This window comes from Malania oleifera, chromosome 9 (genome assembly GCF_029873635.1).
Source record: "Malania oleifera isolate guangnan ecotype guangnan chromosome 9, ASM2987363v1, whole genome shotgun sequence".
Taxonomy (NCBI): domain Eukaryota; kingdom Viridiplantae; phylum Streptophyta; class Magnoliopsida; order Santalales; family Ximeniaceae; genus Malania; species Malania oleifera.
This window is the reverse complement of record NC_080425.1, coordinates 35,580,838-35,652,926: the sequence shown is the minus strand read 5'-3', so window position 1 is coordinate 35,652,926 and position 72,089 is coordinate 35,580,838. Positions and strand designations below refer to the sequence as shown.

General features: G+C 34.7%; 1 protein-coding gene across 2 annotated transcripts; it reads left to right on the top strand.

Moving 5' to 3' along the window:
* The first annotated feature begins 19,321 nt into the window (after window positions 1-19,321).
* On the top strand, window positions 19,322-31,478 carry LOC131164239 (uncharacterized). 2 transcript variants are annotated; one of them, XM_058121276.1, is made up of 4 exons: window positions 19,322-19,911; window positions 21,240-21,427; window positions 28,798-28,898; window positions 31,196-31,478. In XM_058121276.1, the coding sequence occupies exons 2-4, from the start codon at window positions 21,248-21,250 to the stop codon at window positions 31,230-31,232; spliced, it is 318 nt and encodes a 105-aa protein (XP_057977259.1). In that variant the 5' UTR covers window positions 19,322-19,911; window positions 21,240-21,247; the 3' UTR covers window positions 31,233-31,478. The 2 variants fall into 2 exon arrangements, 1 of the variants encoding a protein (XP_057977259.1); XR_009139232.1 differs by lacking the exons at window positions 28,798-28,898; window positions 31,196-31,478 and adding an exon at window positions 28,435-28,682 and having other exon boundaries at window positions 19,519-19,911.
* Window positions 31,479-72,089: the final 40,611 nt, after the last annotated feature.

Here is a 72,089-nt window from a genome sequence, read left to right as displayed (position 1 = left end):
TGGTAGACGGAAATCACCAAGCATTCATTGCTAATCTAGTAATTCAACCCACCTTACAAGAAAGAATTAAAGCTGCTTAGATGAAAGATGCGGAATTAGTGAAGATTATGGATAAAGTGTAGAATGGTTAGGGAGCAAAATTTAATTTCTTCGAGGATGGAGCTTTGAGGTTTCATACTAGGTTGTGTGTACCTGTTGATGCTGAGATTAAGAGAATTATCTTGGAGGAAGTGCAACGATCTCTTTATACAGTGCACTATGGAAGTACTAAGATGTACAGGGATCTTCGGGAGTCTTTTTGGTAGAGTAATATAAAGAAAGAAATTGTTGAATTTGTAAAGTAGTGCTTGACATTCCAGCACGTGAAAGCTGAGTATCAGAGTCCGGCGGGAACATTGCAACCACTTCTCATCCCCGAATGGTAGTGGGAGCATATTTCGATGGATTTTGTTACAGGGCTACCACTGGCATTACATGGACAGGATGCCATCTGGGCAGTCATTGACCGATTAAAGGAGATTGCTCATTTCCTTCCCATCAGAGTTAACTACTCCATGAGTAGACTGGCCAAGTTATACATATAGGAGATAGTTAGGCTGCATGGCATGTCTGTGTCCATTGTATCAAAACAAGACCGATGGTTTCACATCTTGTTTTTGGAGGAGTTTGTAAGGAGCCATGGGTTCTTAGATGACATTCATCACAACATTTTATCCTCAGACCGATGGACAAAAAAAGAGAACTATACAGATACTTAAGGATATGCTGCAAGCTTGTGTGCTGGACGTTAGGGGTAGTTGGATATAGTTTATATCATTGGTAGAATTTTCTTATAATAACAGCTACCAAACCAACATTAGGATGGTATCGTATGGGGCGTTATATGGTAGGAGGTGCCGATCTCTGTTATACTAAGATGAAATAGGAGAAAGGAAGATTTTGGGACCGAAGTTGGTACAACAAACTCATGATAAAGTCAGACTTATCAGAGATAGAATTAGGGCAACTCAGAGTCGGCAGAAAAGTTACACAAACACTCACCAACGTGAGTTAGAGTTTAGTGTAGGGGATCATGTATTTTTGAAAGTTGCACCGTTGAAAGCAATAATGAAATTTAGGAAAAAGGGTAAGTAGAGCCCTAGGTTTATTGAACCATTGGAGATCTTGGAAAGAGTGGGCTGAGTTGCTTACAGGTTGGTGTTACCACCAGTGCTGTCCAGAATCCATGACGTATTCCATGTATCCATGTTGAAGAAATACATCCCATATCCCTCCATATGATTAGTTATGAGGCACTAGAGCTTAAGGATGCTCTGTCATATGAAGTGCCAATGCAGATACTAGATCGAAAGGAACAGGAGCTACGCACAAAAGGGATTCTATTGGTAAAAGTGTTATGACGCAACCATGCAGTTAAAGAAGCTTCATGGGAATAAGAGGATAAGATGCGCCAGATATATCCACACTTGTTTAGTGGAACCCATAGTTGAGTTAGTTAGAATAAAAGTAAATGACAGTGTATGTTTATTAATTTGTATAGTGTAGAGTAGTTAGTGTTTTGGTTTTGGTTATGAATGGTTTTGGGAGAGTTTTATTTTTGTAAATGATTGTAATCTCTCCCCAAACCCTCCTTTGTAACCACGGTATTCTTTCGGCATAAGTGAGGGTAATTAATAAAATTACGGTGTTTTTCCTTAAAGTTGGAAAATGTGATAGATAGCGAATTTTGAGGTTGAAATTTTATAAAGAGGGAAGAATGTGGAGACTTGGAAAATTTAAATAATAAGAAAAATAGAGAAATGAAGGAATTTGGTTTGGTAAAGACCAAATCGTTGACGGTTTGGTAGGAGGTCAGAAAATCGTTGATGATTTTGTAGCGGCTTAATTAAAGGTAAAACGGTGAAAACAAAAGGGTTAAAAACCTAAATCATCGACGGTTTCGACTGCCAATGCTAAATAAGGGAAAATCTTGCAAGCCATTTTTATCAAATGGAAATAAATCTCTCTCTCTCTCTCTCTCTCTCTCTCTCTCTCTCTTTCACACACACACACACACACACAAACACCTTACAGTAACCTCTCCCCTTCTCTCTTTGATTTCTCTCCAATCTTAGTCCAAATTGACGATCAGAAGCTACCACGTGATTCTATAAGTGACCCTGAGCGAGTTAATCGAAACATATTTTCAATTTAGGCATTCCAGGCACCACTCCAAATCTGAGGTAAGGGTGTTAAATGTTGAAATTAAGTTGATTAAATGGAGTATATGGGCCTATAGATATTTATATGAATATGATTATAGGGTTGATGTTGATTAAACTGGGGAAAATGTAATTTTAGGGTTTTGAATTTTGAACTCTGTGGGCGTGGATTTAGGGATTTTAGTAGGCATCTCAGTAAGCAGGTAAGGGGAATAAATTATAATAGGTATTTTTGGGAAATCAACTGTTGATTAAAGTATCTGAAAATTGAGAACATGGTATATAGTTTGAAAAACTATGGTACGAATATTTTCCCTATGATCATTATATTATGATTATTAGTTAAACGTTGTGTGGCTTGAGGAATATTAAATGATAATTTTATACTGGGAATATGAGTTACACTGAAAATTTTGATTTGTACTGAGTAATGATAACATAAGAGATACTGATATGTTTTATACAGAAATGTTGATATGAGAAACACATATGTTTTACTGACAAATGATAATATATGTGATATACATATATGTTTTTTAGAGAAATGATAAAATATGATATACAAATATGTTTTTACAGAGATATGATAAAATATACAGATATGTTTTTACTGAAATGATGATATACGTGATATGCACAGAGATGTATTATACATAAATGTTGAATTGAGATATATACAGATATAAGATGAAATGAATACAGATATGATGGAAATAATACAGAAATGATGAGAATAATACTGATATAATGATATATACAGATGTAATGAAATTTGATTACAAAAATGATGAAATGTGAACACAGAAATGTGGAAATGAGAACCGTGATGGACCATAGTTGTTCAGAGAGCACAGTACCCTTGCTAGCATGGTGTTAGTGCAACCACACATCTGGTATAGAGTATGGCGAGACAGTCGATTGGGCCTGTGAAGGGTTGTGTTACCCCCAGGGTCCAGACTAGGATTGGGTAGGCCAATCGTATTACAAATATGTTCCCCGTTTTGATCTAACCAGGTAGGCCAACCGTGATTAGGTCCAGCCTTCGGGCCGTACAACCCGGTCATGTGAGGTGAATACATGACGATGAGATTGGAATATCCTCAGGATGGTTACTCATTACAGACATGATAATTATGACACAGAGATGATAAACAACCATGAGCTACAGACACGTCGTGCTGTATACTGGTGGATTGTCATGAGCTGGGGCTTGTTTATGAAAAGTGAAATGAAAGATAATAGTATATCTCAGAGGTGTTGATTAGCCATGAGTTACAGACATTTTGTGCTATATGCAAGTGGATACTCATGAGCTAGGATAAGACTAGGGGAAATGGAAATTTATGAAAAGACATTGATATATGCTTACACAGAAATGAAAGCCTTTGAAAGCTATTGAAATATGAATATGAGAAATGGAAGCTTGTGAAAACATGTTGTTATTTGAATACGAGAAATGATATGAAAGCTTATGAAAATATGTTTTTGCATATATATATATATATATATATATATATATATGATTATGAGTACATATATGTATATATTTTCCCAATTAATACAGTTATTTGAATGAATGTGTTATTATATAACAAAACTCATATTGCCACACATTGTGAATAACTTATTCCGTCTTATTGAGAAGTGTCTCACCCAGAATTTAAACATTTCAAGAAATGAAGATAGACAAGCAGAGAGAGCTACGAGGGAGAGGAGACCATAGAACCCTAGTAGTTAGGGTAAGTTTTTTGACCAGGGGATGTGTTTCGTATGACCCCAGAGTATTTTGTGGATTTTTGGGGAGGTATATAGATTTGTGTATGTATGGATGTATCGAACTCTGGTATTTTATTTAGTATGGTGCATATATTGACTTCCGCTGTTAGGTATACTTTTGTGAGATTGACTGATCACTCGGTACCTCACTTCGGGTCAGGTTATATATGATATATGGTATCAGAGTTGGCTGACAGATGATGATTGATAATTATTATTTATTGTGAAAAAAAAATGGTAGAGAAATCAGGTCATCACAATATTCCTATTAGAACAGCAGCTGCACCTTGCTTGTCTCTTTCTCCAGGTCCAGTTGAGGATATCAATCCATAAGCTACTACAGAACAACTTCAAATCATCGAGCTCCCCTTGGTTTTGCCATCTTATAGCAATGTTTCAAGTCTTGTGACAAATAGTCGTCCCATGACAACAAGATCAAAGAATAATATTCACAAACCTCGCAAGCAATCAAATGAATATGTTAGGCCTACCTCGAGCATTGCTAGGTGAAAGATCCATCACAAATATAGAGTCGAGCTCCTATACTGAAGCATGAAAATAAATTCTTTGGCAAGAAGCCATGAACAAAGAATTTAATGCATTGCAGCAAAATGGTACTTGGTCTTTAGTTCCACACTCATTAGGTACAAATATGGAGGGATGCCATTGGGTTTACCAAATTAAAAGAAAAGTTAATGGGACTATTGAGCATCATAAAGCTTGACTAGTCACCAAAGGCTTCCATCAACAAGAAAGAATTGACTTTTCAGAAACATTTAGCCCAGTTATTAAGCATGCCATAATTAGATTGGTTCTTTCAATTGTAGTTTCTCATGATTGGACCATTCACCAAATTGATGTGCAAAATGCATTTTTGCATGGTGATCTTCAAGAAGAAGTTTTTATGACTCAAACACAAGGTTACATTCATCCTTAATTTCCAAGTTATGTCTGTAAGTTACATAAATTACTATATGGTCTGTGACAAGCTCCCCGATTTTGGTTTTCCAAACTTTCAGACAAGCTAAAGTCATTACACTTCCATGAAAGCAAACCTAATACTTCACTATTTTTTCTTAAAATAAAAACAACAACTTTTTATGTTTTAATATATGTGGATGACATGTTAATCACTGGTGTTTGTAGGGCTTGCAAGGGACTTCTTGGTGAAGTCATCGAGTATGGCGTGTTTCTTGGTTAATTGATCACTAAAGGAATCACTAGATATAAGAGCTATAGGAGAGACTTGGACTGGTTATGCGGTAGACTTTGGAGGTCCAGCCATATACGTTTCTAGTAAGGTGGAATCTAGGCTTGGTCTTATGTCCGGACAATGCATCTTTCTAGTATTTAAGAAAGATGGGTTCAAGTTGGGTGATCCAATGGCAACCAGGGTGGCGATTGGTGAAGACATGGCTTTAGGTGTTAAAGCCATGGAATAGCGTATAAAGAGAAATGGGTGATAGAAAGCTACAATAGCAGTAATAAGCATGTTGTGCAGGTGGAGTTGGAGACTTAGGGCAAGAGTTTAGGGAGTTTTAACTCAGGACACTTGTAGTGTCACAAGATAAATTGGAGAAGAAAGGAGATTGTGATGCAGGTGGAGTTTCAAACTCAGGGTAGAGATGATGTTGGTCATGATGTACAGAGTTTAAGCTCAGGAGACCAACAAGATCACAATGGGCTCATAGGCACTATTAGGCCACCGTGTAGGTGTGATTTGATGTCTTATGCAACCATTAATGTGAGGAAGAACCCTACTATCTTTCAGGAGGTAGTGCACGACTAGGAGAAGGGTAGGTGGACAGGTGCCATAGTGGAGGAGATGGAGGTACTGTATAAGAATCCAAATAAGGGGGTTGGTGGTGCTCTTATAGAGGGAGAGGGAGATGGTTTGCGAGTGGGCAAGTATTCTATTATTTTATGTGAGTGATATGCCGATTGCTAGAAAGGATCCGATTGAGGTAAATCAATCGAGGACTCTATTGAGAAAGGAAGTTGACATGAAGGTGTTGAGTGCTGCTAAGAGTGTTTTTGGGTTGGAGATTCGCAAGAGTAAAGTTACACGGAGATTAGGATTATCTCGAGGTGAGTTTGTAGTCATAGTTACAGGGAGATTGGTGTTATCTGGGGGCAATTGTATGGACAAAACTACATGGAGATTGTGGTTATCTTAGGATGGTTTTGAGGATTAAGTGTTGGTGAGGTTTAGCATGGTTGATGTTAAACCAATCACCGATACATTGTTAGCGAATCTAAGTAAATAGTCTACCACTCAGTACTCAAGGGCGGTCAGTGATGTTCAGGTCATGTTAAAGGTTTCCTATGCTAGTGCAATTGGGTACTTTGACGGGCAATAAAGGGTTCCATCAGTTGTTTGGTTCGCAGATGGAAGATACATAGGGGACTTGGAAGACAGGAGGCTTTCAATGGGTTACGTTGTGGGAAGGCCTAAATGTTGGAAGTCTGGGGTATAGTCTCGAGGTGCTTTGGTTACAACTAGAGCAGAGTTATTGGCAAAGGATGAGGCTGCCAAGGTAGTATTATGGTTCAAAGGATTGTTCAAGGAGCTGGGTGTTTAGTTTGGTGGAGTTCTTGTTACCATAGTCAAGTTTAAGCGTGGCTTGGACTTGGTTTATGTCTCCAAGTGTTAGAGGGGAGGATGGGTCCCGATCTATAGGCTCGGGTAGAGTAGCAATTATGCTTTTAGATTTTCAAGGTGGTGAATATTTGCCTAGAAGGAGATTATTAGGGATGTGGCTCATATTCAGAGCGGACCACATGTACTGAAGAAAGCTACGTGACGCAAGGGAAAAAGGGAGAGAAGTAAGCTACAACTATGGAGGGCAAATTGTCAATGGTTTGGTGTGTAACTGTTGACGGTTTCAAGCAATAGTTGCGAGTTGATCTTGTTAGCACCAAATCGTCAACGGTTTGGTCAAATAGTTGACAATTTCCATCGGCACAAATTACGTATTTTCAAATTGGGGGCTTTTAGATTGGGCTTATCTGGAGGTTTTTCCTCTGGGAGATTGATACATATGTAGTTTAGGTTTACTAGAACTCTTCTATACTCATAGGATTGTTATATAAATAATATTTATAACCAAAAAGTGTGAGCTTTTGACATTGGTCATAGTGGAAAGCGAAGTGCTACTCCCGTTGATGTAGGCTATTGCTGAACCACATAAATCTTGTACGTTTGGTGTGGTGTCGCAGACAACCAAATATAAAACCTATACTCCTAAAAATACATGTAGTGGTGCGAGTAAGGATTGTTCCCATGGAGAGTATCTAGCCTAGTTTAATACTACATGAACAAGGATTGGGGGGGTGGGGGGTTGAGTATAACGAACACAATTTTAAGAGAAACAACTAAGGAAAAAATCAAATTAAAGTATCGAAATCAATCAAAAGAACAAACCTTGGTCTAAGTCAACAACCACCATCGGAATTTTACAACTGATCATCGAGGCAAGTATATATCAATTCACACTTTGAATATTCATCGTTCGAACTATTTCCCTATCTCTCTTTAGTCATAATTAATTAGAAAACAAGCGATCTAATTAACCCTAACTACTAAACAACCCAAGACAAGCCCTAAAGGTTTAATCTAGTAGTAGCCTTAAGAATTAGAGAGATCGATAAAGTTAAACAACACAAGCACAAGCGATTGCATTTAATTTAGTTGAGCATTCTTCCTAAGATCTAATAATTTATGACGCAAAAAATCATTAAATCTTAGTTGCTTCACAAATGAGAGGGATCAAATAATTACAGATTTGATATCTAACCTAGCAGTAGATTACAACGAATAATAAACTAGTAGGCCTCCTAGTAATTAAATGAGACAATCACGAAAATAGGCACATAAGAATATCCGATACTCAAAGCCTAAATGGAACAATAAAAACAAATTAGATCTCATAGTTTTATTTATTCCGAGGCTTCCATTTCCTTTAACCAATTATAAAAGTTTAGCCACACAAGGCCACGATGAAAACTTGAAGGAGGAGTTAGAGAAGAGGGGAGAGAGAGTCGTGTGAGAAGAGGAGAGAGACATCTCCAAGTATAATGATTTCTCCCCCTTTTAAAAGTTCATTCCCCGTGTTAGAAGCTTACCAAATCTCCTAAAAATCTTCTAAATATTATCCTAAAATAACAATATCCAAATCTGACTAATTAAGGAAACTATTAAAAATAAAATAATTTCCTAATATAACTGGGAAAGTGGTGTTTCCAGCTGGAATTTTTTTGTGCACCAAATCTAGAAACTTCTGAAAATAAACAGCGTCAGATCCGTGTATTAGAATAGCAGGCGAAGGAACATTCCAAAACGTTAGCAATGCAAGTGCAGCAACTTCAAGCCCAAGAGATTTCGCCTCAAGAGATTATCAAATAGGTTCTAGAGTTCAATGAGATCTTATAAAATATCTAATTCACATAAATATACTATAAGCCAACAAAGCAACTTATTGATCATGGTATTGTGCAAAAGTGTTCAAAGGAATTCAAATAAATCAAGAAAACACAAGAATTAAGCACAAAACAAGACAAATTTAGCATTTTCCATAAATCCAACTCAATTTCAATAAGGTAATATAACCCAAAAACAAAACAAAATGAAAAAATAAATAAATAAAAATAAAAAAAATAATATATATATATTTTGTGATTTTCAAAATTTGTAAATATATATAACAAAATCGATACTCTAAATTAAATTACCCCCTACCCCCAAACTTAAAGAACACATTGTCCCCAATGTGAAGAATCAAAATAGATGAAAAAAATGAAATAATAAAGGTAAACTTCCTTGAAAATGTTGCATGAGTGCAATGGTAGGTTTGGAGGAAGGAACACCTTCCTACCGCTGCATATCCATCTAGAAAACAATAATAAGCATGACCGGCAAGCAGTTCCAACATTTGATCAATGAAAGGGAGTAGAAAGTGATCTTTTCATGTGGTATCGTTGAACTTGCGGTAGTCTATGCACACTCTCCGACCTGTGACTGTTCTTATTAGGATGAGTTCATTATTTTCATTCTTTACCACCGTCACTCCTCCTTTCTTAGGCAGCATTTGCACCAGACTTACCCATAAGCTATCAGAAATATGGTAATAATTTTGGAATCCAATAATTTGAGAACTTTTTTTACAATTTCTTGCAAGTTAGGATTAAGTCTCCTTTGTGGCTGCACTGTAGGCTCATAATTCTCTTCCATTTAAATCTTGTGCATGCAAAGTGAAAGGCTTCTTCCCTTAATATCAGCTATAGTCCATCCCAAAGCTTACTTGTGAGCTCTCAAAAACTCGAAGTAACTTCTCTTCTTCAAGGTCTGTCAAAGATGAAGAAATTATTATGGGTAAAGAAGAATCATATAAATACGCATATTTAAGATAAGAAAGAAGAGGTTTAAGTTCTAAAGATGGGGCCTCAATAATGGATGACTTCTGTAGAGTAGTGCTTTGGCCCAATGTTATGATTTCTAGCTTCCCTTTGGGCAACTACGACGGAGATTCTTCCAAGTAGTGTGCACAATTGCTTATCTTGGAATTCTTGGAATCGGTAGTGTCGGATTGAACAAGACATGCCTTAAGTGGTTCCTTAGGATAACTCTTTTCAAAAGTGTCTACTACAATTTCATCAATCACATCTATGTTGAAGCATGTATTGGTTGTTGACAGACATTTCATTGCTTGAAACACATTCAATGTAACTTGTTCATTTTGCACCTGTAGTATTAGTTTCCCTTGCTGCAGATCTATAAGAGTTTTTCCCGTTGCTAAGAATGGTCAAGCAAGAATAAGTGGAATTTCTCAATCTTCCTCCGTATCTAAAATAATAAAGTATGTAGGGAAAATAAACTTATCAACTTTAACAAGAACATCCTCTACTATGCCTCTTGGTCATTTAATGGATCGGTCCGCCAATTGAAGTGAAACAATAGTGGCATTGACCTCTCCTAGCCCCAATTGCCTAAAAATAAAAAAAAGGCATCAAATTTATTCTAGCACCTGAATCACACAAAGCTTTTTCAAAATAAGAGTTTCCAATGGTGCAAGGAATAGTAAAGCTCCCTAGATCTTTAAGCTTTGGTGGCAACTTATTTTGCAAAATGGCAGTGCACTCTTCGGTCAACATCACGGTCTCATACTCTCCTAATTTTCTCTTGTTTAATTGAATCTCATTCATGAACTTCACATAACAAGACATTTTTTCCAAGGCATCTGCAAAAGGAATGTTAACATAAGAAGGTGTATAAGAAGAAGAAACGGGAGGACTTTATGAGTTTTCCACTATTTGGCTTGGGACAAGGGTGGGTACCATAGCCTTGGATGTGGGTGTTGTGGATTTCATAGTCTACTCCTTTTTTCTAGAATTTTGCTCTTTCTTTGGTAAATTAAGCTCTCTTCCACTTCTTAAAGTAATAACCTTCACTTGCTCTTTCAGGTTGTTTTCCATGGTGCTTGGAAGTGATCCTTTAGGTCTTTTGGACATTAATTTTGCCAATTGACCAACTGTCCTTTCAATGCTCCGCATATGCCCACAAGGAGAGAGAGGAACTTGCCTATATGATTTTTTCCTTAGGATTAGGTTGGAACGATTCTCCTTGATTTCTTGGGATCCCAAATAAATCTCTCACCATTGAACTTGGGGGATTGACGTTTCATCACTTAGGAGAACCAAAGATTGATCTCCTCTTCATTTGTGTGTTTATTTTTACTTCAAGGTTTGTATCAAAAATGATCTGACGCTCCTATTAGTTTCAAAAATTTTAATTCAATGGAATGCTTATTTTATTTTATTTTATCATATTCATGTATATTATTTTAAGCACGCAAGTATGTGTGGAGTACTAGATTGGTATTTGGCTAGTAACCCTTAATCCAAGGAACCAATTTGTTGGTTGCTATTTCCATGTTGATTGAAAAGCCTAGCTCAACTTATATTTGATCAAAAGTGGGGAAAGGGGGTTCTTGTTTAGGGTTCTCTTGATGGATGGATGAGGATAAGGGGTGAGAGGACCATTTCTTAGAGATTAAATCTTGCAGCAAGGCTAACTGAGGTAGGTGGGGTAGTTGCTCGAAGTCTAATAGTTGCTAGTGAATGTGGATGATCACGACAAGGCATGACTGGGTTGCACAATGATTATAACAATGCCCCATAGTTGCCTTGGAGAATTTAAGAGGAAGAGGTGAGGCGACTATGACCAAGGCAATTGTGATCTTAAGAGTTGAGGCAATTGTGATTAGGGTAGCTCAATGGAGATGACTAAGCTCATGGCTAGCAAGGCTTAATGTAGGGGTGGTGGTGCTGAGTGTTTCTATGGTTGTGTTCGTGATGCAGTTAGGGTTTCCAAGGAAACCCTAGCATGAGTATAGGGATAAGGTGGGAGTCATGTGAGGCTCACCTATGTACAGGGAAACTGATTGGGTATTAAGAGTGGTGAACTAGGCCAAACAACCCTGTTTGTCTGGGTTCTTTATAAGTACTACTTTAATTCGTTATTTTGACTCTCTACTGAAGCTTTTCAAAATATATTTATGTAAGAAAAAATAGAAAAAAAAAAAAAAAGTAGGGATGGAAAAGGAGAGTCTTCTTTTTAGTTCATTTAAATGGTGAAATTCATGTGTTTTCTAGAAGTGTTTGGGCATTTTCACATTGTTTGTATTATTGTTTTACAATTGTGCAAAAGTAAATGTTCTCATGACCCAAGTAACTTTTGTTTTAATGTGTGATTTTGAAATATGGGTAAATAAGTATTGGCATGTCTCGTATATTGATTATTTAAGTGGCATCTTAAGATTCATAATGGTTACCTCACCCATGCATACATACTCTTCAACATTAATAAGATTGTGGTAAGTATACTTTGGGGCATCCTTAAAGATAGGTGTCTCCTTGTTTCCCTTATGTGTTTAGCCTAACTTATAATGGGATGAAAAGGAGAATTCTCCCATATGGTGCCTTTATGCTTCTCATCCCTAGGCAAGAACAAACACTCTCCCTTAAGGGCAAACTTGGAATTTCTTCCTTGCCAAAATACTCTCTTTTCAAAACACTCCCTATTTCTTACCCCTTTTGGCCAATGATGAATGTAGCAATGCTTTCAAAAACTCCCTTGTTTTGTTAGGTATCATCTTTTAAAAAGAAACTTCCTTTTTTTCTTTTTCTTTTCAAAACTTCAAGAATCTTCTCCCCAATGATTAAGTGCAAATTGAAAGGGATCCTATCTCCATCATCAATCATCCCTCATTGCCAATAAAAAGATTTTTCAACTCCTTCCACATTCAATGATTGAATTCAATCAAAGATTCAATCTTCATCATTATTAAACCATGATTGCCAATTAGAAAATTTTTTGACTCCTTCCACATTTAATGATTGACTTCAATCAAAGATTCAATCTCTATTATTATTATTAAACCTTGAATGTCAATCAAAATATTTTTCAACTCCTTCTGCATTCAATGATTAACTTCAATCAAAGATTCAACCTCCATCATCATTAAACCCTAATTTTCAATTAGTAGATTTTTCAACTTCTTCATTGTTAAATGTTTGACCTCACATGAGGGATTCATTCTTCACCCTCATTTAATCTTGATTGCCAATCAGGAGAATTTTCAACTCCTCTGTCATTAAATGTTTAACCTCAATCAGGATTCAATCCTAATTATACTTAGGAGATTTTCAACCCAATTCTTATTTACTCCTCAATTTCAATCAACGATTTAAATTTTAATATCCATAAAAACCTTGATTGTAAATCAAGGGATTTTCTACCCTTATCATCTTTAAATTCTCAATTGCAATCATGGAATTCCAATTATAACCTCCGCTAATCCACAACTCAACCAATGATCTCATGAATCCATTAAATCCCTAATTTAATTGAGAAAATTTAATGCCGAATTCCCTTGATCCTTGATTTCAAAATCATCTTTGAACTTGTTCATTGTAATTCATCATAGCTTTTTCATCGTTTCTCTTTTTTCCTTTTCTATTTTCAAAAATCTAGGATCTCTTGAGGCCAACCTTTTTTCAATCACGAGAATATCAAGGTATTGTAACTCTATTATTGGGACTCTGGGATGATGATTATTTAATTGGATGATTAAAAAAAGATATATATTTTTTTCTTTCTTCTTTAGTTAAAACACACACACACACATACACAACAATAATCATTCTTATAAATGGTGTTGATAAGGGTGTTGGTTGAGTGATCTCCCTTAAAATGGTTAGTCAATCACATTCCCTATGCAAAAAAATGTACTCCTGAACCTTGTTCCTTATGTTGTAGACTTCATAGGATTTTTTTCCTTTATTTTCCCTTAAAAAATAAAGTAGGTGACTCTACTTTTTCAATATTTTGTATCTTCTTAGAGTCTTTGTCCATCCTTTTAACTTTCTTGTTTGGGAAAATCACCATGCAACTTCCATTTGTCGACACCCTAGGACTGGAATCTTTTGTTGACAAACACGAAATGAATCCTTCTTGGATATTGATGAGAAGGTTTCTTTGTGATCAATGCCCTCTTTTTGATTATAGCCTTTAGCTACCAATTTAGCCTTGTATCTTTGATTTCACCTCTAAAGTCATGCTTGGTTTTGAAAACTCATTTGTACCGAAAACCTTGCATATAGTAAGTAACTCCACCAAATCCTAAACTTGGTTATGGTCTATAGATGCTAATTCATCCGACATGGCATCTATCCACTACAATGCTTGAGAATTATCCATAGCTTCTTGGAAATTAACCAAATGATCATCAATTCCTCGTATTCACGTTTTTGTAGTTATATTATGAAACCATCCAAAATTGTAGGCCTTATAACTTTTTCTAGATCTCCTTAATGGAGGATCAATGACATCCAAATCTCAACCTCCATCATCAACTAATACATGTTCATGAACTATGACCGCTAAAATAGCAATTCCTCCAATTTGTGACAACAGAACATCTAAATACAAAGTTGTAGGCATAGGAACGATGACACGTTCCTTTCAAAAATCAATACAATGTGGCTAGAAATGCTATATATGTCCATCTTTAATAAAAATAACCCAACTTGACTTAATCACTCTAGTGTAAGAAGGATAGTAGAATCAAGAGCCTCTTACGCTAGTACAAAAGTCGACAAAATAATCACTAACAGTTATAAGATCAACCTTCTTCAATTTTTTATTATATAGTGTAACCTCAGCTTTGTAGTCTCAAAGCTCATAAGGATTTTTGGGAACAATTTTTCTAGGCACCTGATATAGAATATATACAATAGTTTTCAATACATCAACCCACAAAAAAATTCAACAAATTAATCATGCAACTCATCATATTTATATGATTGTGATTCCATTTCTTTGCCACTTCATTTTGCTGGGGAGTTCTAGGGATGGCATATTGAGCTTCTATACTACATTTCTGAAGGAGCCTAGTGGAATGTCTAAGATTTCAACTTGTCTCATCATATGTCCCATATTACTTATCCACTACAAAAAAACTAGTTTTTAGTAACGAAAGTATTAGTGACAAATTCAATTTCGTCACTAAAAGTGGGTATTAGTGACGGTTTTTAAAACCGTCACTAATACTTTCGTCACTAAAAATCGATTTTCCCACTCAAACTATTGCGGGAAACCATTTTTCATACGAAAATTATCTCAGAAAAAATATTAGCGACAAATCTAGGGTATTAGTGACGAATTCAATCCATCACTAAAAGTTACTTATTAGTGACGATTAAGTAACCGTCACTAATAGTAGTGATGGTTTAGGGATTCATCACTATTAGTGTTTTTATTTAAAAAATATAAAAATAATTTTGTTAACAATATTAGTGACAATTTATAAAATTCGTTACTAATAATAGGATATTAGTGACAATTTAGGGATTCGTCACTATTTGTGTTTTTATTTAAAAAATATTAAAAAATTTAGTTAACAATAATAGTGACGGTTTGGAAAATTCGTCACTAATAAAGGAGTATCATTGACGGTTTAGGGATTCGTCACTATTAGTGTTTTTATCTAAAACATATAAAAAAATTTAGTTAACAATATTAGTAATGGTTTGGAAAATTCGTCATTAATAATGGGGTATTAGTGACGGTTTAGGGATTCGTCACTAAAAGTATTTTTATCTAAAAGATATAAAAAAAAAAAAAAATTTAGTTAACAATATTAGTGATAGTTTGGAAAATTCTTCACTAATAATAGGGTATTAGTGACGGTTTAATGATTCGTCACTATTAGTGTTTTTATATAAAAAAATATAAAAATAATTTAGTTAACTCTATTAGTGACGATTTGACAATTCATCACTAATAACATGGTAGTAGTGACGTTTCAGATTCGTTTATAATAGTGTTTTTATTTAAAAAAATAAAAATAATTTATTAAATACTATTAGTGACGATTTGAAAAATTTATCACTAATAATAAGGTATTAGCGACGATTTTGAAAAATCATCACTAATAGTCTCACATTGAAATTAAAACTGGCGTGGGTTCTCCCAATCTCCGTCGCTCCTTTTCCCTCCAATCGTTCTCCTTTCCCTTCTTTCCCCAATCTCCCTCTCTACAAGGTCCATCTCGTCATCTCCCTCAGCCTCTTCCATCCTGCTTCCTCCTAATCACCATCCTCTTCCTCCTCCATGTCTTTGTCAAAAGTTGGACCCTCGGTAGTGCGTGCTCTGTTGTTGGCGTCCTCGTCGCCTGCCTCCCCGTCCTTTGTTTTACAGAAAACAGAGCGTTGCAATGAAGTGTGGAGATGAAGAAGAAAAATGTAGAAGTCATTGAGAGGTCTAGAAAAGCTGCGTGAATTATCCTTCTCCTTTCTTATTATTCTCATTGTACCCAGCAGAGTATATATACACGAAACTGAACCATCAGAAAAACTAAATACAAACAATAAGCTATTAAAATGCAGCACGTGAAGAATAACTGCAGCAACTAACAACTGCAGCAACTAATTAATAACAAATAGAATATATTTTAACACGCCCCCTCAAGATGGAGTATGGATATTATGAATACCCATCTTGGATAAAATGTTGCTGAAAGGTTGAGAGCCCAGTGCCTTTGTAAAAATATCAGCCAATTGGCAAGTTGTCTTGACATGGTTGGTTTTGATAACACCTCGCTGAATAAGTTGTAGAATAAAACGGCAATCCACTTCGATGTGTTTGGTTCTCTCATGATATACTAGATTAGCAGCAATGTGGATGGCTGCTTTGTTGTCACAAAACAAAGAAACATCTTGTGAATGAGGAATGTCAAGTTCACGAAAGAGTTGTAGCATCCAAATAATTTTAGAACATGTAGTGCCCATAGCTCTATATTCTGACTCTACAGAAGAACGAGATACTATTGTATGTTTCTTAGATTTCCAAGTCACAAGGAATCAGCTATTAAAACACAGATCCCTGTTACTGATCGTCTAGTGTCAACACAACTGGCCCAATCAGAATATGAAAAACTTGCAGATTTGTTAAAGAAGAGCTGGAGTAGTACAACCCTTGTGATGGTGCACCTTTAATATACCTTAAAACTCGTAAGGCAGCATCAAGATGAGGTTTCCTTGGTTCATTCAAAAATTGACTGAGAACTTGTACTGAATAAGAAATATCAGGTCTTGTAACAGTGAGGTAAAGTAATCTACCAATTAATCTTCTATAATGAGTAATATCAGTCAATAAATCACCTTCATATCGAGAGAGTTTTAAATGAGGATCCTTTGGGAAATTTGCTGGTTTAGCTGCCAACATGCCAGCATCTTCTAGAAAATCTAATGCATATTTTCGTTGACACATTGAAATTCCTTGTTTTGCTCGAGAAATTTCCAAGCCAAGGAAATATTTAAGAGAACCTAAATCCTTCAATCTGAATTAAGCATTTAAAAATGATGTGAATTCTAGAATAGGTGATGCAGCATTAGGAACAAGTATAATATCATCCACATAAACCAATAGAGCAATGAAAAAAGAGCTGGTTTTCTTGATGAACAGAGATTGGTCTGCTTCAGATTGAATAAAACCATCAGAAATCAGAGTAGTAGAAAGTTTGGAGAACCATTGCCTCGATGCTTGTTTTAGACCATAAAGAGATTTGTTTAAACACAAAACTTATGACTTTAAGGAAGTATGATAGCCTGGAGGAAGAGTCATGTATACTTCTTCTTCAAGGTCCCCATGTAAAAAAACATTATTTACATCTAGATGATGCAAATACCAATTATTAATAGCTGCAAGGGCCAAAATTGACCTTACAGTGCTAATCTTGACAACAGGTAAAAAAGTTTCTTGATAGTCAATTCCTTCACATTGCGTATAACCCTTTGCAACCAAACGAGCTTTATAATGCTCAATGCTACCATTAGCTCTATGTTTTACTTTATAAACCCACTTACATCCAATGGGTGTCTTACCTACTAGTAGATTAGTGAGAGTCCAAGTCTTATTTTCCTCAAGAGCCTTAATTTCAACATCCATAGCATCACACCAATGTGCAAACTTAGAAGCTTCTTGAAAACTACTAGGTTCATAGTGTATGGATAATGCTAGTTTGAAACATTTATGAGATGAAGACAGAGGATGATAAGAATTACTGATGACAAGGGATACAATGTACCTGACGAACAAAAGTCATTCTTGGAGTGGTCTGCAGCATAATAATGAAAATCTTTTAAATAACTTGCTTGTGTTCTGTTTCTGGTAGATCTTTGTGGAATGGAAGGAATATTAATAGGTAAAGGTGAATGACCTGCAGAATTGAAAGAATTATCTATAGCAGATGACTCAATTTGATGTGTATCAGGTTCTGTGGAAATTGAAACTGGAAGTGTATCTGAGATAGGAAATATTGAAGATGGAGAATCAGCATGAAGAGGACTAGAATGTGCTTGTGGATGATTCTGTGAGTTTGGACTATTGAAAATATTATCATGACATTCAAACTCAGATATAGGATTTGGGATTATTGTATTAGGAGATGGATCTGTGTGAAGCTGCTATTTATTTTATGCAAAGGGAAAAATGTTTTCATGAAAAATCACATTACGAGATACAAATATTGTCTTTGAATGTAAATCATATAATTTGTAACCCTTAATGCCATGAGGATATCCAAGAAATATGCATGGTTTAGCTCGAGGATCAAAATTTGATCTGCTGTTATAGAGTGTTGATGCATAACAAAGACATCCAAGAATGCGTAGGTGATCATATAAGGGTGGCTTTCCAAATAACATCTCATATGGTGACTTGTTTTTCAAAACTGAAGATGGTGTTCTATTAATCAAATATGTGGCTGTAAGTATACAATCCCCCAAAAATTTTAAATATGTAAACTTGTAACCTGGAGGATAACCATGTAGTTTATAACATTTTTCTGTTGTGTGATTCTCATAACCACAACGAGAACATGGCCCCTTTTTCTTGTTATATTTGTAATGTCTTTGCTGATGTGCATTTGAGGAATAATTTTTACTCATCATTGCTGCAGATTCAATAGAAGGCACATGCGCTGTAGCTGCTCTTTGATGTTTTTCCTGAACAATCAGTGCATATACTTTGCTGATTGAAGGCCGAGGATCACTTAACAATATTTGTCCACGAATTTGTGAATATGTGTCATTTAACCCCATAAGAAATTGCAACACATAATCCTTATGAGATGACTTTCCACAGGCACATCCTCGACGACAAACACATTTCTTAGTGGCTATGTAATTGGACAATTCATCCCACAAACCTTTGAGCCTAGTAAAATATGCTGTTACAGTTAAGTTTTCTTGCATTAGATTGGAGATGTCCTTCTTTAATTAATAGAGACGTGGTCCATTTGATTATTGAAAACGAATAGCAAGATCATCCCAAAAATCTTTCGCAGATTCATGATACAAAACACTTGATGCTATGTCTCTGGAAACATCATTTAAGAGCTAAGAAAGGATCATTGTATTGCATTTTGACTAGGCTGCAAACAGAGGATCTTCATCCTTTGGCTCTGCTATTGTGCCATTTATGAAATCAGATTTGTTTTTGGCTAATAAAGCTAAAATTATGGCATGCCTCCAACTTGGATAATCATCAGGTCCAGTCAATTGCTGAGATACTAGAAGTGAACCAGGACTTTCACCATGATGCATGAAATATGGATTAGATGGATCAATTTCAGAGGATGAAACAAGAGAAGTCATGATGAAAAAAAAAAAAACAAGAAGGAAATGGAATGCTGAATGTATCTTTTTTCAAAGAAAGAAATAGTGTGCAATCAGGATCAGCTCTGATGTCATTTTATAGAAACCAGAGGGTTGTAGTGAAGTATGGAGATGAAGAAGAAAAATGTAGAAGCCATTGAGAGGTCTAGAAAAGCTGCGTGAATTATCCATCTCCTTTCTTATTATTCTCATTGTACCAGCAGAGTATATCTACACGAAACTGAATCATCAGAAAAACTAAACAACAGAAAAACTAAATACAAACAATAAGCTGTTAAAATGCAGCACATGAAGAATATCAAGCAACTAAAAACTGCAGCAACTAATTAATAACAAATAGAATACATTTTAACACTTTGTCTCCAGATCCTCTTCATCTACTTCTCCAACATTGTCCGCATAGAGGCCGCGTCCTTCTCGACAAGGTTCGGTGGAGCTCCGTCATTTCCCGTGAATGAAGTGGGTACAAGGCAGCGCTGTGCGCGTATCCACTACTGAGCACGCTTGTCTTCGGCGCGTTTGCGATCGCGTACTTGCTCTGTGTTTGGTTGTCGTGTTGGAGAGTCATCTCTGTTGTGATCAATAAGGGGTTGAGGGTTCGAATCTACAAGCTTACACTCGCCGTCACGGTGTCGCTGTCGACGGAGGTTCTGTTCTTGGGGTTGTCATTGTCGCGGTCATCTGGATCATCGGTTATGTAAATGTTCCTCCTCATTTTAAATTCTACTAGTTATTATTTTAATGTTCTTCTTGTTCTTGTTCTTGTTCTTGTTGTTGTTCTTCTTCTTAATATATCGAGAATGCAAAGGAGCCAGATCTTTTTGATAACACCCTTAGAGATAAGGTTGATGATAAACATATCATTGAAGACCCAAAGCATTGCTGAAAACAATGAAAATCCCTTTCTGGTCTGGGTTCTGCTTCTGTCTCTGTTTTGTTTGTTAATAAAGTGATTTATCTTAAAAAAAAAAAGAAAGATAAAACGTTTTGGTGATTGCGGTTCACTAGAGACTTGGGTTTTTGCTTTCGATTGAAATTTTGGGTCCTTGGTTGCCAAAAGGAAAAAGGAATAAATAAAATACGCTTTGAAAATATTCATTTTGTAGTTGCTTCTTTGAGGTTTTGCCTTCTATGAGTAGTTTTTGGACGTATAAGATTTTACTTGAGTTTCTAAATGATTTTTTTTTTCTTTTCTCTTTAACTATATTTCTCTTTACATTCTTTGTTCTAACTTTAAGCTTCTGTCCCACTAAAATGATTGGAACTATTTGATTTTGATCCTAATGCTTCGGCACAATTTTCTTACTTTTTATTTGACATAATGAGATTCATATACTTTCAGTTTGGTTTTTTGAGCCATAGTGGACATTGGGCTTCGCAGCATTAACTATAAGCCTTTCATTCTCTGGAATTTGTTTCTAATGTTCAGTCTCAGTGTGGTACAATTAGTAGACAATAGGCATGCGCTCACACGTGCACATTTCAAACGAAGTGTATGATGTTGATCTTTGCAACTAGACATGTCAAACAAAGTATATATTTTAAAAAATATACTTTAAATGTTTATGTTGTGTAGTTATTTGGTGGTTGATTTGTTTTAAAAAGTATGATTTTTTTTTTCTAAAACTATCTGTTCGTTTTTTTAATTATAAGTTGGTTTGATTTAGGAATGCAACAGTTTGAACACTTAATCTCTCTGTTACATGAGGGCTTGATCGTACATGCATTCTACTTGTATTTTTTTAATCTTAAGCGCTTAACTAGACAAAATTTTAGGTTATAATATTTAAATTTATGAAAAATAAATATAAAAGCATTTTCCATATTTATTTTATATTCTTAGTAGAATCTTATGATCCAATGTAGGTCCTGATTTTAACAACCTTGGTTTTGCATACTACAAGCTGTGGGGAGTACCTGAGTCTTTTGTTTGCAGTACCTTCTCTTCAGTTGTTCTACATAGTTAAAAATATTAACCATTTTTAGATTCACATTCCGTTTTTCATGAGTAATTTTTTGTTATAGTTGTTGATATGAACCAACAAGCTCTGATTGCACGGGATGATCTGCACATGCCAAGCAGACCCATCACAAGAGCTAGAGCCAAGAAGGTCAAGGAGGCTATGCAAGGACTAATTGAGAAGTTGCTTGAGCAAAAGTCAATAAGGGCCATGGACACTAAAGGAAAGGACTTTCTTAAAGAGTCTAAGATGGTAAATTGTCTAAAGACATGTAAAGTTGGAACCTTAAGCCAATAAGGGCTATTCGGGGAATTTTTATGGGCTAAATAGTGGGCCAAATGTGTCAATTAAGCATGACATGTGACTTGCACATATTTCATTAAATGACATGGCACATGACATGTGATTTGCACATGTTTCATTAAATGACATGGCATACTTAAAGTTATGTGGGGCTATTTTATTGGGCAGATTGATATCATAGCCTATTTTTATTGGACGAACTAATGTCATGGGTTTCTTTTATGTTCTATAAGTAGCCAACTCTCTGTCGTATTTGGAAGGAATATTTTTTTGGCTAAATACAATTCCAAGTGAGGTTTATTTCTCTTCAAGTTCTTCATTGAACTTTCACCGAACTTATCAAAGGTGCTACCTTTGTGGCGTTCATCCATTAATTTGATATTCTTGGTTTGTGCTTCACATTAAGCAATAGGTCAAGGATCCACTACCATGTTGAATCTTATTTTGGGCTTGAGGTTTTGATAAATCTGATTTAGGGTCTCTGGACGTTCATTCTTGGGGTTTCGCATCATTTGGTATCAGAGCTTTGGTTCAAATGAGGTTTTATCTATCTTATTTTTCTTGTTTGCTTTCGAAAATTTTTTTATCTTATAATCATTTATCCTTATTTCATATTCTTTTATCATCCGATCTACCTATCTTGTTTTCTTGTTTCCGAAATTTTCCATCTCTACTTTAATATTGTCCATCATCAAGATTGAATCTTTTGTGCCTGGAAATTGCAAAAAACACAGCAAGGCCGATTGGAGCACATTAAAAAAAAGCCCATTTTGTGAATTCAAAAAAAAAAAAAAAAGGAAAAAGAAAAGGTAGTATTTTGCATTCAAAAAAAAAAAAGAGGAGGCAATAGCTTAAAGGTTTGTGCAATTTGTGGCTGCACTTAACTTGGATTCTCCTTTGGCTTTATCATAGGTCCATTCTAAAATCTATTCAATTTATTATTCTAATTTTTGTTTTAATATATCCTTGGTCAAGTTGGTTATTTTGTTCCATTGAATTTCTTCTTATTTTGTTTGCGTCATTATTGTTTTATTGATTTCTTTTTGTCTTTCCTTCGTTGTTTTGTGTCCTGATTTAGTTGTTATACTATTATTTTCATTGATATCTTGTTTCTAATTCATTGATTCAATTACTGCATTTGGTTGAACTGTTGGTTTGTTTGGGATTAGTTCATTAAAGAACTAAAAGAGAAATCCTGAGTGGTAAGAGGCACAAGTGTGTGAGCGTATTAGAGGAAAAAAGCCAAATAAATAAAAAATTTGTGTCAAAACACGAGCATTGAGCGTCATTGTTTGGAGGGTAAACACGTAAGGGAATGAGTGAGGAATTTTTTTCTCTCTAATATCCTTTTTGCAGGTTTGAAATCATGAGTAGAAAAGTGGTTGGCACTGAAACTTCCAGCAAAGGTAGCGAGAATGAGAACCCTCAACAAGACTCATTATTCACCTTGCAAGCCATTCAACAGCAATTTGAAAGACTCAATACGGTTTTTTGGGAGTTCAGAGATAGATTGGATAGACAAGACGCTGCAATTGATGAACTAAGAAGAGGGCAATCTAATGAAAGGCGGCGAAGGCCACATACTCCTCCGATTGTTGAATTTGAACATGATATAGGTAGCAATGAAGCAAGTGATGATGAACATGACGGTATAGGCAAATTTGCTTATCGAGGTACTAGGCAAGAGCGGCAATCTTGATGGGAGCCAAGGGGTCGAGATAACATTGATAGAAACGTCGGAAGCATAAAAATGAAGATCCCTCATTTTCAAGGGAAAAATAACCTGGATGTATACATTGAATGGGAGAGGAAGGTTGAGCTTATTTTTGAGTGTCATAACTACTCCGAAGAAAAGAAGGTGAAATTGGCAGCTGTGGAGTTCACTGACTATGCACTGGTATGGTGGGATCAAATTCTTCTTAGTAGGCATAGAAACATGAAAAGGGCTATTGAGACGTGGGTTGAAATGAAGACGGTGATGAGGAAGCGATTTATACCAAACCACTACTACCGAGACTTACAACAACGTCTTCAAAGACTTATCCAAGGTACCAAAAGTGTAGAGGACTACCACAAGGAGATGGAGATGGCTATGATTTGGGCAAATATTGAGGAAGATAGAGAAACTACAATGGCACGATTCTTATGTGGGTTGAACCGGGAAATTGCTAACATAGTGGAGCTGTAGCACTATGTGGAGTTAGAGGACATGGTGCATATGACAATGAAAGTAGAGAGGCAACTCAAACACAAGGGTGGAAACAAGTATGCTACAACAACTTCGGCTTCCCATTCCACATGGAAACCGAATTGGGGGAAATCAAAAGAAGAAAGGGTTGTTTCCAAATTCAAAGAAAAGAAGGAGAAAGGCAAAGACAAAGTGGGCAGCCATGAAAAAGGTACAACTTCTTCTCAACCTAGTAGGTACAGAAATACTAAGTATTTTAGGTGTTTGGGGACTGGTCATATTGCATCACAATGCCCGAATAAAAGAGCAATGATTATAAGAGATGATGGTACTATTGAGACTGATGATGAAGAGAGTGATCATGAGTCCATGCCTTCACTAGAAGAGTCTAGTGATGTTGAATATGTTGTCCATGGTGAGGCATTAGTAACTAGGAGAGCTTTAAACATGCATGTGATGAAAGATGAAAATGAGGAGCAGCGTGATAATATATTTCATACTCGATGTTACATTTATGATAAGGTGTGTAGCGTGATCATCGATGAAGGGAGTTACACTAACGTAGCTAGTACCACATTAGTAGAGAAGTTGGGGTTGCAATGCATAAAACATCCTAGGCCTTACAAACTTCAATGGTTGAATAAGTGTGGGGAGGTTAGGGAAAATAAGAAAGTGATGATTGTATTTTCAATTGGAAAATATTATAATAAGATTCTATGTGATGTGGTCCCTATGCATGCTAGTCACATCTTATTGGATAGGTCATGGCAATATGATCGACGTGTCACTCATGATGGGTTCAAGAATATACATTCCTTTATAAAAGATGGGAGAAGTGTGACCCTTGTACCATTGACTCCTAAGCAAGTGTATGAAGATCAAATGAGATTGAAAAGAGCAAATAATGAAAAAAACAAAAAAGAGGTTGAGAATAAAACAAAAGGAGAGGTAGAGAGCACTGAAATTAGAAAAAAAAAAAAGTGGTAAAAGTGAGGGAAAAACAGCGAGAGAGGAAAAAATGAATTTGTATGCAAAAGAAAAAGAGTGTAAGAAAGCTTTTTATGGCACAAAGACCTCTAGTTGTGCTCATGTACAAGGAGGCATATTTGAGCACTAACGAACTCACCTCTTCCTTGACTAGTGCTGTTGTTTCTTTGCTGCAGGAATACAAGGATGTCTTTCTTGTAGACGTGCCCAATTGTTTGCCACCGATTAGAGGAATTGAGCATCAGATTGACTTCATCCCTGGGGCTACGATTCCCAACCGTCTGACCAATAGGAGCAGCCCCAAGGAGACTAAGGAACTTCAAAGATAAGTTAAGGAGTTGCTAGCCAAGGGGCATGTGAGGGAGGGCACGAGTCCGTGTGCGGTACTCGTGCTATCGAAGAAAGATGGATCATAGAGGATGTGCGTGGACTGTAGAGCCGTCAATAAAATCACTATAAAGTATTGTCATCCTATCCCTAGACTAGATGACATGTTAGATGAACTGCATGACTCTTGTATCTTCTTTAAAATTGATTTTAAAAGTTGCTACCATCAAATAAGAATGAAACTGGGTGATGAATGGAAAATTGCATTTAAGACAAAGTAAGATTTGTATGAATGGATGGTTATGCCATTTGGTCTCACCAATGCACCTAGTACTTTCATGCGCTTGATATATCATGTGTTACGTGCACTTATAGGTAGATTTGTTGTTGTCTACTTTGATGACATCCTAGTGTACAACAAGAATCTTGATGATCACTTGGATCATTTGAAAAGTGTACTAGATGTTCTTAGAAAAGAAATTTTTTTTTTGCTAACCTAAATAAATGTAATTTTTGCATGGAAAAGATTATTTTATTAGGTTATATAGTGAGTGCTAAAGGCGTAGAAGTGGATGAGGAAAAGGTGAAACAATAAAAGATTGGCCAACACCTAAATCTGTGACTGATGTACATAGTTTTCATGGCTTGGCTAGTTTTTATAGGCAGTTTGTGAGAGATTTTAGCACCATTGCTGCACCTTTAACTGAAGTGATAAAAAAGAACGTGGGGTTTAAATGGGGTAATGCACAAGAGCATGCCTTTAAAATGCTTAAAGATAGATTATGTTTTGCTCCATTGCTGCTTTTACTTGATTTCATGAAAACTTTTGAGATTGAATGTGATGCCTCTGTGATTGCTATTGGAGCTGTTTTGATGCAGGATAAGCGTCCCATTGCATATTTTAGTGAAAAGTTCAATGGGCCAGCATTGAACTACTCCACGCATGATAAAGAATTGTATGCCTTGGTGAGGGCATTGGAGACGTGGCAACACTACTTATGGCCTGAAGAATTCGTGATCCACTCTGATAATGAATCATTAAAGCATTTAAAGGGGCAAGGTAAGCAAAATCATCGCCACGCCAAATGGGTAGAGTTCATTGAAACCTTCCCATATGTCATTCAATACAAGCAGGGAAAAAAGAATGTCGCGGTTGATGTGCTTTCTCATAGGTATGCCTTAATTACTACACTTAGCACTAAGCTATTGGGTTTTGAGTACATAAAGGATTTATATGCTAAAGATTCTGATTTTGCTAATGTGTGTGAGGCATAGGATAAAGTTGCGTTACATAAATTCTATAGGAATAATGGATATTTGTTTAGGGAGAATAGACTTTATGTGTCTAACTGCTCCTTAAGAGAATTGCTTATGCGAGAGTCACATTGCGGGGGTTTGATGGGACATTTTGGGGTACAAAAGACTTTAGATATTCTGCGAGAACACTTCTTTTGGCCACATATGCGTAGAGATGTAGAGAGAGTGTGTTCTAGATGCATTTCATGTAAACAAACTAAGTTTAAGGTCTTACCTCATGGCCTTTATACTCCTTTGCTTGTACCTAGTAAACCTTGGGTAGACATTTCAATGGATTTCATATTAGGTTTGCCTAGGTCCAAAGGGGGTATGGACTCTATATTTGTGGTGGTTGATAGATTTTTTAAAATTACACATTTTATTCCTTGCCATAAAACTAATGATGCCACAAATATAGCCAATTTATTTTTTAGTGACATTGTGCGATTGCATGGCATTCCTAGGACAATTGTGAGTGATAGGGATGTTAAATTCCTTAGCTACTTTTGGAAGGTTTTGTTGGGAAAGTTAGGAACTAAGCTGTTGTTTTCTACTACTTGTCATCCTCAAAACGATGGTCAAACCGAAGTAGTTAATTGGACTTTAGCTACCTTATTGCGTGCGGTCATTCAAGGGAATTTAAAATCATGGGAAGAATGCATACCACTTGTTGAGTTTGCTTATAATAGAACTGTGCATACTTCTACTAATTTTTCTCCATTTGAAATTGTTTATGGTTTTAATCTTTGACTCCTTTGGATTTGATGCCATTACATGTGAATGAGATAGCTAGCTTAGATGGACGACACAAGGCTGACTTGGTGAAAAGGATCCATGAACAAGCATGGCAGCACATCGAAAAGAAGAACCGACAATATTCATCTCAAGCTAATAAGGGGCGCAAGTTCGTTACTTTTGAATCGGGAGATTGAGTTTGGGTGCATATGAGAAAAAGATGTTTCCTACTAAAAGGAAAACAAAGCTACACCCGAGGGGTGATGGACCTTTTCAAGTGCTAGAAAAATCAACGACAATGCATACAAGTTGGATCTACCGAGTGAGTATAAGGTCAATGCAACTTTCAACGTTTCTAATTTATCCCCTTTTGATGTAGGTGATGATTCGAGGACGAATCCTTTTAAAGAGAGGGGGAATGATATGAACCAACAAGCTCCGAATGCACAGGAGGATCTGCACATGACAAGCGGACCCACACAAGAGTTAGAGCCAAGAAGGTTAAGGAGGCTACGCAAGGACTAATTGAGAAGTTACTTGAGCAAGAGTCAATGAGGGTCATGGACACTAAAGAAAAAGACTTTCTTGAAGAGCCTAAAATGGTAAATTGTCTAAAGACGTGTGAAGTTGGAACCTTAAGCCAATAAGGGCTGTTTGGGAAATTTTTATGGGCTAAATAGTGTGGGCCAATTGTGTCAATTAAGCATGACATGTGACTTGCACATGTTTTATTAAATGACATGGCACATGGCATGTGATTTGCACATGTTTCATTAAATGACATAACATACTTAAGATTATGTGGGGCTATTTTATTGGCAAGATTGATGTCATAGCCTATTTTTATCGGCTGAACTGATGTCATGGGTTTCTTTTATGTTCTATAAGTAGCCAACTCTCTGTCGTGTTAGGAAGAAATATTTTTTGGCTGAATACAATTCCAAGTGAGGTTTATTTCTCTTCAAGTTCTTCATTGAACTTTCATCGAACTTATCAAAAGCGCTACCTTTGTGGCGTTCATCCATTAATTTGATATTCTTGATTTGTGTTTCACGTCAAGCAATAGGTCAAGGATTTACTACCATCTCGAATCTTATTTGGATTTGAGATTTTAATAAATCTAATTTGGGGTCTCCGGACGTTCATTCTTGGGGTTCCGCATAAGTTGTTCTTAAGGTATTTCCATGCACTAGCTAACAATGGTAAATTTTCTTGTGATTGACACACCTCTGTTGTTTCTTGCAATTATCTGCTACTGCTGCTCTTTTCCTTGCTGCAAAGTCCGAGGACACACCATGTCCTTTGAACAATGTATTGAGAGTATCTTCTGAAATTCTCCATAAACAAGATCTTACCTTCTTGTCTTATTTGCTCCCTGTTGTGAGTATCTTCAAATCTTTTTTCTTCTCATGTCTATTTGTAGGAATCGGGATAATAATGCATCCTTATGCTTTATGTGATTGGAAAAATGCCAGCAGCTGCTGTGACCAACCTGCGGCATAGATGGAATTTTTGTTCTATAGCACAATTGAGATTTGAATATTGTTGCATGGGTTGTTATTTTTCTTTGATACAACTTAATATTAAGTATTCTGCAGTACAATCAATGTAGAGTAAAGGCTAAAGGCATATTCTTATTTATTTAACTGTTGGGCTCATTTTTGGGACTCCATTTCTTGTGTGGAACGTGGAAAGTTTTAAATATGGAATATTTGCATGGGAATTTTTTCAATTTCTTCATATAATTTTTTAAAATTTTGTTTTGATGTTGGTTGCATGTTGATAGGGCTGGTTTGAGCAGTATCGGAAACGGGCTGGTTTGAGCATTATCCATTCTAAGAAAATTAGGTTTTTCACAAACTGTTTTGGTGAATTTGGGCTTGAAGGGTAAGTTTATTTCTCCATTATTTCCCTCTGTAACGTATATATTTTTTATTGTAACACCCATTGCACTTACCCATTGACTTATTACATAATCCAAAAATAAAACAAAATAAAAATATTTTGTCTATGGTTCCTGCCCTAAAACTCTGTGAAAAATGATTGTTTGTGCACTGGAATTGATAATTATGAGTCTCAACAATTCAAAAGTAGTTAGTTTAGAGTATTCATTAGGCTAATTTCCATGGCCTTACCTCCTTGATATGGTGTGGGAGCCTTGTGGACTGGCTGCTGCATTCTTTGGGATTGGTTTCTAAATGATTGTCTGCAATTGATTATGGTGAAAACCTTTTACTGTCAAGTTTAAGGCAAAATTCAAATTTCAAACCATCCACTACTCCTAATTTGAAATGTATTATGCTATGAGTTTAAGGAGGTATATGCCTATTTATCCGGCCTTAAGGGCTTTTAATACATTTCAGTTTTGAAATGAAATGATAATTTTGCCACTAACAGAGCGCCCAAATGTTTAAAGAGATGGAACTTCCATATATTATTTTAATCCAAGCCTTTATATATATATATATATATATAAATGGTCAGAAACTATTTTCCTATTTGACCAAACCTTTGCTTGTGTGTGGGTTGTATAATATCTAGAAAATAATAAAAAATGATTGGAAAGTAAGGTATCTCAGAGAAAAATCAATGTATTTATTTATGTGACTCAATTAAAATTTTCTTCTTATTTTGTCGTGATTTTTTTTTAATTAGAAAGATATAATTCAATTATAGTTGTTCCTATTATTTAGAAGTATAGTAAAAAAGCATGAATTGGTTGATGTGATAAAATCAAATAGTAAATAATAACAAAATGCAATAGCTGGTTGCTTTAGGTGGGTTCCGCTGTGCCTTGTTCTTTTTATGTGCCTCATGATGCCTTTGATAGCAATAGGGGCATGTCATTGTGATTGAACATTTTATCTGTAAAGAAGAAAGGGTCACAAAAACTGAAGCATTTCATATGTATTGGCTGCTTGATGTAGATATCAAAATATTTACATCATCAGATTATTATTTCATAATTTCCATTTATGGGACTTTGTGACTCATTAAAACTGGAATGAGAATTGCCTTTTTCTGTTCTCTTTTTTTTTTTTAATTTTTTGTATACTGGACCTAAACAAGGCTTTGACCATGTCAAATGGTCAGATTTCTTGATGTTTGCAATTGTATTCATTCATATGCACATAAGTGTACGATCAACCACATTCTTCAAGGTGTCAAGGGGTTTGTGCTAAGAGAATCCCCTCTTCTCCCTCTTCATTTTGGCCATCGAGTCCTTAGCCTAATGCAGAATAGAAGAGCATTAGATAATATCTTCTTTCTGATGGTTTTCAAATTAAAAGTAGAAATGGGATGGCTGATTAGCATCTCACTTTGTTTTGAAGCAATTCCAAACTTTAAGATTCATCTTGCAAAAAACAAACCAATGAGGCTCTTACTAATGCACCGAGCTGCAAAGTCAAGACCCTTCCAACCATTTACCTTTGGCGAGCTGCCTAGCAGTAAAATCAAACCAGAGGCTATCTAGTATCCTATACTAAAAAGATGTGCGCTCAAGTTAGGTTTCTTAATAGGTGGAAGACTTAGATGATCCCTCAAATCTGCAAATAAAAAAAAATTGTAAATATATCTTTTAGGAGAGAGAGAGAGAGAGATGTACATTAATTTTCTATGTAGTTTTTGTTGCTTTTAACTACTTTTTATAAGCTTTACCATTTGGATGCACATGATTTGCTATTATTAGGGGAGCATAATGATAAGTATTTAGGAACTTCATCCAAGATTGTTCCTTTGCGTAGATTTCTCTTTATTGATTTATGTATATTTCTTCATCAATGCTAGTTACCTGCATCATACTTGCTTAATTACTCCCTCAGGTAAAGATCTTCACTATTGATTTGTTTACTCTGTAGACAACTAGTAATTAAGCTCTAGGATGCAGACATACATACATACCAATCAGTATGAATTAGATCTATATTATCCGGGTTGATGAAATAAATATAAACTATAACTTTTATCACTAAATAAATAATAATTTTATTTACAACTGTGATAAAGAAAATAAATTAAATCCCTTTAAAGGGGTTGAGGCTGGGGGAGAAGAGAGAAATTAAGATAAATAGGTATAGGAGAGAGTTGAAGAGTTGCACTTACAGTTGAGGATTAATTCAGTTTTAGTTTAATTATGAGGGCTAACTCTTTGTCTGTGCTACTGTTTTCCCTCATTTTCTCAGCCTTCCATACGCCATTCCTGCAGCTAGAAGCAGCTGATGACAAAAGGGCAAGCACTTATTAATTTCTCAACTCTCTCTCTCTCTCTCTCTCTCTCTCTCTCTCTCTATTTAATTTATCTGCTTCCTGTTTAAATATTAATTGTGCACTTGTGAGATAATCAATTAATACATGTTGTTAGTGGGGAAGTGACTGCAGTCGTATGTAGTGTAATTGGGACAAAACTTGGGAGTTGAGAAAGGGGCTTCTAAATTGGATGCCCATTCAATCACTAATTTTCATTACTAGCTTTTGGGTTCTTTCTTGGCAAGGTAACTTTATTAAATTATTTGCATGCTTGAAATGATTTATGTTGACTTTTTGAGTCCAATTCCTGTTTTGATGTTGACAAAGCACCAATATCTTATGTGTGTTTTTAGTGTGTGAATAAGTTTTCATTTTAGCATGAACATAAGATATCAAAAAATGGATGTCAGCAAGAACATAAAGCTCACACTCTCCTGACTGTTTCATGAAGATTTAAGAGTAAAGAAGATAAAAAAGACATTTGCTTTTACTTGTATATGCATTTATTTTTACATTTGGTCTGTAATAATGTATACATTTTGCATGATATGTTTTAAATGCTCAGATGACCGTAGAATGACCATAGGGACCGAATGACCTTAGGGCAGGTCGACCAACGCCGAATTTTTTAAGGTGTATGCTCAAAAGACGTAGATTGCCTTTTAAACTTCCTATACTTCATAAAAATGTATACATCTTGCATGATATGTTTTAAATGCTCAGATGACCGTAGAATGATCATAGGGACCGAATGACCTTAGGGCAGGTCGACCAACGCCGAATTTTTTAAGGTATATGCTCAAAAGACGTAGATTGCCTTTTAAACTTCCTATACTTCATAAAAATGTGCTCTATTAAAATCTAAGTTAATCATCATATGAATAGGAAAAACATTTTAAAAAGAAATGATTGAAAATGCCAAAATTGGCCTGTTTGGTCGACTGAATTCAGCTATACTGAGATTTTTGGTCGACCGAATCCCCATCGGGTCAACAGGTTGACCGCTTGGTCGATCGGCCATAAGTATATAGGTAAGGCTTAGTCGACCAAACCTCTCTAGGGTAAAAAATTGACTCTTTGGTCGACCGACCACAAAATGAACTCCAACGCTCTGGTCGACTGAACATCCTTAGGAGAAGCCCCAACTACCCGGTTGACCAAACCTCTTAGTTCAAATTGATTCGGTCAATCGAACCGTGTGGATTTGGAAAATCGCCTTTGAAACCTCAAGTCCGGTCGAACATCTTTCTAGTTCAAAATACTCCCGGTCGACCGAACCCAATCACTCGGTCAATCGAGTCTTAAGTTCAATCGACAGACCCTCTCTGGTTGGTGATTTTTTATCGAGGTTAAAAACGTTGTTATTTTTACTAACCTCACTTAAATCTTTTCTAAAATAACTAATATGTCCCTAATTGTTATAATTTTTAGAAAGTCTATAAATGCCCTTTCATTTGCTTTGATTAGCAATTTTGATTAGTCAAATTTCTTTCTTTAATCTTTTGGACTAATTTTTATTAAAGTTACCCCAAACTATTTTTTCATTGCAAAAATCTTTCTTTGGGGTAAAATGTTTTTAATCTCTCATACTTTCTTTCACTCTCTATGTTTGAAAAATATTTTTTGAAAGAGAGCACTTATCTTGTTTTAAACTCTCTAACTCTCTTTCTATTTACTTATTTCAAAATCATTTTGGAAGAGAGCATATTCATTTTGGGCATTTATTTTTATATATACATGCTTACACTCTTACATATTATTCGTTTTTGAAAATCATTTTCTTGAGAGTACAACTTTGGTTTTCTCCCAAACTATTTCCTTAGTAAATATTTTTTGGGAGAAAATTATTTATTGCATAAATATTTCCTTGAACATAAACTTCAGATTTTCCAAATACTTTTATTTAAAAAATTCTTTGTTGGAGAACATAATAATCATTTTTATATTTACATATTTTATTTGTGTAAATTATTTAAATAAACACCCTTACTCCCTGAGCATTATTTCATATCATCGAAGTATGTATTTTTACGAGCTTAATGTGTACATCCATCCTTGTATTTAGAAGTTCTTTCATATGTACAAAAATGTTTTTACTGTAACGGTTGGGTTTAGCCTGAAATTGAACTGGGGAGTCTCAATTTCGTAAATGAGATCGGTTCGGTTCAGTCCTAAAATTGATCTGGGGAGTCTCAGCCCTGTAAGTAAGACTAATTCGACTCAGACTGGTAATTGAGTTGGTGTTTTCCTTGCCCCGTAAGGAGAGAATGTAAAGGGTTTCTACTCTACTTGTAAGTGAGCAAGTTTAGTGGAATCTTTAGGGGTATGCCCAAGGCGTAAATGTAAGTTGGCTGAACCTCGATAACAAATTTAGTGTCGCTCTTTCTATCTTAATTAAATTCCTGTACTTTAATTTCAGCATGTGTATGAATGTTTATTTAATGTCATAATTATTTGCATACACACATTTGATTTAAGTTAGATATTACACAGGTGTATGTTTGCTTTCAGTGTTAAAATCTTTTTACATATATGTTGAATAAGATATGATATGTGGTGAATCGGTGAAACGTTTAAATTTGTCGAAAAATTTTTAAAACCCAATTCACCTCCCCTCTTGGGATCACACCAATTTTAATAATTTATTTGCTAAAAACAATTAGGGTTCAGGTATAAGTTTTATGGGAAAATGTCCAATTTGTAGATAACATGCTGCCAAAATTTTGTTAAAATTTTCTCAAAATAAAATCCTGTACAAAGATAATTACGATAAAATAAATGTTAAAATATTTTTGAAAGGATGCGTGAAAGTTAAACGAATATTAAATTTCATCCTTTATGTGAAAAGTATTGCAGATTATTATTCATAATGCATCGAATGACTAATTTTTTTTTCTAAACTTCTATAATTTTGGAAAACATAATTCTATAGACTTTCATGCATATCATTGTCTTTATTTTTGAGTCCAAAGGTTGTCTTGAGCACATTGAGCATCTGTACGATGCAAAAATCTCGTGAATTGCATGCTTTTGTGACTTGCAGGTTTGGAAAATGTTTTATTTATAGATGACATACTATTGAAAATTTGTTAAATTTTTTCCGAAATAATCAAAGCCATATACCATATTTATGAGAATGATTTATAGTGTGCTGATTGTTAAAACATTTTTGAAAGGATGAGTGGAGTTCAATGAATTTTAAACTTCATCTCTAAATTTATTTTTACACATGCTAAGTGAAAATTCTATCAATCATGGACTCATTTGCATTATTTAATTATTATAGTTGTTTTTAAGTCCTAAGAAAGCCATGCAAATCATAAGCATCTCATTCTATTTTTTTATAGAACTATATTCTGATATAGATTGTTTGTGGGATGCATGAACACATTATATTATTTAATGTTTATTATATGAAACTCTTTTGCACTCATAAAATTCATTATTGGTTGGATTATTGTGAACTGTTTATTGTAAACACCTAGGTTTGAAGCATATCTTTATGAAAAATGTCCTATTTACAGATGAAATGCTGTTAAAATTTTTCTAAACTGATAAAACTTAACTATTTAAAATTGTATTAATTTTTTTTAACTATGTTCGAATGATTGATTATTTTGCTATCAAATCATTGATACTTATAATACATATACATATATATTCAAAAATCTTATTTTAATTTTTTTTTTATAATTTTTAATTTGTAAGGTTTGTAATTATTACAATATCAGCACGATGTCATACACTACAGTCGGATGGAACTTTTGATTATTTTCTTTTGTATTTTTTTTGTTATTTGAATAGATGAAATATCTGTATTTTAATTTAAATTTGTATAATGTATTTGTATTTGTATTTGTATTTGTATTTGAATTTGATTTTTTTTTTGTTTTTTGTTTTTGTTATCTAAATAGATAGAATTTCTATAATTTAATTAAATTTGTATAATGTATTTGTATTTGAATTTGAATTTGAATTTCGAATAACTTATAATTTTTTAATAATTATGGTTTAATGTTATGTAAGCAAAAATATAATTATAGATTTTTATAGGAATTAATGATTAAAAAATTATTAATTTTAAATTATTAGTGATGGTTTTAAAACTGTCACTAATAATTATTCATTTTTTAAGTATTAGTGAAGATTTCAAAACCGTCACTAATAGTAGAGTATTAGTGACGAATTTTAAAAGCGTCACTAAAGCTCAAGTATTAGTGACAGTTTTAAATTCGTCTCTAATAGTGTATTATTAGTGATGATTTTGAAATTTGTCACTAATATTTTAATATTAGTGACAGTTTTGAAATTCCTCACTAATACTCTACTATTAGTGATAGTATTGAAATTTGTCACTAATACTCTACTATTAGTAACGATTTTGAGCTGAACCAATGTAAAATATATAGTAATGGTATTAGGTTTTTAGTGACGGTTATAATCCTTCACTAATACTTTATTATTAGTGACGCTTTTAAAATTTGTCACTAATAATTATTAGTAACCGCAGTTATGACAACCAATTCAAAACCATCACTAATACTTATAAAATCGTCACTAATACTATTAGTGACGATTTTGTGATTATTAGTGACGGTTTTGATCTTTCACTAATAACCCAATTTTTTGTAGTATTATATCTCCTTTATCTAATTGCACTATTTTGAATGCTTTGAATGCATTCAATGATTCTGATTAATGAAAATTAAAGTTGCATCCAATAATTCAGATTTCTCATGGATGAACTCAATAAACCTTTAACAAGAACAATCTTCAATGAACATAATAAATTATTTGTAACCACGTACTGCAACAAGAGTGAGGGGACCACAAATGTCTATATGAATTAGTCCAAAAGGTTTTGAATTCTATTAGCCCCATTTGTTTTACGTCTAGCTGTTAACTTTCCCTTTCATTTAGTCAACACAAGTTCTATAATATATATATATATATATATATCTAAGCCATAAAGGAAACCCTTCTTAACTATTCTCCTTCTCTCTCTCAAAATATGTCTTTGACGTCTATGCCCTAGCATGGAAGAAATCTCATATAATTTACCACACTTGCATAGAACTACATTGACCATAGATAAAGAAAGAGAGTGAAGAAAAACTAAAACCAAATTCAGTTTTTATAAACCATCAGACGAAGAACCAAACCAATAACAGAATAATTAAAGATCAAAATAGACCTTGCATTATTGGAAAAAAAAAAAAAAAAAAAACTAACCCCATTTGCCCAAAAGTCAAACAAAAATTAGTTTCCTCCTTACTATGGGTGCAAAATCAACATTCCTCAATTCTAGAACATAGTCAAAAATCAATTGAAGCATAACAATTTCCATCTACTCCACTATGACTCCATTCCTAATGTTCACCTTTAGCTCTCCTTCATTTGATGTCCCTAAATTTTGAATTCCTATACATTAATACTAATGTTTAGCCACCAAGAATTCAAGGTATGACAACAATATTTGATTTGAAATACGCTAAAGCTTGAGGGTACCTTTCTTTTCGCATCACTTCTAGCACTTCTAATAATGTACCTTCTTAAGCCAAAGTTTATGACATAAGTTTCTTTTTCTTTTGAACCCATTCACTTTTAATTTAATTGCTTGTTAAAGTTTCTTTAATCCCATGTCTTCTTCCCAACTTGATCATTGTTTCTATCATTTCGATATACCAAATCTCTTATTCCCACTAGAAGAAGATGGATCATGAGTAATGACCTGAACTGAATTCGCCTTTCCCTTCCTTAGCATCTCTTTCTTTTGAACCACAATTGAAATCATCTCATTCAAGCTACACTCCTCTTTGTACATTATAAGTGGTTTTTAGTGCGTAAAACTAGAAGGGTAAGGATTCAAAAACTTGCCTAACTAAGAAACTCTCTCCTAAGGACACTTTCATCTCATTCAGTTTCTTGTAATAATGAGTAAATTTTATGATGTTCTTATGCACTCCACTAGAACCATTATACGTAGTGGAACTTAATGGTCTCATATATGTCCTTTTCTTGGCCTTATCAAAAGTTTATCCATTCTCAATGCCAAATCCATGTTTGTGATTGCGTGATGAACCCTAATAGGTTCAAGTCAGTCCTAAAAATTAGCTCTTGTTGGCCTTACAAGCCTTAATATCCTATTTTGATGCTAACAAACAAGTGAAACTTAACATGCTTTTGTAAAGTGATGTATTTTCAGGACTCAATGAAGAATGCAAGGTTAAAGATTTCATGAGGGCTTGTACTTCAGATAAGAATGATTATATCAAGCTTGAAGCACGGACTTAAAGATAAAACCTGAAAATCATGAGAGCTTGAGGTTTAAAGAGATCAACATGGAAAGCTTAAAGTTTAAAATGAAAGCTCAGGGAAATTTGAAAGATCAGAGATCAGCAAAGAAGACAAAGAGAACTCAAAGCAGCAAAAAGTCAAATAGGTCTTTAGGACAAGTCTTTGTAAGTACTTCAAGTTAATTCAAATATGAATTTTTCATTTTGAAGCTCATTAGGCAAAGAGACTTAGAAACCTTAGTATAAGTCTTAGAACATGTTTTTCAAAAGTTAAATCAAGTTAAAATTCCAAGGTTAATTAAACAAAAAAGAGAGAAACCAAAAAAATGACTTACAACCAACTGACAGACGACTGCCTGTCACAAGACAGACGACTGGCATATTTTTGTAAGACTTTAAACACAAGTCAGAAGGTTGACAGATGACTGGCAAGCAATTGACAGACGTCTGCAAGTAATAGTTGAGTCATCTGTGTGTGTTATGCCAGACGACTGCGACCCTTTTGAGTTTGTTTTTAAAACTAAGTTATTCTGGTGACAGACGACTGCCAAGCTGAGGACAGATGACTGCCACCCTACTGAGTTGTTTTAAAACTGAATTATTCTAGTGACAGACAACTGCCAACACGAGGACAGCCGACTGCCACCTTTCTATCCAAAACAAAATGAACGTTATACATGGACAAACGACTGCCAAAGACTTCACAGTCGTCTTGCTCACAGCAGATTTTAAAATTTCCAACGAGCATATTTTTGAAATTTAAATTAGTTGAAGACCAAATTAATTTACAACTTGAACTCTACTCCAAGTAAACTTGGGGAACAAGCTAAATAACTTTCTACATCTATAAATACCCTCAAGTTCCATTGATTCAAACACAGAAAGAGAGATCAAGAAATTAATTTTAGCACTCATATTTCCCTCAAGCCTTTTGATATTTTGAAATTTTGAAAGTGCTCTATTACTCACATCTTACACGAAATATACTGAAGTCTTGCAGATCTTCTCACCAACCTTATGCTTCAATTGCTAATTCTTTCATCTATTGAAAGAATCATACGGTGATACAACTCTAGAGCTTCATTTTGAATTTCATATTCTGAATTTACTTTGAAGTATACTAGATTCTGAATTGTTGTATGAATCAACTCTTTGAGGAGCGAATTATTGGTACGCATCTATTTGATTTATTATTTGTAGATTGATGATTCCAAGGACTGTTTGGATCATTGGCTAAGCAAAGGGATATTGCTTAGAGAGGCGGACTTTAACTTAGTTAAGGAGTGATCGGATTAGGGGATATCGTTTGGAGAAGGTGGACTCTAGCCTTACCCAAGGAGTGTTGTAAAGGTATTGTTCCGTTAAAGGAACAAGTTTAGTGAATCCTTTGGTGGTTTGCCAAAGGCGAGGACGTAGGTTGGGTATAAGCCAAACCTTGTAAAAATCTTCGTCTCACTCTTTCTTTCTCTACTTTTTATTTTCAGTACATATTTAAATTGCGTGGATGGTTTAAATTGAAAATCATATATACTACGTATATTTTGGAATCAAGTAAACTTAAAGTTTAATTTTGATTTGGGTTGCGGAAATCGAAAGGGAGTACGTTGGTTAAACCATGTCTTGTAGAACCAAACGGGAGTACGTTACTTGGTTAAACATCCCAAAGATAAATTAACTGAGAGTTTATTTAAATCTTTAATATTGGGAAGAGTGTGAATATTGTGTTGAATTTTATATTACATATCATATTAAGCAAATCAATTCATACAAAGCTTCACATCAACAAACACAAATTATCATTAACTACAGGGCTTAATTCAAATTTATATCAGTGATTGACAACAAAAGCTATATTATGATTGAATGGTTTAAAGTTTGATACTAAGTAATTTGTGTTTATTTTTCAAAGAGTGTTAAATCTTGCAAATTTCTATCAATCTAAATTGTACTATAGGAAACTTGTGCTTGGCAAATCATTTGGTTGTTTGTTTTCAAACTGTGAATGATTGATTAAGTTGCTTGGTTGTTTACATATTTGTGTTGATTGATTGAATTAAAAGAACTAAGTTCTTGAGTGATTAAAAAGATTAAACAAACAAGTTAAGAATTAGCTCAAAGAAATAAAAGAAGGTTAAGGATTCTTTAAAGGAATTAAATAAATTTTTATAATCCAATTCACCCCCCCTCTTGAGACTACACCTTACTTTTCAGCTCTAAATAGTGTTTAAATGACAAATAATTTAAAATGGAGAACACTCGAGTAAATAGTAAATAAATGTATTTGATTATGCACACAAAAGCAAAATCATGTTACACATATAATTTTCTCATTGTCTAATTGATTGAGCTAGAATATTGCATGTTTAGTACATCTAAAACTAATATTTTATTAATTGTTTAATTTTATAAATATTGGTTTTAGTTGGAAAAATGGTTAAGAGGCATGAATCTAAGTTGTGCATTTAATTGTTGAATTTATATGACTTTAGATTTAATCTATCGCACACGCAATTTTCTCCATCTTTAGCTTGCCTATACTTAAGTCATACCATGTCCACATACATTCTAAAATCATTACTTTTATCCTTTGCACTATAATTTTTGGCATTGTAATTATTTTATGGATTTAATTTTGTCATATGATGCCATGAACTAATTAAGTATTTTTGGGTAGCATGATAAAATTGATTCAAACAACGAGAGCAATCTACTGGGACACTTGGCAGAGCAACAGGGATTCATTAATGGCATTGTTGTAATTAAATGAAGAATTGAGAGACACATGAATCTCAGCCGCACAACTCACTCCATACTTTCCCTTTCTTTTTTTTGGATTACGCACCGAGTATCCACGCGTCCGTTTTACGGTCCACGTGACTAATCCTGCGCCCCTTGAAGTTGACCCCACAACTCCAAAGGGAGGGTAAATTCAGGAGTCCAGGGGCAGAAATAAGCGCAAGAGGGTTTGAACACCTGACCTAGTGAAAGACACTCTTGCAACCCGCACTACCACCTGAACCACACCCTGGGGGTAATACTTTCCCTTTCTTAACCTAACATCTCATTCTCCTTTCTGCGGACTTTTAACAACATAGTCGCACCTCTCACTCAAAGACCTTTTCCTATAATTTTCTTTCCCATCCGACTTCCTCAATAACTTTTCATTGTTCAGGGCACCACTCTCTCTTCTCCTTTCTCTGATTTTTCTACCTGGGCCGCAGATCATGCCCCTTCTCTCTTTTGGCTCTCTTTTGTTCCAATTTCTCACGAGCTCCAACAACAAGCTTTATTTTTTAGTCATTATTTTCAGTTTTTAGAATAGTTTTTTTAGGTTTTATCATTTCAATGTCTTGTATTTCAATTCCTAGGTTTTGGATTTAAGTTTTTATTTTTTTTTTAATTTCCTACAATTTCCATTTCAATATTGAATTATGTTGGATTATGTTCTTGTGTGTTTTTTTTTTCGTTTAACTTGAATCTTGGGTTGTAATATGATGATATTATTTAATCTAAGAATCTTGTGCTCCTTTTCTATTCCTTCTCATTTACTTTTTGTATGTTATATTCTTAGTTTATGTTTTGAGTTGTTTTAATTTCGTTACAAATTCTCAAAAGCCCAAGAATATGAATATGAACTGTGTTCAGTAAATATTTTTTTATTTTCTCCTTGTTGTTTTAACGCAAGTTTGAAATTAATCTATTTCCCCTGAGGAGACAATCTGACCTTTTGGGCTAATTTTTACATGACAGACCTCATATACTTGGGATAGCCTTTGCGCTGCTCATTTTAAAGTGAACTAAGTTTTTGGCGCCGTTGCCAGGAAATTGTCAGATTTAGTTTTAAACTAGTGGTTTTCATTTATTTTAATTTTTATCATAATCTAAAAAAAATGTTTTTTTATCATGCTCGTTTGAGTTGCTTTATCTCTATTGCATTTTTGTTTGTTTTCTACTGTATTGGTGAGTGTCTGCTATTTGGATTGATGTTTGATGCCTTGGACCGGAGACATTTGACATATATTATACAAAATTACACCTAGTACTAATAGTGATAATCATAGCATAGAGTTAGATAGTTCCTCTATCTCTTTTACGAATGTGGATACTGAAATTGATTTATACAATCCTTTTGTGGAAGAGATTTTTGAAGAAACTATGGTTGCACTTGCACCACACTCTTAAAGATTTTTGCAGCCCACACGAACCACTGCACCATCATGCATTGCTTTACCTAATAATGTACCTAATTTTACAATTAAGCATGAGATGATGTCAGTGATACCTCAGTTCCACGAGATGGATTCTGAGAGTCCTTACCAACACCTGACAGATTTTATGTTGGCTTGCACGACTTTTATTGTTAGAGCTGGCACTGATGAGTTTATTAAACTTCGTTGTTAACTTTTTGAGTTCGATCCTTGGTTTTGATTATGACAAAATGCATGTTACTAATGTATGTGCCTAAGTACTAGAATAGGTTAATCATTTAGATCACACACATGACAGTGAAATGGAAGCCAAAACGGACTTAAAGCACATTATCCTAGCTGATTCCATGAAAAGCCAAGAGCAAAAGCTGCATCTCATGCATAATAGGTATTTCTGCTTGTTAACTCTATAAGTCCAATCCTGTTTTGATAATAACAAATCATTTAGTATTTGATCTGTGCATCGAGAATGTGAGCAAAAACATTATTGAGCATGCACGGAAGGTTAGAAAGTCATGGAAGCCATGAGGGTTAAAGGATATACATCTTAACACAATCCGTGGAACTAAAAGAGTATAAGAATGAAGATGCAAGCATCAAGTTCAAGATCGTTATGGGAATGGGTATTTAGAACTGAATGTATTTACATATTTCATATGATTTAATTCGAAACTCAAAATATACCCTAGACTGACCTTAGGAATCATGCATTTAATGAAAATCTTTTAGGGGTTATTCATTGACTTAGAGACTCTATTTAAAACCACGGAATATATTTTATGAAGAAGCAAAGAAAGAAAGCAAAAATGGTTTTTTTAAAAAAAAAAAAAAACTGAAGTTGGACTGCCCACACGGCTAAGGATTACCCTCAGAAGTCTTAAGATGCAATTTCAGATGACTGAAGTTTTACTTCAGATGTCTGAAGAATTTCCTCAGAAGACTGAAGAATTAGTTCAGTCATCTGGAGAATTAATTTTGAAACACAAAACGGGTAGAACACCTTCATACGTCTGAACCTTTAGTTCATTCTTCTGAACTGGGATTTCAGAAGATTGAACCTATAGTTCAGTCGTCTGACCCTGTATCGAGACTATGACTTTCAATGCTTTAAGGAATTTCAGTCATTTGAACCCGAGAGCTTAGTCGTCTGAACTTGGACAAACTTTAAAAATCTGGTTTTTAGTAAGAGAACATGTGAGTCATTTAAGTAATCAAGTTGATCCAACGATCAAGACTTAACCTAGGGCTGATAACACTTATAAAATCAACATCTAAACACTAGTGCCTCACTTTTTGCATATGATTGAGGAGTTTTGAACATTCTTGTACATCTCTTGAGAAGTTGTGAATACTATTGCTAGGAATCATTGCTTGCACTACAAAGAATACACATATACTTGGGCATTCACATATTCAAGATCCGAGCAAATACATGCGCAACCTCTGCTAAATCTAGGTTTGATCTTGAGGTTTGGAAATTATTTTATTGAGCTTTCAATTTTTTTTAATCGATAATCTTCTTCATTATTTGTTCAGTAAAAAATCTTTTTGGGAGCAAGAAACTTATTTTCCCATAGTTTCTTATTTGAAAAATATTTTGGGAATAGTATTCTAAAGTTTGATTGATTGTGATATTGAAAGTTATATTTTTATTCAAATAGATCTATCTTATTGGTGCAAAAAGTATTTGAAAAATATTGTTATTAAATCTTTGAAATACTCAAAGTCACACATTTATTCAAAGGTTTGATCTTACAAATTATTTGATAGTAAGAACTTAGATCTTCATAATATTTTCAAAACAAATTTTTTAATAAGATCACATTTTGTATTCTTGCATCTAGTAAGTTAAACTAAAATCCTAAGTTCTCCAAAGCATCTACTTATATGATTATTTTTGGAGATTTGATCAAAAGGAAATTTTTGAAGCATATCATTCATATAACGATTACATTGTTACATACATACTGAGCTTTAAGTCTTATCATATGAATATGTGTTAGGATTTCCATTGTACTCACTAGTTTTGTTAGAAGCAATATTGAGTTTTTGCAGATTTGAAATTTTATATTGTAATCACAGTTCGGGTTGTGAACCGGGTGAGGAGGAAGTTGTACCTCTTGTAAGTAGCGGATTGTAAGGGAAGCTCTGCAAGGTTAAAGGAGTAGGGATTTAGTGAATCCTTGAGTGGGTTGCTCAAGGCGAGGATGTTGGCTGGGTTGGCTAAACCTCGTAAAATCGTGTTTGCCTTCTCTCTTCCTTTATCTTTTTAATTTCCTCTTGCATTTCATTATCAACTTTTGTATGGTTGTATGTTGATTTATATTATATGCACTTGATAATTAATTGGGTAAAATAGAATTTATTGAGATAATCATTTGAATTAATTTCAAGCCCCTGGAATTAATTTGTTAAATATTGAAATAGGGATTAAGTGGTAAAATAAACTTAAATATTTTTAAAATACACAATTCACCCCCCTTTTGGGGTTACACCTGAATTAACATTTGGTATCAGGGAAACCCTGTGTAACGACCTGCTTGATAAACTAGTTTTTTTTTTTTTTACCACAATCTACATGCTCTGATACCATACTGGGATAAACCCAATCATAAACCTAAGTAGCAAGAAGCAGAAACTGAATAAACATATCCATATGTGAATATATACAATACCATATCATACAATACCATAGTGCTACATGCTTCCCAAAAATATACATACATCACTATTTCCCCAAAATACCGTCAACCATGCTGGATTATATAAAAACACCCCCAAAATATACTCACTCTCTCAAAGGGCACTACTGAAGCCCTTCTATCTGCGAGCCTGGTCTGCTCGCCTACCCAGATCATCTGAAAAATGATTCAACACTAGGGTGAGCCAACGCTCAGTAAGACAAAATATGCTATTACTAGTGTGTGGCAAATGAGCTACTATATCATGAAAATCTGTTTTCAAATGAACATGTATAACTGAATATATAAATAAAGTATAAGTAATAAAATCCACCACCCCTGTCCCTAATGTTTAACATGTCAGTATCGGAAAATATTATTCAAAATACTTCTAATATAAGTAAGTATGTTCCCTATTTCTGCAAATCTATACATACATAATAATAACTGAAACTGTTCCCTGTGGATATCTATGTGTCATGACTTACCCCTTCATGACAGAGTTGTGCAGCCCGTAGGCGGGATTTACCCTGACTGAGCAACCAGGAATAAATCACTATACTCCATCGGTCAATCTGCCCACCTCAACCCATATCTAGATGGGGAGCCTAACCTCTTCAAGGGCCTAGGTGATCGACCTTACCACGTATTATCTAAATAGGTGGTTGCACTTAAAAAGTAATGTAATATCTATAGCAACGGTACCGTACTCTGTAATTGCATAGTCCAACAGGGTCTGATATCATATAATATATTTCTATATACATATCTATCTGATTTACCATGATTATGAAATACTAAAATAACCATGATGCTGCATAAACTATAACTGTAGTTCATACGTAATACTGAGAACTGTATAATAATAACACTGACATTCGCATAATCATAGTACTGAAACTACATGATCATAATACTGGTATTTGTATTATCATGGTATTGAGGTTCATGAAATCATGGTACTGAAATATCGTAAAATCAGAATACTGAAATATTGTAAAACATATCTTCGTACTATATTCATATTCACAAGCCACACGATACTATAATACATAATTTTCATCATTTAATAAAGTGTATAATATTTTAAAAATACCTAGCATAGCATATTTCCCTTACCTAACTACTAGAAAGCCCCTATGGGATACTAGCCTAACACCCGCAGGGCCTCTTACAAAACACCCTGAAAACAATATTTGTCAGAACAGAATATTAGTATTTCTCCGCCTATATCATTTCCTACAACTATCATGAGTCCAAAAATAGGCTAAAAGGTTTTACCTTGAATTTGGGATGAAATCCAACTTCGTTTTCCCCACAATCAGTTCTGGCAGACTTGTAGAGAACTTCGCTACAAGCGTTGTGGTAGCCTCAAATCTTCGATTTGGTGACTGGCAGGGCCAAAATCGAAGAGAGAAGTGAGAGGATTTGTAGGAGAGAGAGAGAGAGAGAGAGAGAGAGAGAGAGAGAGAGAGAGAGGAGAGAGAGAGCGGCACGAGAAATGAATAAAAATATGATTTTTAGCTATTTATAGGGTTAGATTCGTCGATGATACATGTCACCTCATCGACGAGTCCTTCATTAAATTCGTCGACGAAGCCCTGTTTTCGTCGACGAAATTCAGAGCAGCCAAAACCTAGCTTGGTATTTTCTCGTCGACGAAACCTTATATTCATCGACGAATTTCCTTATGCACTCGTTGACGAAGTCCTGTATTCATCGACGAGTCCTGAAATCCCTCGAATTTATTATATTCTACAAAATGCAATGTCGTTGATGAACTCCTTTTGTTTCTATTTCTATTTCTTTCCCTCTTATTATTATTAAAAAGCTATTATTTTTCGGGTTACTACATTCTCCCCTAATAAAATTTCATCCTCGAAATTTGCTGTCTGTATTCTCTTCTATTATCTTATAAGGCAAAATTGTCTACTTATTTTATTACTTGTCCTCATTTATGACGGAGGAATACCGTGGTTACATGGGTAGTTCTGGGAGATTACAACCATAAAAGAAAATTTCTCCCAAAACCAAAATACTACCTAACCTATACTCTACATTACAATTATACTGGACTCAACGAAATAAAATTACCATCTAAGCATATACATCAATACTATAATTCATCAAATAAGTGGGGATATTTGCGGCTAATTTTATTTTCAAGCTCCTATGAGGTTTCCTCAATCGCGTGGTTTCTCCATAGAACTTTCACTAGTGGTATTCTTTTGCTGCGTAATTCTTGTTCTTTCCTATCTAGGATTTGTACTAGAGCTTCTTCATGTGCTAAAGCCTCACTGGATTCTAATTCTGTGTGGCTGATGATATGGGAAGGATCTGGGATGTATTTTCTCAACATAGAAACATGAAATACGTCATGAACTCGAAATAAAGATGACAGTAAAGCTAGTCGATAGGCTACTGACCCAATCTTCTCAAGTATCTCAAAAGGGCCAATAAACCTAGGGCTCAACTTACCCTTCTTCCCAAATCTCAAGATCCCCTTCAATGGAGTTATTCTTAGAAAAACATGATCACTTACTCCGAATTCCAGTTCCCGGCGGCGAGTATTTGCATAACTTTTCTGCCGACTCTGCGCTGTACTGATCCTATCTCAAATAAGTCAGACTTTATCACATGCTTGCTGAATTATCTCCGGACCCAAAACTCGCCTTTTGCCTACTTCATCCCAAAAGAGAGGAGATCGACATCTCCTACCATACAATGGCTCGTAAGGTGTCATGCCGATGCTAGCCTGATAACTGTTATTATATTCAAATTCTACTGGCGGCAAAAATTGAATCTAACTACCTCCAAAGTCTAGCACATAGGCACGAAGCATATCTTCCAATACCTGGATGGTTTTCTTAATTTGACCATCGGTTTGAGGGTGAAAAGCTGTGCTGAATGCTAGCTGAGTCCCAAGTACCTTTTGAAAACTCTTCCAGAACCATGATGTAAAATGTGGATCACGGTTCGAGACGATGGATACTGGCACTCCATGGGATCGAACAATATCCTGTATGTAAATCTCTACTAACTTGTTCATAGGGTAGCTGACTTTAATAGGAAGAAAATGCGCTGTCTTCGTCAATCTATCAACTATCACCCAGATGACATTCTGTCTATGCAACGCCAACGGCAGCCCCGTAACAAAATCCATGGACACGTGGTCCCACTTCCACTTGGGAATGTAAAGTGGCTGCAATTGACCAGTCGGCCTCTGGTACTTAGTTTTAACATGCTAGCACGTCAAACACTGCTTTACAAACTTTGCTATTTCCCTCTTCATGCCATTCCACCAGAAAGAATCTCGTAGATCCCTATATATTTTCGTACTGCCAGGATGAACAATGTATAGATACCTGTGTGCCTCCTCTAGAATCATCCTCCTGATGCTATCATCTATAGGCACACACAATCTGGTGTGAAATCTCAAAGCTCCATCATCAGAAATACTGAACTTTTCCTCCTGACCATCCTGAACTCTGGCTATCACCTCCACTAACTCTGGATCATCTCCTTGAGCAGCTTTAATCTTCTCATACAATGTGGCCTGTTTACTAAACTGGAAATAAGCGCCTGAGAATCATCTTCCACTAACTCCATATCGAGTCTTTCTAAATCCATCTGAATCGGATACTGAACTACCGCTGCTAGCTATGCTGTGTCTCCTGATTTACAACTCAGTGCATCAACTACCACATTTGCTTTACTTGGGTGGTAACTGATGGTGCAGTTGTAATCCTTAATGAGTTCCAAACACCTCCTCTGTCGCATATTCAATTCTTTCTGTGTAAAGATGTATTTTAGGCTTTTATGATCAGAAAATATCTCACACCTCTCACCATATAAATAATGCCTCCAGATCTTTAGTGCATGTACAACCGTAGCCAATTTCAGATCGTGAGTAGGGTAGTTCTTTTCATACTCTTTCAATTGTCTAGATGCATACGCCACCACCCTACCATGCTGCATCAACACACAACCGAACCTTTTCAAGGACGTGTCACTGTAGATAACATAACCATCACCTCCTGATGGAATCGTCAGAATTGGTGCAATGATGAGCCGCTGCTTTAATTCCTAGAAGCTCTACTCACACTCTTCATCCCACAAAAATTTGGTATTTTTCCTATTCAACCGCATGAGAGGACCTAACAAAGCTAAAAACTCCTCAAAAAAACATCGGTAATAACCTACCAGTCCTAAGAAAGTCCTAACTTCTTGCACATTTCTTGGCCTAGACCAGTTTACCACTACATCAATCTTGTTGGGATTTACTAAAATACCGTCCCCTGAGATCACATAGACTAAAAATGCCACCTTCTCGAGCTAGAACTCACACTTGCTAAACTTAACATAAAGCTGCTCTTTCCTGAGAGTCTACAACACCTGTCTCAAATGCACCTCATGCTCCTCAAAACTTTTTGAGTACACCAGTATATCATCAATGAAAACTACTACAAACTGATCTAAATACTGGTGAAAAACTCTGTTCATCAAGTCCATGAACACAGCCGAGGCATTCGTCAGACCAAATGGCATAACGAGAAATTCATAGTGCCCGTACCTGTTCCTGAAGGCTGTCTTCGCGACGTCCTCCATTTTTACTCTCACTTGATTATACCCGGATCTAAGGTCAATCTTGGAATATACCCATGTACCCTGGAGTTGATCAAACAAATCATCTATATGGGGTAAAGGATATTTATTCTTAATGGTAACTTTGTTGATTTCTCTGTAATCAATGCACATCCTCATGGACCCGCCTTTCTTCTTTATGAACAACATTGGAGCTCCCCATGGCGATACACTAGGTCGTATAAATCTCTTGTTCAACAAGTCTTACAACTGCTCCTTTAATTCTCCGAATTCAGCTAGAGCCATACGATACGGGACCTTAGAGATTGGCACAGTCTCTGGAGGTAAATCTATAGGAAAATCTACCTCGCGCACAGAAGGCAACCCTAGTAGCTCCTCTGGAAAAACATCTAGAAACTCTCATACTACTGGGGTGCTGTCAATATTCAACTCATTTTCAGATACTTCTTTCACAAATGTTATAAACCCCTGACCTCCATTCAAGAGTAATTTGCTCACCTACACGGCTAACACTAATTGTGTTGGAGCACGTATTCGTGAACCAATGAATCTGAATTTCTGCTCTCCAGGAGGTCTGAAAATTTTTTCTTTCTGGAAATAATCAATGCTGGCATGATTGGCAGCCAACCAGTCCATACCCATTATTATATTGAAACCACACATATCCAACACGATAAGATCTGCTGGTAAAACTTTTCCCTAAATTTCTATCGGATAGCCTCTATGTACCTTCTGACATTTGATCACTGACCCTGATGGTGTAGCTACCGACAACGGTATATCTAATGATTGGGTCTCATTCTCAGATAATTTACCATAAGATGCATAAATGAAAGAATGAGTAGCACTCGAATCAAAAAGAACAATAACGGGATATAATGAAACAGTAAATGTACCTTCACCACATTTGTAGTAGCCTCTGCATCTCCTGGCGTCAGAGCGTATACTCGTGTTGGGGCACATTCCTCTGCTGGCCACCCCGAAGCACCTGGTATCCTCCTCGAGCTACCTTATGTCCTCCCTGATAGGGCCTGGGTGCTGGGAACTGGTCCTGCTGACCTGGGCTTCACGCATCATGTGATCGGGTCTCCCACAATGATAACATACACCTTGGCCTACTTGACACTCTCCCAAATGATGTCTCCCGCATGTCTGACACACCAGGTATGTTGGCGCACCCTGGTTCCCACAAGGTCCTGTCATCTGCCTCTGGTCTCCCCTATCACGACCACCTCTCCATGGATCCCTATTGGAGCCAGCCTAAAAACCTTGAGGCGCAGGCCTCTTCCTTTGACTTTGAGTTGCTACACCCCTCTAAATGACCACTCTTAATGATCGCAGCTCTATCTACAACCTCTATGAATGTCTAAGCTCTAAAACCAATCACCTGCTCAAACAGATTCTGCCTTAGTCCCTCTTCAAACTTTCTCGCCTTCTTCTCTTCATCAGGTGCTAAATGTGGAGCAAAACGTGACAACTCGACAAATCGAGCCACGTACTGGGATACAGTCATTTGCCCCTATACCAAATGCAGAAACTTTGCTGCCTTCGCACTCCAAATGATAGCAGGGAAATATCGCTTAAAGAACAGATCCTTGAATCAATCCCACGTCACTGGAACTGGAACTGGCCTCTGCTCCTCTATCAGACACGCTGCTCTCCACCAACGCTTAGTCTCCCCTGTCAACGCTTAGTTTCTTTGCCCCTAGTAAATGTGTGAATGATCTTAGATTGGTCCTCGACTTTTCTTTCTAGGCTTATCATTTTTAAATCTTTTAAACCTTTGCAAATTGCTTGCAATTTTACAAAGTCTTTGGTCATGGTGTTTGCTTTACACTCAAGTTCAGAAATAAGAAGATCCTTTGTATTATCAATGGAAATTTTGGATCTTAAAATTTTCAGCTCTTTTTCCAATTTTTCATTCTTGTTTTCTAATCACATGATTTTCAAATCTTTTTCCTTATTAACAAGAATTTTAGATTCTAGTTCTTTCAAAGATGCCTTATTCTTGTTTTCTAATTCCTTAATTTTTACTTCCTTTTCAATATTTTCCTTCTCTAGGATAGTATAAGATTCTTTTAAATCAACTATTTTTTTTTTTGCTAAAATTTTATTTTCATTTTAAAAAATGTTTTCTTTTTAGAAAACTTTATTAGAATCTTCTGAGCCTTAATAAATCCCTTTTGTAATTCTTGATAAGATGGCATGCTATTATCACTACCAGATTCATCACATGATTCACTAGAATTTTCACAAGATAAATCGTAAGAATTAGTGCATCAATTATTTAAAGAAATAGAAGGAGAGGAATGTACATCTTCATCGGTCAGAGCAGTAAAATAAGCATGTTCTCCTTCTTGATCTTTTGAGCTTGAAACATCCGAAGTGGTTGTTACATTCCCCTTGGTCACTCTATATCTCCTGTTGTGTTCATCCCATATCTCCTTTGCACTTGAGTATGCCATGATTTTCTTAAATATGTTAGCATCTAAAGCACAATAAATCATGTTCAAAGCACTTGAATTAATTTGCAATAAGTTCATATCATGCTCGTTTAACTTATTCTCTAATTTAAGAATTTCAATATTATCAACAATTTTCATAGACACAAAATTCCCTTGAGTTATTATTCTCCAAGCCCTCCAATCCATAGATTCGATAAAAACACTCATTTTCAATTCCCAAATAGTAAAATTTTCACCACAAAAAATTGAAGGCCTAGAACAAGATTGTCCCTCACAAAATAGAGATACACCAAAGTGAGCCATCGCAATCTTTAACAAATGTGTTTAACCTTTTTGTAACAAGACTCTAATACCAATCGAGAGTTATGATGTATTCTCAAGAGGGGGGGTGCATTGGGTATATAAAAAATTCTTTCTAGGTCAATTCATCCTTATTTTAATTCTACAATCAGTATAACACAACCTAGGGTCTTTCCAAGGAAGCACGAATCCCACAAATCATAATGTATGCAAATATTTAAAAAAAATTATTACATTCAGCACAAATTGAACATACACATACATGTATGGAAAGTAAAGTGCAGAAATTAAATAGAGTAGGGAAGAGGAAGCACAAACACAAAGTTTTAAACGAGATTCGGCAACTCCCGCCTAAGTCTTTGCTTTGGACAAATCACCCAAGGATCCCACTATCTGCTCCTTGAAGCTGGGACAGAGCTTCCCATTGCAATCCTTTTCTTAGCAAGGTGAAGTTTCCCTCTACAATTCGCTGCTTACACGAGGCATAGCTACCTTTTTACAATCCTCTACTTACACGAGGCGTAACTACTTTTTCCTGGTTCACAACCTGAACCGTAAAGACAAATGGCATAGAATTTTGTGTACAAGTAAAATGCTTCTTAAATAAGCTGATTTGTACAAATAAAATTCATAATGCACTCTCAAATGATTTTCAAATGAAGCTCGGTAGAGTATGATAAAACCTCTCAAAAATATTTTGCAATTAATTGAGTGAGAGAATGAAAAATGATTTTCTTTTCAAATGACCTTTGATAAATCAAGAAGCCTCTCAAGCAATTAATATATGAGTTAAAATATGCTCAAGACATTTTGTAATACTTAACAAGAATTTTCTTTAAAAATGATATTTCAAAGAAAGAGTAGGAGAGTGAATTTCTTCAAGATTGACCTTTGAAAAGCATCAAATGATAAGAAGGCTTTCAAGAAATATATATTGGTATAAATATATGATCAAGCTCAAACCTTGCTTGTAAACCCCAAAAAAAATTCCCCCAAAAAGATTTTCAAGAAGAAGAGTAGGAGAAATAAGCTTTGATCTTCAAAAATAGAGTATGAAATATGTTTAGGAAAGAGAGAATATGCAAGAATGCTCCCAAATGGTTTTTCTAACATTTTTCAAAAGGGTTAGGCTTGTATTGATAGGAAAAACCCATTACTAGCCGTTTTATGGCCGTTGGGGTATTAAAATATAATTTAATTTGAAAATCAGTTGTTTTTCGGCCGTTGGAGTGTTTTCTACGCGAACACCCTTTCGCTTTCAGACATAACCTTTTCTATGCAACTCCAAATTAGACATTGTTGATATCAACAAAAATTTGAGAGAAAATTCCACAACTTTCATGTCGAACACTTTTTAAGATAAGGAGTTTTCGATAGAGAAAATTGCTTATCAATGAGACGAAAGAAACATGAAGATAATTTTTCTACTGCGGACACCCTTCTATATTTTGAATATAAATTTTTATATACAACTCCAAATTTAATGGGCTTGGTATCAAAAGAAATCTAAGAGAAAATCCCACAAATTTTATGTTGAACACGTTTTAGGATAAGGAGTTATGGATAGAGAAAAGTGTTCATCAATGCGATGAAAGAAACATGAAGGGTTTTTTTTTTTTTTTTTGAAAAAACTTGTTTTGGAAAAATATTTTCATGAGATGTTTATGCCCCTAAGGTCAATTTGAGGTCTTGGTCATTTTGTGAAAGCTTCAACTCAAATCATATGATTATGCATGCACAAATTGAAACCTAATTACTATTACAACTTAAAGAATAAATAAAATCTTCATGCTTCTGCTCTTTAATACTCTATGGAATATGCCAAAATTTGTACTCAATTAGGTACTCCTTGACTTCCATTTTGCATATCCCTTATTTGCACCTTCTGCATTATAAATCAACTTAGAAACTAAACGCACAAATGAGATGCTGTAATTTGTCATAATCAAAATAGGGAATCGGATTCAAAAAGTCAACAACTTGAACCTTGGGATGTAATATGATGATATTATTTAATCTAAGAATCTTGTGCTCCTTTTCTATTCCTTGTCTTTTACTTTTTGTATGTCATGTTCTTAGTTTATGTTTCGCGTAGTTTTAATTTCGTTACAAACTCACAAAAACCCAAGAATATGAATCTGAACAGTGTTCAGTCAATGTTTTTTATTTTCTCCTTATTGTTTTAACACAAGTTTGAAATTAATCTATTTTCCCTCAAGAGACAATTTGGCCTTGGGATAGCCTTTGCGTTGTTCATTTTAGAGTGAGTCACTAATCAAGCATGGGGTACAATCCAAATCCTTATTCATTGTAATTCTGTCTAAGGTTTCCAAACTGCAAAGCTAAATTAAATCCTTCTTATGACAAAGTAATATCATACAAATCAAAATTTGAGAAAGTACTTATTTTAATTTATTTATCTTCACCAAAAAATTTTCAAGTAATGACACATTAAGAGGGTATGACCACCTATTATGGAATTCCTAATCCCATCTGAATTCCAAAATAGTTAACATTACCAAAAACTTTAGTTTTTTGTTCAAGGAATTTCATTACATTGAACATTATAAATCCAAGCCCACGATAGGCAAGGACACAAAAAATCATGTTCATTATTTTCAAATAATCATGGTCCTATGAGATTGCTTTCAAAATTACAGTTCTACATTAATCACACTCTTAGATATAATTATCATCAACTTGCATATAAATATGTTCATAGGAGATTTTAGTTTTTTCAATGTTCAAATGTTATCAATGCCAAGAGTATGAAACATTGGCATCTCCTAGATACCTCACAAATCAACACAAAAAAAATTCATTCCCAAAATTGTAGCACATCACCCAAAAAAAATATTCAAAAAAAAAAAAAAAAAAAAAAACATTTTAGAACTAGCAATATTTTCATAATATATGAAAACTCATTGCAGTGCTAGCAATTTTTTTATGTAAGAAAAAATTGATATTTTTATCTTCTAATAATTAAGATAAGAAATAGATTTTTCAATTATTTAGTAATAATAAAATTAGCATTTATTTTATTGTGGGAAAAAGTTAGGTTGATTGATATATTAGTTTATATATCTTGATTAAAATGTCCAAAATAAACAATTATAGAAAAATAATTTTAAATAAATAAATATATAAATATTGTACTTTGTTCACTTCATTTTAAAACAAATTATTGAAATGGAGCAAGCAAAGTATTATAATATAAGTAAGCACTATGTAGAAAAAAAGCTTTGAAAAAATTTTCCTATGGTGATATTGTTGATGCAAAGTGGCCTGAGTACCAATGTGCAATGGAAACCAACAAATCAAATTAGAACAAAGAATGCAAGCAAACAACAATGAATATACGAAACAACAATCACTCACAAAGAGAATAAAGGAAAGCAATAAAATCAATGACATGAGAATTTACATGGTTTGGCAATGTGCCTAAAAGCGGCTAATTTTCACTATCAAAATTGTCAAGCTTATATCAAGGGTTATAAATATAGTTTTTATATCAACCCTATGCACACAAAAGACTTAGAGTACATCTAAAACACTCATGAAACAATCCTTGGAGGAGAATTCTCTGAAATCTCCCAATATACTGATCTCCCAATTTAATATCTATGATTTGTGCTGAATGAAACCATCGCTAGTTTTAGGAAAACCTCGACAGTTAAATACCAAGAATTGTTCCTGAAGATTCAAACTGTCAACGACTTGCAAAGAAATCATTAATGGTTTAATACCGAGAGGTAATTGTTGATGCAGCCATCGACTAACCGTCGACGGTTTCGTCCTACATCCTCCTTCCTTGCTCTTTCCTTCACTACGATTCCTCGGTGTATGCGTTCCACTCAAATATGAGCCACATCTCTAACAATCTCCACCTTGGTGAATATTCCCCACTTAGGAGAAATATGAAAGCATAACCCTACTGCTATACCTGGGACAGTAGATTGGGACCACCTCCTGTGTAGCACCTAGAGATGTTGATCAAGTCAAAGCAATGCGTGAACTTGTCCGTTGTGACAGGCTTTGTCAACATATCAGCTGCATTCTCAGATGTGTGAACCTTCTCAAGTATAAGTACACCTGAAGCCACTAGTTCCCTGATCCTATGAAACTGCACGTCAATGTGCTTTGTCATCGAACGATATACTTGGTTCTTCACTAAATAGATAGCACTCTGACCACACTGCAGTCGAACTCTACCTTACTGGATGCCCAGCTCCTTAACCAATACCGTGAGCCACAACACTTCCTTGGTAGCCTCAGCCACTGCCATGTACTCCGACTTAGTAGTAGATAAAGTAACAAGCGACTGCACCATAGACCTCCAACAAATATGTCCTCCCACAAGGGTGAATACGTACCCTGTGGTAGACCTCCTATCATCCAAGTCTCCTACATAATTAGCATCCACATACTTTACCGCTAATGAATCACTCTATTGTCTACTAAATATAATGCCATATCCGATTGTACCGTTCAAGTATCTGATAATCCACTTGACCGCATCCTAATGTCGTCGACCCTGATTCGAAAAGAACTTACTCACCACGCTAGCAGTTTGTGCCAAGTTTGATTTTGTACATGCCACGAAATACATCAGACACCCCACTGCATTAACATAGGGGACCTTCGGCATGTCACGAACCTCATCATCCTTCTTTGGGCAATGGGCGGTACATAGCCTAAAATGACTTGCTAATGGTGTACTCGCCGGTTTAGCATTAGTCATGCCAAACCTCTCCAACACATTCTCCAAGTAGCCAGCCTGAGATAACTACAATCTTCCTGCAACTTTATCCTTGAGAATCTCCATGCTAAGAATCATCTTGGCTGCATCCAATTTTTTCATGTTGAACTCTTTTCCCAATTAAGTCTTTAACTGATTCACCTCACTCATATCCTTTGCAGCAATCAGTTAATGTTATTGAGTTGATCAACTAATGTTATTGACTTTCAAGCGCAAAAGCTGTCAAAGTAATATACAAGGGTAAGTCCCAAGATCGAATTCATGGGGACAATGGGAAATATGCAAGCATTAAGGTTTCAATTATAACACAAGAAATCAAACTATTATTTATGGTGACAGGAATTCTTAAATCAAATAATTAGCTAACGGGTTAAAACAATAATAAGGAAAACAAAAGATAAAAATAATGAGGTTCACGCACAAGTAGGATCTGAAGGTGATGATGAGTCAAAGAATCTAAAATTACCAATAACTAAGCAATTCAAAGGGAACACATAGAAATTAAATTGCAATTGTAAAAAAATAATTAATTAAACACTTGAGATACAAGTTTCACCCACTTCCGATTTGGTAATTGATGTTCCTCTTGTTTCCCCTCCTCTCAATCACTTTCTCATTCCAAGAGATTATGACTGGGTAATATAAAATTCAGCCCTACGATTCTAGTATAATCTAAAATACTTAGTAGATTGTACAAAAAAAATTAAATAATGGAAGAAAACTATTAAAATCTTGTTACTAGTTCAAGCATCAATTGTGTCTTCACGTCTATAACTGATCAAAACCCAGAACAGAGAATTTTAATATTTTCTAAATATAAAGGGAAATACAACCCAACAAGTTAAATATTAAAGCTCCAGAGAAAGGAGGAAATCCAACCCAAAACGGTCATGGTTTTTTTTTTTTTTTAGACGGGCGAGACCTCCATTTATTTATTGATAAATGGTCATGGGTTACTCCTTGAATCTTAAGATAAAATTTAGCCTAACATGTTTGCAATCCAAAATTTCCAGAAGAAGCTAAACCAAAAATAAATCATTGAAAATAGTAAAAATAAATGAAAATAAAGATAAGAGAGGAGAAAAATTCAGTTCTGGTCGAAGCCCCCCCTGCAATGCTTCTCTCTCCTGCGCATGGCCCTCCTGTCACAAGTTGTTGCTCTTCACGACCGTGTACTCCTGCTTCCTGCTTGTGGCTGAACTTTGCCAGCTGCTGCATGCTGTCCTCCCTCACGGTCCTCTCAAAAAGAAACCTAATTCCCTTGATAAGCTGCTGCCCACAAACCTAATTTATTCCCTCCGCTCACACCACCTTGCATGCCGCATGCATCTTTCCTCGGGCCGCGTGTGCTCCCCCCTTTTCTTTGCATGTCCCATGCAATTTCGTTTTGGGCCTTCACTGCTACCACCAATTTAAATCCCAAAAGAAACCTATGTAGTCTCCTTTAATGGTGTTTGTTTGGGCCCAACTGCTGCCAAATCAATTTGCTGTTGCATGGATTTTTATCTTCCAATGAAGGGGTTGTGCTTTTGTATATTGCTTCTCATGGCCCACTCAATTCTGCTATCCTGGCCCTTCATTTATTTTTTTCTATGTGCCATGCTCTCCTATGTTTCAATTAGTTGCTCATTATATTCTATCATCCAAAAATAAATACCCTGCAATAATAAAACACAAGTGCTCGTAAGTTTAAGGATAAAAATGGAATAATGGTCCTAATGTTATCAATTAAGCTTCATTGCTAAAATAATGTGCATAACTAGACTTTTAATCCAAATTGCAATAACCATTAAATAAATTTAAACACCGAATTATGCAATTTTGACACTTAATCATACCCACAACTAGCGTTTCGTTATACAAGGGGAAGTATCAGCTACAATTCCAGTATATTCGAAAGTCACATATTGTTGACTCTATGAGTTTAATCTTATTTTGATAATGACAAATTACTTGGTATTTGACCTATGCATTGAGATTTTCAACAAAATCATAACTTAACATGCACGGGAGGTAAGGAAGTCATGGAAGCCATGAGAAACCTAAAGCATATACTACCTGGCACATTCCATGGAACTAGAAGAGTAAAAGGATGAAGAAGCAAGCTTCAAGATCTTCAAGTATAATGGGTATTTAGATTTGATTGTATTTACATATTCAACATGATATAATTCAAAGCTCAAATATACCCTAAACTGACCTTAAGACTCGTGCATTTCGTGAAATATTCATTTACATTAGTTTTAGGTTGAATGAAATTTTTAGATGGAAATTTTTCTAAAATATTGAGTCCTTGTTGACAAATCCCATGGCCTCGTCGATGAACGCATGAACGCAACTCAGTGACGAATGATCTATTCTTATCGACGAGAAAATACCGAGAGCTCAAAAATCTCACATACTGCTCTCGTCGATGGTTATACCCACTCATCGACAAACATCGTGGCGCAAAACGACGTCCCAATGAGGATACGCACGAAAATTACTTAATCTAATTGATTCAATGGCCAGAACTTAATGTAGGGTCGAGAACACTTATAAAAATAATCTCTAAACCCAAGGGTAGCACTTTTTGCGTACCTCTTGAGAGATTTGAACTTATTGAAACATTCTTGTCTGTACTCCAATTCATTCACATCAAGTTTGGGCATTTCGTACGTTGATTATCAAGATCAAAGAACCTTAACTCATATGCTCTGCAATCAACTTGGGTATTGAGGTTTGGTAAACCAAAATATAGTTTTTGATATTTTGATTTTTATTCTCAAAGTTTTATTCTCCCACAAACTGATTATTGAATATTATTTGAGAGATTGATCTTGAGCTATTATATATATATATATATATATATATATATATATATATATATATTGTATAGATCATTCTTTGTGAAATGTTTTTTGCTAAAGTGTTGAATCTTTGAAAACTATTACTTTGATTATTTACCCAAAGATTTCAGCTCAGTTTTGTCAAAAATATCTAATTTAAAATTTTCAAGAAAACTCGTTGATTAAATATTTTTACAAAGAATACACCTTTGTTTTAGATCTTTGTTGAAAATTTATTGTCCGAATATTTTTTTGCATAGATGATAAATCTGATTGAGATCTTTGAGACATACTTGTTATTCTTAAACAAAGATCATATATTTGTTGATACACAAGAATCATCGAAAACATCATACTTATTGAGTTTCATGTTTTATCATATGAGTATGTACTAGGATTTCTATTATACTCATTAGTTTGGTTAGAAGCATTTTGAGTTTTGTAGAAAAAATTGTATTCATTATATTGTATTCACTGTTCGAGCTGTGAACCGGGGTTGAGGAGGAAACTATGCCTCTTGTAAGCAGCAGACTGTACGAGAAGTTTTGTCCCAGTTAAAGGAGCGGGTATTAGTAGAATCCTTGAGTGAGTTGCTCAAGGCGAGGACGTAGGCCGAGTTGGCTGAATCTTGTAAAAATCGTTTTTGCGTCTCTCTTACCCTTAACTCCTTTTAATTTCCGCTTACATTTTATTATTGATCTTGCATGTTTGTATGTTGTTAAATATTACGAACACTTGAGAATTAATTGGGTATCATTGAATTAAGTAAGGTACTAATTTGAATTAAGTTCAAGCCCTTGTGATTATCTTGTTAAATATTAAAATAGGGATTAAGTGGTAAAACATATTTAAATAATTTTTAAATACCCATTCACCCCCGTCTTGGGATAAGACCAAAATTCACATTTAGTATCAGAGAGAGGTTACATAGACTTAACCATTATTTTTACAAAAGATCATAATGACACACATCGGTGTAACCCCATTTGGTGAGGGACACTCATCCACTCGACCACCAATTTTTTGCGATGTAAATATTACCCTATTTATGAGTTGATCAGGAAAATCCTTAGGGGACTACCTCCAGTTTGGGAAGCTAAAGCAACCGCTATAGCCGAAGGAAGGAATCTAAAAGAAATGTCAATAGATGAACTGATTGGATCACTCATGACTTATGAGCTGTCAATAAATGAAAGGAAAAATGAGCAGAATAAAGCAAAGAGAGTTGCAGCTCTTAAGGCATCATCTAGTAGCTCTAGTGAAGGAAGTAACTCAGAATCAGAAGATGACATGACATTGTTAACAAAGAAGTTTGGAAAGTTCGTGAAGAAAAATAAGAAGTTTGATAGAAAATTCTAGAACTCAAAATTAGAAAGGGGAGAGTCTAGCAAAAGGAAACAGAAGGATGATCCACCAACTTGCTACAATTGCAGAGAGGTTGGACACATCAAGCCTGAATGTTCTAAACTAAAGAAAGCCTCCAAGAAAAAGAAGAAGGCACTGAAAGTCAGTTGGGACACACATAGCTCCAACACCTTAGATTCTAAATCCAGTGATGATCAGATTGTCAATCTGTGTCTAATGGTACATGATGATCTTGAGGTACAATAATCTTTCTCAGCATCATCTTATTATTCCAGTGATTCTGAAAATAAAAATAACATGCTTTCTTATAATGATTTGCAATAGGAATACATGTACACTCTTGAAATGCTTGAGAAGAAAATTAAGAAAATTTCTGATTTGAAATGTAAAGTAAAAGAATTCTCAAAGCTTATTGAAAAACAGAATGAGTCTCATGCATCCGTGATAAAGGAAAAGGATTTAAAAATTGTGGAATTGGAAAGAAATTTAAAAAACAACTCTTAAATTATCCATAAGTTCATAGAAGGCCAAATTAATTTTGAAATACTTCTTGGGCCACAAAGAAATTCCCTAGATAAAGAAGGACTTGGTTTAAATGGAAGAGAAAATTTGAAAGAAAAACATCTCTACATGGGTTATTTTGTAAGAGAATCAAATGCTTATATTCCATCAAAAAGACTCCTATAAACATACTATATGCTTTAAATGTAAAAGGATAGGTCACATAAAATTTGATTGCCCTTTTAAGAACAAGGATATTAAAATTAAAAAGGTATGGAAAGTTAAAAGAGATTCCAATACTAACCCCCATGAACCTACGAAAAATTAGGTACCAAAAATAGTTACTTAAATGTCTACTGCTGGTATGCTTAAGATCATCCTCCTCAAGGGATAAATGGTATATGGATAGTGGATGTTCACGACATATGACTGGAGATAAAGCTAAATTCGCATTCATCACACCAAAGGACGAAGGATTTGTCACCTTTGGGGATAAGTGAAAAGGCAAAATTATTGGAGTTGGTAAGGTTGGTAAGGAAACTTCCCTTGTCATTTGTAGACACCCTATTTTTGCCCTAACCAAATAAAACAAGGGGTTCCCTTTTTATTATTATTTTATTATTATTATTAGTATTTTTATTATTACTTTCTTATAATTATTTTTTTTATTTATTATTATTTTTATTATTAATTTACTATAATTATTATTATTACCTTATTATTATTATTATTATTATTATTATTATTATTATTTTATTCAAAATTGATACTTTATTATTATTATTATTATTATTGTTATTTGTTTATTATTATTTATTATTATTATTATTATTTATTTTCCTATATTATTATAAGTAATTTATTATTATCATTATTATTATTATTTTATCTTTATTATTTTTATTTTTACTATAATTATTTATTACTATTTACTATTTAGTAGTATTATTATTATTATTACCTTATTGATATTTATATTATTATGATTATTATTATTAATATTATTTCCTTTTTCATTATTACCATAAGAATAAAAACATAAAAAAAAAGAGAAAAAGAAAAAATAAAATCAAGAAAGGAAAGTTTCTTAGGGTTTTCAAAATTTTTTTTTTTATATAACAGTGGGGCGCTGCACAGCAGCAGGGGGGGAGCGCACGAACACAGGCGCAGCGCAAAAGGCCAAACGAAAAAGAAAAAAAGGAAAACTCTATTCCCCACAGCAGACTCGCTGCCCAGCCATCACCGTTGCACAAACCCATTCCTACTCTCGGCAAGATCCCCCAGTAGCCGAGTATCATCCATCGCAGCAGTCACCGTCCGGCACCTTACAAATTCCCAGCGCCAGGCCCTCCTCCAACAGCCGCCAGGTCTTCCTCCACAGACCACGCACAACCACCTCCAGCCAAACCCGACACCAGCCAGACCCGAGGACTTCCACCAACTGCTGCAAACGTCTCCGGCGGTTCTCCCAGTCCAACGACTCCTCAACCTCCCCCATAGACCCGAGCCACACCAGAGCCGGCAGCATACCAGCTCTAGCGTGTTCGCTGCTCACAGCCACGGCGAGCACCACTGGTCCGAGAACCCAACATCATCCACATAGCAGCTCTCCATCTGCAACTCCCTTACACGCCAGACAGCACCGGAGACCTCTGTCTCCACCTTGCATCCCGAGGCTCCTGCAGTGGCCTCCGCACAGAAGCCCCGCAACCCCACTGTAAGTCCCTTTGCAAATACACGTTCACTCACACACACACACACACACGTGCACGTGTATCTCTTTTATGTTTCTTTTCATGTTTCTTTATTTGTTTTAATATTCAAAGTTTAAGACTTTAGTATGTTAATATATTATTTATTGTGGTATATTCATATCTAAGGCGTCTATTGTATATATGTTAAAATTTTAATATTGTTTCCACGGGTTTCATTTTATTGTGGTGATACTTATTTAAGATTTTTTTGTGGTAGTTATTTCAAATACTAATCGGTTCGTTCTCATTATTGTAGGATTTTTATGTTGTAATATTAGTATTTAATATCCATGTTTAGATCTTTGTCATATTTATTATAAATACTAATTGGTTTATTTTGTTTTTGTAGGATTCCTTTTTGTTTGATCGGGTCTCAAGTGTCAAATTTTGAATTTTCTTGTCATTTTTTTTTTTTATGTAATATTATGGTTTACTATCTAATATTATATTAGCAGTATGTATATATATATTTTTTCTTATGATATGCTTTTATTATTACATTTGTTTTGTATTATCATGTAATATTAAGGCTCATTGTTTCATATTGTTTTATTATCACATATACATATTCATATCTATTATGGTTTGTCATTGTACATATTTATATAATATTATGATTTATGATGGTTCATTATCATGTAGTAGTATTGTTAGGGTTTTGATTATTCAATGTTTATATTTAATAGGATTTTAAGTATTTCACATTATCACGGTTTAGGTATTTTTTTTTTTTTTTTTTTTTAGAGTTTGGATTATGTCATGTTCATATTTATTAGGGTTTTGATCACTTCATAATATCTTTGTATACTTTTAGGGTTTTTTGGTCATTATTGTACTCACTTTATATTTAATATTTGTATAGTTAAGGTTGTGTATTAATTTTGGCAACCATGTTGTATTAGTATATATTATTTTCAGCAATGCCTTGTTTCCTTAATTTCATTATTTCTTTACTTTTGCATTGGTTTCCATGTTTTAATTTGAAATTTGGTTTATTTGTTTTATTAATTATTTCCATATGGGTGTAAAGGTATTTATAGGATATTAGGGGTGTGTACCATTAGAAAGGTTATTATTATTACCTTTTATTTATAGTGTATTATTATCATTATTATAATGTGTGAAATTATTACGTTACCATTATAATATTCAGAATATGTATTTATTGTTAATATGTGCGTATTGTTGTCATTATGGGATTACTACTATTAATATTAATATTATTATTATTATTATTATTATTATTATTATTATTATTATTATTATTATTATTATCAGTACCATTATTATTATTTTTACTATTGTTATTTATTATTATTATTATTGTTATTATTATGTTCATTATTATAATGATTATTATTATTCTATTTTATTATATTTTCATTATTAAATATTTTTGATTTTTTTTTATCCCTATGATTTTATTGCGGGGGTATGAGCCTTTGGGCATCACGTACCTTAAGCTCTGAGGGAATATATGTATATATATTATATGTATTTATTTATTTATTTATTTTTTATGTGTATTTATAAATTCATAAAAAGGAGTAATGTAAAGACTTATTAGATTAACTTAGGGATAATTTCAAATTAATTAGGTACCGTTCGTAAGAACGGGCGCGCAGGGGGTGCTTGTACCTTCCCCTCGCGTAACCGAACTCCTGAGCCTAACTCTGGTAACATAGACCCATTCTACCCCTAACGGGGTAGTAATCATGTGTTCTAACCACACTAAAAGATTAGTGGCGACTTCGACATTCCATATTTTTCCTTGAAAATTTAAAATTCATTTTTATTTCGCCGCTCGGGGCACAAGCGCTCCCGGGACATCGCGACATTGATGATGTTTTACTGGTTGATGGTTTAAAACATAACTTATTAAGTATAAGTTAACTATGTGTTAAAGGTTATAGAGTATCCTTTGAACATGAAAAGTACATTGTTGAGTATAAAACCAATAACGAAATTCTATTTACTGCTGATCGTCTTGAAAATGTATATACCGCCAGCTTTGACAACTTAACTTCTCAACATGTGACATGTTTCTCTACTATGAATGAGGCAAGCTGGATTTGGCATTGGAGACTAGGACATGCAAACATGGACTTAATATCTGTTGACCTTATAGGACTCGCCCGATTTTGATAATGACAAATACTCCTATATTTAATAAATATCCAGTTCATGTGCAAGTTCATATTAGCAGATCATTAATGGCACGTGAAAGCTCAAAGCTTGAAGACAAATTCATACTCTTGATTGTAATACTTTGTTAGTGAAATTTGTCTGTAATAGTAATTAGGGTAGTCGGTTTGTAATAAGCACACACATCATATGTATAATGAGAAAGGACCTTAGAAAGACCTTAGGGTGTAGTCGACCGACACCGGACTTTTTCGGTGTCTTCAAATTGGACCCCAAGTGACTCTATGACACACACATTTACACATATGTTTGTTAGGCACTTGAATAGGGCTGGTATGTTTCAAAATGGGACCGAAATACACACATGGTGCACTTTTGGTCGACCAGCCAAGTTAGTTCAAAAATCCCTGGTTGACCGAAACCACCTTGGGTCAAAAGTTTGACCATTTGGTCGACCAAATCAGGTAGTTCAAAAAGCCCTGGTTGACCGAAACCTCCCTGGGTCAAAAGTTTGACCACCTGGTCGACCAAACTAGGTTGTTCAAAGAGACCTGGTCGACCGAAACCCTCCTTGGTCAACATTTGACCATCTGGTCGACTGAGAACTTTTGTTCTCCAACTACCTGGTCGACCGGAGGGTTCTCGAGAGAATTCCTAGAGGTTTGGTCTACCGAACCAGCCAGTTCAAAATGGCCTGGTCAACCGAACCTCGAAAAATTGAGATATCTCCTTCTCCTGGTCGACCGAGACCTCAGTTCAAAAGTCCCCTGGTCAACCAAATCATATGAGACTTGGTCGACCGAAACATTTCTGGTCGACCAGACCTCTCGGGTTGCCCTGATTTTTTATCGCAGTTAATATTTTTTAAACCAGATTAAATTGGTTAAAATGTCATTAAACTTTTTCAACAATCCCTAATAGGTCCTCAATAGTCAAATATTTTGATATGTCTATATATACTCTTTCATTTGGGAGAATTAAGGTGATTAGCAAAAACTAAAATCATATTTCTCTCTTAAGCTAAATACTCCCTACTGCTTATACTACTTCCAAATCCACTCAAACTTACCTACTTCATCTCAGTATCATTTGTAAGTGTATTTGAGTGTTATTGATTAGAGGTTTGCTCTCTCATTTGGTGAGTGTGTGAATCGATTTTTTCACAAGAGCATAACCTAAGTATTCTTAGGAGGCTTCTCTAATAAGCCTATCCTAAGAAGACTTGTGTTGAACTTCTGAGTATTGCATTCTCATTGCAACATCTTAGGAAGTTTGTATTGATTTTTGTCTTGCAAAAATTCTTTCAAACTTACTCAAATATCTTGTGGAACCTTTATTGAACTATTTGTGAAAAGATATTTGTGTTTGTTACATTAATCTTTATGACAATATTTATTCGAGTATATACATCATTTACTGAATACAAAGATTATCTATTTTGCAATCAAAGCATATACATATTCATGTGATTGAGATATTCTCTGATTGATATTCTTGAGGCTTGCTTGGTATTCTGTGTGAACACATTTTATTGAAACATTTTGAAATACACAGATTGTCATTGATACTCTCATGTACGTACTACACTGATAGAAAATACCTTTGAGAGTTAAACTATGTAGACCACACTGAGCTTACATTTTAAATCATCTATGGTGTTTGTGATTGTATGCATTTGTGGTACAAATTTGCTTTATGTGAAAGCACCCTTATAGTGTACCTTTTGATTGTATATCTGAGAGATTCCAGACGTGGCCTGAGAGGGCGGTAATCCAGCCCGGTAAGGATTGGTGTAAAGGTTGTAGGTCAGCCCTGTGATAATTTGACCTGGTTTGTATAGGTGCCGCTCCACCCATTTAAGTGAGCAAGTTAGTGTGATAATCCTTGTGCTAGTTAGTCAAGGCGGGGACGTAGGCAGTTGGCCGAACCTCGATAACATATCTATGTGTTACCCTATTCATTACTGCTTTCTGGTGCATATGTAATTGATTAAACTGCTTTAATTAACTTCTGATATTACTTGCACTAGATTGATTATAGGGTTGTGAACATACTGCTATTAGGAGGAACACCTAGGGGATAGAAATTTAAAAATACCAATTCACCCCCCCCCCCCTCTTAGGATCACGGTAAAGCTAACAATATCTAAACTAGTTAAAGGAGAATTAGTTAGAGGATTGCCTAAGACAAAATTCGTGAAAGAAAAAATCTATGATGCATGTCAACTAGGAAAACAAGTAAGATCTAGTTTTAAGAAGAAGAAAGTAATCTCTACTACTGGGCCACTTCAAATGCTACACTTAGATTTATTTGGTCCAAACCCAATTCAGAGTTTAGAAGGAAAATCATACGCTTTTATTATCATTGATTATTATTCTAGGTTCACATGGGTACTATTTCTTACACATAAAGATGAAACTTGTGAACAATTTATTAAATTGGGCAGAAGAATTCAGAATGAAAAAGGCTATACGATCACACATATACAAAGTGATAGGGGTAAAGAATTTAAAAATCAAAGTATGGAAGAATACTGTGATTCATTAGGAATATCTCATAACTTTTCAGCACCTAGAACACCACAACAGAATGATGTACTTGAAATAAAGAATAGGTCTATACAATAAATGACTAGAACAATGCTTAATGAACATAAATTACCTAAATACTTTTGGGATGAAGCAGTGAGCACTACTTGTTATGTATTGAATAGAGTTTTGATTAGACCGTCTCTAAATAAGACTCCTTATGAATTATGGAGTAGCCATAGACCAAACATATGATATTTCCATGTCTTTAGCTGCAAATGCTTTGTGCTTAGAGACAATGAACATTTAGGAAAGTTTGATGTGAAATCTGATGAAGGCAATTTTCAAGGATATGCCTTGGATAGTAAAGCCTGCAAGGTATATAATAAATGAACATTAACCGTTGTAGAATCCATTCACGTAATATTCAATGCAATCCATTTGCTAAAAAGTTTGATGAAGAGGATCAAGAGATAAGTAAGGAATTTGAAAAGTTGATTATTGAAAAATAATTCAGATAAGAACATTGAAGTTAAGGAAATACTTTTTGAAGATAATCAAGTTGAAAGAGAAGTCCATGAACTACCTAATGGAAGTACATAAAGAATCACTCCATAAATGAAATTATAGGTGAACCATCACGTGGAGTAGCTACACAATCATCACTTAGAAACTTAGGTATAAACTTTGCATTCTTATCACAAGAAGAACCTAAGAATGTGAGTGAAACAAATGATGTTGAATCATGGGTGATATCCATGCAAGAAGAATTAAATCAATTTAAGAGAAATAAGGTTTGGACATTAGTTCCTAGACCTGAGGATCATATAGTTATTGGAACAAAATGGGTCTTTAAGAACAAGAAAGGCGAAAATGGAATAGTTGTCAGAAATAAAGCAAGACTAGTAGCTCAAGGATATAATCAAGAGGAAGGAATAGATTTTGAGGAAACCTTCGCACCTGTAGCTAGAATGGAAGCCATTCGAATGCTATTAGCTTAATATGCTTTTAAGGATTTCAAACTGTATCAAATGGATGTTAAAAGTGCATTTTTAAATGGCTACATAAGTTAAAACCTAGAGTAACCCCTAGGTTTCGAAAACCATAAGTATCCAAATCACGTTTATAAACTAACGAAAGCCTTGTATGGTTTAAAGAAAGCTCCTAGAGCTTGGTATGAAAGGTTAAACTATTTTCTACTGGATAATGGATTTATCAGAGGGAAAATAGATACGACACTCTTCATAAAATCTAAGAATGATAACATGCTCCTAGTACAAGTATACGTAGATGATATCATCTTTGGAGCAACAAATGAAGAGTTGTGCAATGAGTTTGCAAGTTGTATGCAAAATGAGTTTGAGATGAGCATGATGGGAAAACTTACTTCTTCTTAGGACTTCAGATTAGACAGGGAAAACATGGAATTTTTATAAATCAATCAAAGTATATTAGAGACTTGCTCAAAAGGTTTAATATGGAAGATGGTAAAATTCTAGGAACACCTATGAACCCTTCATTAAAATTAGACAAAGATTTACAAGGCATACTAGTAGATGTTAAGCTCCACTGTGGGATAATTGGAAGCTTACTATATCTGACTTCTAGCAGGCCTGGCATAATGTTTAGTGTATGTTTGTGCACAAGATTTCAGGATGCACCTAAAGAGTCCAACTTATTAGTTGTCAAAAAAATACTTAGATACCTGATTGGAAACATTAAACTTGGATTATGGTATCCTAAGTATACCTCCTTTGAGATTGTTAGCTATTCGGATGTTGACTTTACCAGTAGCAAAATAGATAAAAAAAAAAGTACAAGCGGCACGTGTCTTTTCTTAGGACAAGCTTTAGTCTCTTGGTTTTCAAAGAAGCAAAATTCAGTTGCACTTTCCACAACCAAAGCGCAATATATAGCGGCTAGAAGTTGTTCTGCTCGAACGCTCTACATGAAACAACAACTTATGGATTTTGGATTGCACTATGACATAGTTCCTATAAAATGCAACAATGCGAGTGCAATAAACATCTCAAAGAATCCTTTATCACATTCACAAACTAAACACATAGAAATTAGATATCATTTTCTTTATGACCATGTGTAAAAAGGAGACGTGACACTTGAATTTGTATGCACAGATGAACAATAAGCAGATATATTCACGAAACCACTTACGGAGGATAGGTTTATTCAAATTGGATGTGAATTAGGCCTTATGCGTAGTCGAGAAGTTGCCTAGAGATACATTAGAATACATAATTAAGGGGAAGCAACTTAAATTAAAATTAACATTTGGTAATAAAATTAACGAATGATTGTTGTATGTTGATTTTTTTTTTTGGACACATGACACATGTTGATGTGCATATAAATTTGTTGACCTTTAATGCACAAAATTGTTTATTTTTATCTATGTTAATTGAAATGTTGTGTATGTTTATATTGATATTTGATTCAACAAAATAGCTATACCTTTAGAAAGGGGGAGGTAAGTTGGGTAACACAGGGGGAGATATATCCCGCAGTACAATTTTGAAACATAGGAAGAAATTTTTTACACAGATGAGGTATATATATGTTAGTACAATTTTTTATACCTTTTTGTTGATGTCAAAATGGGGGAGAATTATGTACTAACAAAAATAGCTTTTCTTTGTTTTTCTTTTGAAGAAATTGCATATTCGACAATGTGTATGAACTATATTGTGTGTGAATTATATTGATAAATTCTAAATTATGAATTATCTCAAGGGGAGCCTTGTTAGGCATAACCCATTTTTGCTCATGTATTTGTCATCATAAAAAATGGGGGGATTGTTGTTGACTTTTTGAGTCTGATCTCTGTTTTGATGCTGATAAAGTACAAGTTACTTATGTATATATTTAGTGATTGAACAGGTTATAATTCAACACACATATAAGGTGACTAACAATGGAAGCCCTGAAGGATGTAAAGAATATACTCTCAAACGCATTCCATGATGTTAGAAAAGCAAAGAAGAAGACTTGTTTGATTTAATTTGTAATGCATTTAAGTTTTTATTATTTTGGTCTGTAATAATGCATGCATTTGCATGATATGGATTGAATGCTCAGATAGTCATAGATTGACCTTAGAGACCTAACCACTCACATAAACCTTTTTTCCAAATTGCCTAAATAACACAAAAGGTTTTCAAAATAATTAAGGTAAAAAATTATGGCTTACAAAGACTTCGGTTGACCAAAGGTTGACCGATGTTAGGTTTTTAGGCTTAATTAAAAGCCCTCGGTGACTAACCGATTTATGTGTTATAGCCCTCGGTCGATCGAACACACTGTTGGCCAAAAGTCAAATTATTGACCATGCCTCGGGTGACCCAACCCAAAATGAACGTACCATCCACGGTTGACCAAACCTTGACATTGACTTTTTTTACATGCCCCGGCCGACCGAACCTTCAGTTCAAAATCACCTCGGTCGACTAAATTTGGACCCTTGGCAAGCTGACCTTGGCCTTGGGTGACCGAACCAATGAAGGTTTGGAAAATTGCCTTGGTTTGGTCGACTGGTCACCACCCTCAGCAAATCGATCCTTGAACAAAATTCAAATCCCTTGTGCATGTTATCAGTTGACTGACACTAGAGGTCAGTCGACCGAACCTCTCGGGTTCACAAAATTTAACTCCGGTAATTAAGGGTAAATTTGGTTTAAAACTTAATTAAACATTTTTAAAATACCCAATATGTCCCCAATGGTCATATTTTGTTGAAAAACTATAAATACCCGTTTCATAACTTAGATTAGAAACTTTGATTAGCAAATATTTTCTCTCATATATTTTTAACCTCTTGTTAATCAAAGTCCCTCCAACTTATTTTTTATTGCAAAAACTATTTCTTAGGGAAAATCTTTTACTCTCCAAAACTCTTTTTCATTTATTATTGTAAATTATTTTTACAAGAGAGTATTTTATTTGGGCTTTTACTTGCTTTGATTTGCACATAGATCTTCGAATGCATATATTTTGTTTTGTGCAAAGTTTTTGAAATTATAACCCTATGTTCTCCTATGTATTATTGAAAATATTTTTTGGAGAAATATTTGGTTTTGGGTTTAAATCTTTGAAATCTTCATCATACATATTATGTTCAAAGATTGCAAAAATATTTTGAGAAACACACCCTTATTCTACTGAGCACATTTCATATCATAAGATAGTGTATGTTTTAGAGCTTTAACATTGTACATCTCTACTTGTATTCAAAAGCATATTTTTATACCAAAAATATTTTTAATAGACCGGTCAGATTCAGCTCGAAAATTGAACTAGGGAGTCTTAGCCCCGTAAGTGAGACCGGTTCGGTTCAACCTGATAAATTGAACTAGGGTGTCTCTTCCCCATAAAGGAGCC

What these genes read in the sequence shown, in the direction of transcription:
- LOC131164239 (XM_058121276.1), top strand. Translation starts at nt 21,248, where the DNA reads ATGAACCAACAAGCTCTGATTGCACGGGATGATCTGCACATGCCAAGC. An exon ending in TTCTTAAAGAGTCTAAGATG is followed by an intron (nt 21,428 to 28,797) that starts GTAAATTGTCTA and finishes GCATGTTGATAG; the next exon opens with GGCTGGTTTGAGCAGTATCG. An exon ending in GGTGAATTTGGGCTTGAAGG is followed by an intron (nt 28,899 to 31,195) that starts GTAAGTTTATTT and finishes TCATTTTCTCAG; the next exon opens with CCTTCCATACGCCATTCCTG.